Here is a 72,089-nt window from a genome sequence, read left to right on the forward strand (position 1 = left end):
GACAACAATAGAGACACCACCGAATAGGATTCATGTCTCCAGTGTTTATACGGTGGTGAACAACAGATGTTTGGCCGAAAGGGCGGTCGCCAAAATCAAAGATGTCACTGCACGATTGGAGCAGGAGACGGAGGTCCTTGGCCTGAGCAGACGTGAGGTCAGTTGCAATCATTTTGGCGAAGTCATCCATGAAAGAATCAGAGCTGTGAGCTGCAATTGATACTATTAATCCACTCTCGGCATCCATACTCTCAATTTCAAATTTGGACGTACTAGAAATGCTGGCCAAGAACATGCCGGCCGGAAGCACTTGAGGGCACAGGCTGAATTTCAGAAGCGGGATAACAACGTCATTATTCGTAACCGTGATCAGCGTATGCGGAACAGCAACGTTTCGGTTCAAAAGCACGTCAACGATGGGGCGAAGCACATATTCACCGTCAGGAACCTGTGGCTGTGCGTCAGGAACAGTATTTTTTGTCATAATACGGAATACAGGCCGCAGAGTACGGCTCGTAAACACATCGGGATAATGAGGTGTAATTTCATGATAAATTTCTCGCTATAGGTAATATAGGAGCCCCTTTCTCACAATTATGTCTTGGTTGAGAGCACGTTTGCTGAAAGTGGACTAATTGTCCGCGCTTTCCGTATAGCTACCGATGTGACTGTGACAGCCTTTCGCTGTTTAAAGCTTTAAGCCTTTTGATGCCAAGCGCGCCTAAAATATACACAAACAACGCGCTTGTGCGGAACAAGAAAGGTCGCAAGCATCATGCGAAGGGAGGGATTACCCTTCTACGGGTTAGTCGCGTCCTTGAGCAAAAAAGAAAAACCGGAGAGTTTTTAACGACGGGCTGTCGCTCTTATCGTTATCACAAATGACGACTTGCGCCAACGTATACTGCGCTTTGTCGGGAAGCTGTTATGGTTTATTCTTTAGAAAGGGTATTTATTTTTTTTGCCGCAACGTAACTTACGTCATCGGGGCAGATTTTTAAAGTATAAAGGTAATGTGTCAGGCGGTGGTACCTAGGTGACATGAACTCCCGAGAAAGATGGACTTGTACAGAGGTGAGCACTGTTAGGGTGAACACGCGAGCGCGTGGCCGACGGCACTATCAGCGCCGCGTAACAGCCATCGTTGGAAACATTGCACATGCGCAGCATGTGCTTTGCGAAACACTCTTTCCACCGCGCGCATCACGTCATCGATACGCTTGTTCGTCGTCTGCTAGCCGCATTTTTTGTTCGCTGAGCTGATACCTTCAGCATTTCAATGTCCATCTGGATTGAAGATTGGCGCGTGAAGGAAAAAAGTGAGTGTAAGAGGGATAATTATTAAACTTTTTATTCAAGAAAATTGCACTTTTGCAATTCAAGTTAAACAAGACCATGAGAACAAATATAAAAACATGAGCAAATCTAATAGCGAGTCATGTGACCACTTACAGCAACGACTGCAGCTATTCTGGACGGTAACGAGTCGTAAAGTGATCGAACATATTCCCGATCGGCTTTCAGCCTTTCCCACTCGTTGCAGACTTGCGCCCACAACTGGTCCGAAGTCGCGGAATAAAGGGGCTTCCTTGGCAAAGAAGCTTTCAGACGGCCCCACACGTTTTCTATCACATTCAGGTCCGCTCCTTTCGGAGGCCATTCCAGTAGCTACATGTGCTGCTCCGCCTGGAACTCCTTGACAGCCCGCGCCGTGTGTATCGGTGACCGGTCCTGTTTGAACAGGTAATCACCGTCTGGGAATAAACTGCTCGCATATGGCAACAGCACATTGTTCAAAATGTTGCAGTATTGTTCCGACGATAAGTGTCCACGTATACGTTGCAGGGGCCCTAAACCATATCTTGAAACAGCACCCCACACGTTCACACTCGATCTCCCACTGGCAGAAACACCTTGCACGTTGTCCGGGTCGTTCCTGCGTGGCATTGTGACGTTAACTAAAACAATTGCTTTTCAAAGCAGCAAGTTTGCCTCACCGTGTGCCTGGTAGTCTCCAAACACGCAATCTTTGGTCTTGTCGCGTCGAAAACGTCGACTCATCCGAAAAGATGACGCGACCCCACTCTTCTGATCTCCATGCTTCGTGCAGCTCAGCGAACTGCCGTCGTGCGTCCTTGTGTGCCGCCGTTAGTAGTGGCTTCTGCGCTGCGACGCGACTGCGAAGGCCCGCAGTACGCAGGCGACGTCGAACAGTGGTGTCCGAAACGTCCAAATCCAAGTCCTCGCGTATTGCTGGGGCTGGCAAGAAAGGGTTACGAACAGCAGCTGCAACTATGAGGGTGTCTTCATCGTCTGTGGTAGCTTTAGGGCGGGGCGCGCGGGGTGCATCCTGAATGCGACCTTCATACTTGTAGGCTTGAATTATCCTGTTCAGTCTTCAGGGGCCTATTAACTAAAGCGCCAATATACCGCTGGTAATAACCTTTCAGGGAAAGATCGACAATTGAGCGCCGTTCATCATCGGGAACCCTAGCCATAATACGATCTGGCGACAGAATGAACGGCTGCGAAAGATGTTTGGTTGTTTTATATACGGCGTTGCATGCACAACAACTTTGAAGGGAACGAATAGACACGCCCCCATAGATATACAAGTTTTTTTGTCTTGTTCTGTTCAAGCACAGATGTTTAAAGAAATCTTAAAATGCAGGATGCATGGGCTTAGAAAACAAAAATGCGGCTAGCAGACGACGAACAAGTGCATTCATGACGTCATGCGCGCGGTGGAACAATTATTTCGCGGAAGGCGTGATGCGCATGCGCAATGTTTCCAGTGATGACCGTAACGGGGCGCTGACAGTGCCGTCGGCCACGCGCTCGCGTGTTCACCCTAACAGTGCTCACCGCTGTACAGTCACTTTCTTTTGGAAGCGCTGATAACGTTGCAATTTAAACCACAATGGAACTTCGTACATGGTATTTTTCCTAACAGCTTAACGGAAGGCTAATCAGTCCTGATATTATTAAACTTATTACTTTTTAGCAAAGACACTCTCCGATGACTTCAATATATATATACAATAAAGGGCTCTGTAATTTACACCCTGACTTTACGTAGGTACGTTGGCGCACTTCATGTAATAATCCCAGTCAGCCTACTCACATATACCGCATTACTAATCACATCTACAGGTGGTCACATCAAGAGAGGTGCATCCCAAGAAGACGGCTACATCCCAAGAAGCAATTGCCTACCTATTTTGATTACTTGAAACTCGGTACGCTTAAGACAGGCCAAAATTCGAATAGGAATGCGTAGTATGGAATTAGTATGGAACCTACCGTGACATAGAACGTATGCGTTACACTCGAGTCTGTCCAGAATCGGACAGTAACATTCATTTACTTTGACTATTCATTTATCATCAGCGTTAATAAACAAAACGCATGCTGTGCCGATCTTTCCCCCCACCTCACCCCAAATTCAGTTGGGCGCAGGCTACCACCGTGCTTCTGCTACAAACAAATACGTACCCTTCACCCACCCGCCTCCACCTTATATTCCGTGAAGTTTACAGTACCCTCAACTGCCGGTGCTGTGGCACTCACCCGGCTACGCTTCCGCATATGCTGTGGGAGTGCCCAGCACAGTACACTCACATTCTTACCAGGACCCTCTCGTCGAGGTTGCGTGAGGCTCTGCGGAGCTCCGCCCTCGACGGCCAAACCTGGGCCACCCAGCACGCCCGTGAGGCGGCGGCGAGGCAAGTCTCGACGTCCCCTCATCGCTATGTTTGCGTCGTGAAGTCGCCTGAGCTTGCACAAGTTATACATTTCTACGCTCCAATATTCCATCATCAAGAGTTCGCGCTTGTCATCACGAATAAGCTAAAAAGAAACCTCGCCTTCAGAACGTATAGTCAGCGTCAAAAGCTTTCGTACCCCGGAAGGTGAAAAAATATTTATATTTCTACGCCTTAGTCACGCATCGTAGTATTCGGATTTACAGCGTATACTGGTCTAGAGTAAACAAAACAAAAGTTTTGCATAGTTTTACTGGCTGCGGGCGTAGCTGCGTTGAAAATGAACTTATGCGCAGAACCTCGGCCGCGTAAACTTTTGGCGGCAACTGTGCGATTGACAACCTGCATTTTCTTCATTCTGCACATAAGTTTTTTAATGAATGGCCTTCCAGCCAACGTCATGCCGCGCTTACACCTATTTAATTTTCAGGACAGCCATCTCAGACATGAATTATTAAGTATAAGAACTGAACTATTATGTAGTACGTCATTATTATCACCAATCAGGTGTAATAAATATGTAAACAAATAAAGGATAATAACATTGCCTATGAAATTTTACTAAAATCTCAGGACTACTTCAAAACTTCGCCTGTTCGTCTTGTGTACGTCCCTATACTTTCTAGGAAACTGAAAGGGAGAAATTCAAGGCTGAAATTGACATCTCTTGTGGCACCATGGCAGAAAAGGGAAGGTGTGGCTTAGTGGGCCCATATGAAAGGATCAGCTGCAATTGTGCTACTCACGCGCAAGGAACGACACTTTTGTATTTTATTTACAGGCAGTAAAGTGATAAATGGTGTCAGTGGACGCTGGCGTGATCATGACAATACCACCGTACCAATATGGGCCATAAACGATTCTAATAATGGAACATTTCTGCAAACCCTCACGGTCCTTTCTCATGTTTCTTCAATTGTTGAAACACGTTAAATTTAGGGTAGGAGAATATTCTTACAGAATTACTTAAGAATTCTACCAGTAAATATATCATGGTGCTGCGATCTGATTCAGCAATAGAGTTAGTTAAGAACAGAACAGCAGAATGCCATAGCAACTTTGGTGATTCTAGCCGAAAAAATGTCATCTTGCAACACTTTGTGGGCATAACTCATAAAGGGTGTGGTCTGTTATTGGAATCGTTCTCTATTTTTAAACGGCAAACTACATTAACACGTCCCGGTGTCTTTTCGCATAACTTCCAATACTCCTCAGCGTACGTCGTGGTAAAAGGATATGAAGACCTTTAGTATTTCTGGAATTTCGTGAAGGTATATGGGAATGGCTCAAATGATAAGACACGTGCGCTGCATATTGAGGATAGAATGTTTATGTTTCGAGGTATCGGTTTGTACTAAGCAAAAAAGCTTGTGAAATAATTCGGACAGCCTTCATTTGCACCGAAGATCCGGTACGCAAAAATTCTGCTTTGATATAATCCAAATATACTCAGTCAAATAGCTTTCTGTATTCCTTTGTAAGAATACTACGTCCGGGGCTGCAGCCAAGTTTTCTACTTCTGTGTCTTTTAATTGCACACACTGGACACTATTTTGTGGTGCGTTTCAAGCTGCACAAGAATTGCACAAACGCGCCTTTCCATGACATAACTGAAGACGCAAAAATATTTCTTAGTAATGTCTTCATAAATGTTTGCCTTAAGAAAGAAATGAACTTTCAAAACACGTAACCTGGGTTTATTGTCTAAAATACATTACACCTAAAGTGCAAAAGAAGTTTGGAAGCACGTTCGCATGTTATCGAAACCAGCCAGCAATTTTTTAGGAAGACGTTGGTACAGTAGAAAGAAACGAAACAAGAACCGTAACTAATTGACCTGCATTTAGGAATATGCCATCTGGCAGGAAACCGCCAAACTAAGCAGCGACAAAGGGATAAAAAAATAGCGGCGCCGCTGGCTTCGAACCTGCGAACTCACAATTGTGGTATCAGTGATCCTAATCTGTGGTCACGCAGAACGCGCGGCTATCGGTTCGACGTGCCGCTGGAGGCAAAACTAGGTTTATATACGTACCACAATAAATTCTGCGACCTTGTTATGAAAACTGCGATTTTGGAACGACTTTTTTGCCATTTCAAGAGCTGCTGCTGCAACTAGCTGAAAGCTGAGTCATTGAAGTTGATAAATCCCCGGTAATACGTCAATCGTTGCAATAGGCTCATCGCAAATTGCTTTTTACTGGCCAAAAAAGCCTCCAAAATTTGGCCTTTTCATAGACTCCGATACTTCGAACTTCGCCCGCAATTTGGAACGGGTTTCCCGTCGTAAGTAATGGTACCGCTTGCATGAGATGTCGGGCTAAGCTCCTAGAGCCTATTTCCACGGTAATATTTTGAAATATGGCTTCTATGATTAGTTATTTGGGAAAAACGACGCTCTCCCATAGAAAATGCGCATGTTTTCAGAGGCGGCCGCTAGAGGCACTGTTCGGCGATGTCCCAGATTCCTGGTATTGGTTAGGAGTTGCCTTCACAAAGACATCATCATCATCATCATCATCATCAGCCTATATTTAAGCCCACTGCAGGACGAAGACCTCTCCCTGCGATCTCCAATTACCCCTGTCTTGCCCTAGCGTATTCCAACTTGCGCATGCAAATTTCCTAACTTCAACATCCCACCTCGTTTTCTGCCGTTCTCGACTGCGCTTCCCTTCTCTTGGAATCCATTCTGTAACCCTAATGGTCCATCGGTTATTCATCCTATGGATTACATGGCCTGCCCAGCTCCATTTCTTCCGCTTAATGTCAACTAGAATATCGGCTATCCCCGTTTGTTCTCTGATCCACACGGCTCTCTTCCTGTCTCTTAACGTTACTCCTAAGATTTTTCGTTCCTTCGCTCTTTGTGCGGGCCTTAACTTGTTCTCGAGCTTCTTTGTTAACCTCCAAGTTTCTGCCCCATATGTTAGCACCGGTAGAATGCAATGATTGTACACTTTTCTTTTCAATGACAGTGGTAAGCTCCCAGTCAGGATTTGGCAATGCCTGCCGTATGCACTCCAACCCAATTTTATTCTTCTGCAGATTTATTCTTCTTCTGCAGATTTCTTTCTCATGATCAGGGTCCCCTGTGAGTAATTGACCTAGATAAACGTACTCCTTTACAGACTCTAGAGGCTTACTGGCGATCCTGAATTCTTGTTCCCTTGCCGGGCTATTGAACATTATCTTTGCCTTCTGCATATTCATCTTCAACCCAATTCTTACACTTTCTTCATCAAGGTCCTCAATCATTTGTTGTAATTCGTCTCCATTGTTGCTGAATAGGACAATGTCACCTGCAAACCGAAGGTTGCTTAGATATTCGCCGTTGATCCTTACTCCTAAGCCTTCCCTGTCTAAGAGCATGAATACTTCTTGTAAGCATGCAGTGAATAGCATTGGAGAGATTGTATCTCCTTGCCTGACCCCTATCTTGATAGGTAACGTTCTACTTTTCTTGTGGAGAACCAAGGTAGCTGTGCAATCCTTGTAGATATTTGCTAAGATATTCACGTATGCCTCCTGTACCCCTTGATTACGCAATGCCTGTATTACTGCTGGTATCTCTACTGAATCAAATGCCTTTTCATAATCTATGAAAGCCATAGAGAGGTTGATTGTACTCCGCATATTTCTCGATTACCTGATTGATGACATGGATATGATCCATTGTAGAATATCCCTTCCTGAAGCCAGCCTGTTCTTTTGGTTGGCTGAAGTCAAGTGTTGCCCTGATTGTATTGGAAATTATCTTGGTGAATATTTTATATAATACCGAAAGCAAGCTAACGGGTCTGTAATTCTTCAATTCTTTAAGGTCTCCCTTCTTATGGATAAGTATAATGTTGGCGTTCTTCCAGCTCTCGGTACACTTGAAATCTTGAGGCATTGCGTATAAAGGGCCGCAAACTTTTCAAGCATGATATCTCCTCCATCTTTGATTAAATCTACTGTTATTCCATCTTATCCAGCGGCTTTTCCCCTGGTCATGTCTTTCAAGGCCCTTCTAACTTCATCGCTAGCTTTAGAAGGAGCTTCTGTATCGGGTTCATCACTATTTCGAATGAAAGTAGCTTGGCTGTTTTGGGAACTGTACAGGTCAGTATAGAATTCTTCCGCTGCGCTTACTATGTCATCTAAATTGCTGATGATATTACCATGCTTATCTTTCAGTGCATACATCTTGCCTTGTCCTATGCCATGCTTTCTTCTTACTGATTTCATGCTGTGTCCACATTTTACGTCTTCCTCAATCTTCCCACGTTATAATTTCGAATATCCCTTACTTTCTTCTTGTTGATAAGTTTTGACAGTTCAGCGAATTCTATCTGATCTCTTGAGTTGGACACTTTGATTTTTTGTCGTTTCTTTATTAGGTCCTTTGTTTCTTGGGAGAGCTTACCTACTGGTTGCCTTGGTGCCTTACCTCCCACCTCAATTGCTGCTTCTGAGACCAACCTAGTTACGGCTTCATTCATTACCTCTATGTTGTCGTTACCTTCCTCATCTAAAGCTGCATATTAGTTTGCGAGCACCAGCCTGAATTGGTCTGCTTTTACCCTTACAGCCTCTAGATTGGCCTGTTTCCTCTTCAATAATTTGACTCTTTCTCTCTTCAAATTGATAGAAATCCTAGACCTCACTAACCTATGGTCACTGCACTTTACCTAACACTTCTACATCCTGCACTATGCTTGGATCGGCAGAAAGTATGAAATCTATTTCATTACTTATTTCTCCATTAGAGATTTTCCAGGTCCACTTCCGGCTGCTGTGCTTCCTGAAGACGGTACTCATCATTCAGAGCCTATTCCTTTCCGCGAAAACTTCTAACATCTCTCCTCTTGCATTCCTAGAATTGATGCTGTAGTTGCCAATTGCTTGTTCACCAACCTGCTTTTTCCCCTCTTTTGCATTGAAGTCGCCCATGACTATAGTATACTGAGTTCGCACCTTTCTCATTGGTAATTCAACACCTTCATAAAACTGTTCTATTTCTTCATCATCATGACTCGAGGTTGGGGCGTAGGCTTGTACTACCTTCATTTTGTACCTCCTATTCAGCTTTATTACGACGACTGCTACCCTCTCTATAATGCTGTAGAATTCATCAATGTTGTCCGCTATGTTATTATGAACTAGAAATCCTACCCCGGACTCTTATCTGGAAGAACTTTGTAGCAGAGGACGTGGCCGTTAGTCAGCAATGTGTAAGCCTCACCAGTTCTTCTAACCTCACTAAGGATAATAATATCCCAGGCAATGCCTGATAATTCCTCAAATAGTCCTGCTAAGCTAACCTCACTCGATAGGGTGCGCGTGTTGAACGTTGCCAGGTTCAGTTTCCATTGGCGGCCTGTCCGGACACAGAGATTCTTAGCACCCTCTGCCACGTCGCAGATCTGATCGCCGCCTTGGTCAGGTGCTCCGCAGCCACTGGGGACTGAGGGCCATAGGTTAATTGTCGGAGTCATGAGGGAGGTAGTGGCCGAATACTGCACCAGGGAGGCCAATTCTTGTTCTGGTGAGGGAGTGACTTTGATGAAGCTCAGTGGGTCTGCCTAGTTTGGTTGCACCTGAACTAATATAGCCCCACTAGCTCTCGGCAATATGTTTTTTTTTTTGCCGGTGTCAGGCACCACTCCATGCCTGAAAATGTAGCGGACTGGAGTAGGATTCGCACTTACGACCTTCAGATTTGAATTCGGGTGTTCTACTTATGCTCCACGCCACAAAGACATACTCTGCATTAATTGGAGTGACCGACAGTGCAGCGTGCGAGGTCTGCGGCACCGACGACACTATCGACCACCTGCTGTGCCACTGTCCACGATATGCCCCAGAAAGACAAGAACTTGCTAACGCGCTAAAAAAAAAAACTGGACAATCGGGCGCTTTCCATGCAGGTGCTGCTGGAACACCGCCTCCATCGCTCGTCGGCCCATAAAACGGTGAAGGCACTTTTGTGCTTCTTGAGGACAACGGGCTTGTGCCAACGTCTGTGACTATTAGTGCAATAATGCACGCGTCAGCGAACTAACGGCTACTGCCCCTTCTTTATTTCCCTCCTCTCTCTCTCTCCCTGTCATCTTTGTGTTCGCCTTTCCCATTCTCCCGGTGTAGGGTAGCCAACCGGACGTTATTATGGTTAGCCTCCCTGCCTTCTGCCTTTCTCTTTCCTCCCTTCTCCCTCCTTCTTTCACGCTCGGGAAAACACTTTTTACGTAGTAAGTATTGAGAAACAGAAAGCCGTATCGGAAGTTTTGCATGTTGGTTTAGAATTTTCATATAAATATAATAATCGAAAAGTTGAATAAATATTTTAGACTAATTAACTAATCAGACGGAATGCCAACAATATTCTGAGCATCTCCAAGCGACGGCAAAGAACATTACATTGGTTCTGTCAAGCTACGTAACATTTGAATATATTTACAGTTTGGCCCATGCTAAGTGAAACACTCTGTATATAAACGTTTTAATAGAACACGTTCAGCGCTCAATAACTTTTAATGTGATCTCTGGTATGTATCAGCTCTGGCTGTCGAAAGAACAGAAACTGCAGACTGCACAACAAGGGCATATTTATTTCTGGCCCCAAGCGGTAGCATTCTTGTAACCAGAAAGCTCCGGAGGCGCACTGATTGTGCATATTTTAAATGCGTTACGTCCGATAGTCACCATTCCGTGGTTACGGCGTCAAGTGCATATTTCACAGCGCTTGGGGATCAGACGCATTACAAGACTGGCTCTCTGATATGTACGTTCTTCAACATACAGCTGTCCAACTCTTCGTTTAATTTCTCTTGCGATTTCACTTTATTTCCTTAAGGGCCTCATAGAAGGGGCCCTACATAAGGGGTGGGAGTAACACAGAAAAATAATTCATGAGGACGACCACGTCGTAGAAGACGTCTTCACTGCGTCTATGAAGTTTGATGGACTGGTGATAGCTGCGATGCTGTACAGAAGGCCATCCCGGCCCGGTGGTGTACAAGGCAAGAAGGATGACGAAAATGTGACAGTACGGATACGAGGGTGAGCGACGCTAAGAGAATAACTTATGCGAAATGATATGCGTGCAGACGGTGATATGTAAGGGGCACCGTTTAGGGCGCTGTAGCAAATTTTATGTAATGCCCGCGACTGGCCGCTCGAGGCCTTTTGCGTGTATTCGCGGGCTTTTTTTCACGCTCGGTAAAACCCTTTTATGTAACACGTATTGAGCAACAGAAAGCTGTATCGGTAATTTCTCATGTCGCTCTACAATTTTCTCATTGATGCTTTTAATCTAATTATAATAATTGAGAAGTTTTTAATTATTAAGACTAATTATGTGTGTGGGCTGATTGCCAAAATTAATCTGAGCATATACAAGCGACGGCAATGAACATTACCTTGGTTCTCTCCAGCTATGTAGCATTTGCATTTTTTAAATGTTTAGCCCCAGGTAAGTGAAACACCCTGTATAGTCGAACGCGTGTCGGCTTCACGACAAAAAAAAAAGAAGACATAACTCGCATCACGATGACTGTCCACGGTGACGTGATTGGCATTCGAGCAACGTCCGAGACACCGTATTGGTGAGGTCATGTTGGTTTAACATCAGTAGTGGTCATTCTGAGACACCCGTTGCTTGGGCTATATGTGAGATGCCCTGGTAGAGTCCCACTTTGCTATGGCACTTGTTTGCCAAGGTCGCCCATGAGCACGGCGGCATCAGGACGACTATATGAAGCCTACGCAGTGACGATAATGCAATGACGAAGAAATAATGACGTCAATGGACCAACAAAGGCGCTGTAACGATGATGACTCCACGGCAATGACATCACGGTTCATAAATGATGACGAGCGTACGCGTAACTATGTATGTGCCACTTGGAATGCGCGTCCTCTATAATGACAAAAAAAAGATCCCGTAAGTTTCTGCGATGTTTAGCGGAATCGAACCCGTCGCAAGGGCTCCTCAATGACAGAAACCCGGCGCATCGGCAGGCTGCGCCACAAACGCACTGGCTACGTGCCGCTTTTCAATGAACGCCTTTCACGCCAACGCTTTAGCGACCTGCGCCAAGAGTGCACTAGGTGTGACGCGCCCTTGTGGCGCAACGGCTGTGTTGTTGCGCTGCTAAGCCCAAAGTATCGGCATCAAATCCCGGCCGCGGAGGTCGCATTTTGATGGGGGTTGAAATGCAGAAGCTCCAGTGTACCATGCTTTGAGTGCACGTCAAATAACACCAGGTGGTCGAAATTAACTACGCCATGCCTCATAACCATATCGCGGTTTCGGCACGTAAAACGACAGAATTTAATTAATCAATTACACATGGACATGTGCTAACTTGGGTCGCCGAGTATAGACCACTGAGTGTGCAGCAAGCGAGGGAACCGTTCTGAGCCCATGATGGCACCGTCGCGTCACGCTTCTTGTCTCGGAAGCCGCGCGTGCACTTCTCGGCAGTGACACCAGATGTCGCTGCGTGTCCCGAAAGAAGCGCGAGAGAGAAGCCGGTTGGCGCGATGACGCGTTTCTCAGCGTTCGCATGCACCAGCGTGTCGTGCATTTCGGTAGTGTTGCCAGATGACGCCATGGCTTTAGGGAAGCACGAATGAGGAGTCCCGCTGTAGTACACGCCTCATGCATAACTTGTTTCGACGGTGGCAATACGTTGTGTGGCAGTATTGATTTAATGCTAACGCGTTTTCGTCGACAGTCATCTGAGATGGATTCTGCGATTTTTTCATTATGTAGTGAAAAGAAACGTTATCCATTTCAAATTGTTACTTATGACAATTTAACCAAGCAATATCAATTCGTAGCGCGCCCTTATGGCGAGCTTATATTTTACCTTGCGTTGAAAGCCTCCTTGAGAATTAAAAAAAATGTTTTGAACTACTGAATAGTGCAGCACTGTAGTCACGCTAATTATTATTCTGAAAGAAACACCCATGGGTATAGCTAGCAACGTTTTGGAGAGTTGAAAAGCTGCATAGTCGACTTCGGTTAATGCGAGCTTCGCTAAGTCCATTTTCGCTTTGCTTAGGCAGACGATCGCAATTTGTGAGTCAAGTGGTGTATCTCTGTTGAGATGAAATGGTGCCATTTTGTATCAGGCTCCTTACGAGAGTATAAATTGAGAGCTAGAAATTACTGGTCGCATGCCAAAGCACCAGTACTTTAAACCACACTACGCTTAAGCACTCTGTTATACATGGGATGCAGCACGTCAAGAGATTGAGGTCAAAAGTATTACGACCGCTCCATTCCTCTATGTCCTACCAAAAAGTAATCATATAAACCAGAGCTACGGACGAGAGAGAAAGAGAGCGCGGGTCGGGAACGAACGCTCTTGTGCACCGCAGCGCCCCTAACTACGGACGAGAGAGATAGAGAGCGCGTCGGGAATGAATGCCCTTGTGCATCGCAGCGCCCCTAGCTACGGATGAGAGATGAGAGAGAGCACGCGTCGCGAACGAGAGAGAAAGAACAAACGCCCTTGTGCACCGCAGCGCCCCTAGCTACGGACGAGAGAGAGAGCGCGTCGGGAACGAGAGAGAAGCGAGAAAGAGAGCACAGCAGCGCCTCGAGCGGAAGCGGCGAGTACTAGCGTGGCTACGACGGCGCGACGAGGGACAAGGCTCAACCCTAAGGAGCTTCGCCCCTAAAATTAACTGATGCAATTTGCGCTAGTGATTCAATTTTTAGATGCGAATCAGCTTGTGGTCAGGGCTATGTCCCTCCCTCCATCCGCCGTGCTTCGTCCACACCCCTACTGCGCATGCTTGTCCTCCTCCCCTCCTTGTCTCATCTCCTCTCCTCTCGGCATTCCTCCTCTCCTCTCCGACGCTCCTCTCGTCTCCGGATTGCGCAACGAATGGCAACACCTGCGGCTCCGCGCGCGATAATGCGAAGCAGCTTAGATTAGAGGCGCGACGGTAGGCACTGCATACTCCGCTGGGGTGCGCCACTGTAGCTCGCGGTATAATGACGCGCAGCGCGCGCTCCGCTCCTCTCATTCTCCTCCCGCAACGCACGGTAAATATAACGGTAGCTACGTACCTAAACCTAACGGGAACGACGAACTAAAAATAAAAACTAATGGGAACTTGAGTTGACCCCATGGCTGCGTCGCATACTACTCACGCTTCCCCTACGGGAAAATGGTGTAATTTTTTATGAAGAAACATATCATAACTGAGTGCACAATAATTAGGTAATAAATCACCCTGCAATTATGGCGACTCACCATAAAATGCAGAAAGAGTCATTCTACCACATTAACTTGCTCTTGGCATAAAATTATGCAAATTTTATACTATTATTGACAGTCGATCCGAATTCGTAACTGAAGAAGATAATTGCGATGAAACATACAAACCTCAATAATGTATAATTTCAATGTTGCTTCAGGCAAGGATACGTACCTGTTCAATCCCTTGTTCCCAGTCGGGGAACTGTATGAACCTCGAAACGACACCAATCCATTTATTTATTTTTATTTGATGACTGTGTGTTTCCTTTTATCAATCACTTACTACTTGCGAGACCACCACATGAGGGGGCAGAATGCGATTCGCCTAGCTTTCATTTCTCTTAGAGACTTTCATGACTTCGGTAACACACAAGTGTTTTCGCAAAAAAGAAACAACTTACCACTTCACAGATATTGGAAACGACACACAGAAAGATACAGCAAGTAGAGCAAAGGAAGGGCGGTCAACAAGGCGAGCGTTAGGTTTGCTACACTGCACTGGACACAAAGAAATGCTGGCAATAGAAAGAGGAAAAGAGTGAGAGTGAGCGCCACTGCCCGCACACAGTAGGACGCAATGAAGGACAACACTCGGTCACGGAAACTGATGATACGAAGTGGGTTACACAGATGCTTCTGTATCCTATTGTAAAGAAGGACTGCAGTCAAATAATATGGCGGGTGGATTGTGGTTATTCCGGGCTATATGTTCTATACGGGTATGGAACTGCACTCATCTTTGAAGCAGCCGCAAGTTTTGCCAAAAAAGGCAACACAAATGCATAGTGGAGGATATAGATATACTCACTTTTAAGCAGAGCGTGGTCGTCTTTGCATAGCAGCTGTTGCGCGTTGTTCATCGAGTCCTCCATCCTTCTGATGGCGTCCTGTAGGAACGGCGGGCAGAACTCTATTGTGCTCACTTGATAGCAGGCTTCTCGCTTCAACCTGAATGGGACACAGGTGCATGAAACTTGGTTTCACAAAAATGGCCCGCGCATTCAGGATTACAAAGCCCTAGTAAGGATTGTTTAGTGATTTATTGGCCAGCTGTGTGCTCATAAGCTCCGCAACCATATAGGACGTGGTATTGAAAGTATGTTCCACATCCATCGCCATGTTATGATGGCTAGAGGAATAGGTGTGCCGACCGACCCGTCTGGAGCGTTGTTCGATACTTCTCCACATCATGACGCAAAACGTGGCGCTGCGCTCTATACAAGCGGGGCTCAGCCATTTTGGCTCAGCAGTGAAGTGTAGGGATCTCGGGAGTCACATATCACAGTGTTAACAGGCGCCATCTCTGGTCCAAGACAAGCAACGGCGTCGGGCCTCCACGATGCCCTACGGAAGTCATGCGTCATCGGCGTCGGATGACGCAGAGTGCGACGCACGGGACTCGAGGAGTAATAAATAAGCTCAGTTCTTGTGCGCATCACTATCGAAGAAGCAGCGCACGTCGTCTGGTACTTGTGGCGAACGGCGCGCAACAAATAAAGCACACAGAGTGAGAAACTGTCAATTTTGCCGCCAGTTAGTGCTATGAGGTGATGCAAGTCTCGGTTATTGCGTGTTTTTGCAAGATGCTAAAAGATCGTGAAGCTTCTAAGACGGAAAGGGGAGCGGCATGGTTACTGGAAGCTCATCTCCGAAGCAGAATAAGCGGAGTCCACACCAGATCGCGGCAGTATTTCTGCCTCCGAGAATATCAGTACGCACACTTTTTCTGCCCTCAGACCAATAAACCATGGGGGGGGGGGGGGCTACTCCAGCATTGTTGCCAGTGTCGACAAGAGCAGCAGCGGATAGCGCCTGGGGGCGAAAGAAGCTTTAAGGAACAGTTCCTCAAGCGCGATTTCACCCTTGTTGTCGACTAAGAAAAGTTTGCCCAAGATGCAATAATATGGTGTTTCCGCTCATGTCTATAATGTGGTATCCGAGAAAATAAGACCGACCATTATTTGGAACTGTTATAACCCAACGTGATTATGACAGCAAACGGTCGGAGAGATCAGAGTAACAAGCTGCGAATGACGCCTGAGCAAATTACGTTTTCTGTGCCGACGCTTGCGGACCTTGTCATCACCTACGTTTTGCCTCACGCTCGGTTACTGGATCTGGAAGTGGAATGCTCCACGCTGCAGCATTTTCTCTTTGTGCAAAATTAGTTTGTAACATCCCGCTCAATAAACTTCGATTGTAAGCGTGTGAGTTTCTGTGCAAGAAACCGACGGCTGCACGCCGTAACTCTGCAGAAAAATATAAGTTCGCTTGTTTCTGAAATAGACAAAATATTGCCAGCTACGGCGTAAATGGTTGTATTTTTGACTAAGATTTAGGAAAGGCGAAGAACGACAACAAGACCTAATTACGCGGAAGCTGTAAATTCAGCACCAAGGGCAACATCCTTGCTCCAAAGTCCAAACGGAATTCTTACCAGCCGTGATGGCTCGATGGTTATCGTTGTTTCGCTGATGAGGTCGTATAGGTTTGCTTATCTACCGTATTGACCGCGTTCTCATTGCGTCGGAATGCAACAAGCTCGTGTACTTAGGTTTAGGCCCGCGTTAACGACTCTGAGGTGGTGCAAAAAGTATTTTCGAATGCCGCACTGCGGCGTCTCTCATAGGCCGTGTACTTCTGGACGTTAAGCCTTATTGTTTATTTGACTGAAACGATACTTGGCTGCACCAAATCGATGAAAAAAATACGCACTAATTCACGGCATAAAACTCCAAAATAACTCCAAACTTGTTCAAAACCTGTAAAACTGTACTGGGAGGTTCTTGCATTAAAACTATCAAATTATTTCCAGCTCTGCATGTTTTCTGACAATAGAGGAATAACCCCTACAACTTTGCTTGCATTTCTCGGAATGGTATTTTAAGCATACATCATAGCTGAAATCTGTGGCAGCAGTATCATCAAACACCCCTCTTGTCTACACCACATTCTTCCCTGCGTACGGACGACGACGCACGCAGAAGCACCGTTCTACTCACTGCAGCGCCACTTATGCGTCATCATGCGGAGAATGGTGAAGTATGCTCGATTGGCACACCTACTCTTCTAGCCACCATTGCCGTACCCACAAGTGGCGCCGACGAACACCCCTGCGCCCACGTTTCGCACACAAACGGAAATGTGGAAAGTTGGTGGAAGTATAGCCACCACTGCAGCACATTTGTTTGCAAGCATTGCATGTGTCGCGCGGAGGTACGTGAATCGGGTCCCTACTGACGGCAAGTTTTCTTTTCATCTACAATCATTTCTTTTTTGGTTGTTTTTTATACTTGCCAATAAACAATATATTTTCACAGTGCTTTTCTTGGCTGTGTTGTCTGTTCCTTTCGTCTGGTTGGTATTTAGAAAAAAAAAGTCGCAGTTTCGCCCTGACAGGCGAAGCATCGATTGCAATAGCAAATTAGTAGACAGCTATACGAAGTGAGGATAGTAGTTTTATCGTCCGTATAAAGTTGTAAATATTCGCTTACCTAACTAAATAAACAAGCACGGTGTACGCACGCACAGGTAAAAAAATTGGCTGTGGCTTAACTCAGTTATGTCTGGGTGCGCGCTAGCGAGAGGTACGGTTAATGTTATTGTTTAGCTTGGTTCTCTCTATGGTTATATCTTTATCGTTTCAGCTTCATACGTCTGAGTGTTTAGGTTTGGTTGTTACCTCTCGTTAAGTTACGGTTACATTAAAGACTACATATTTTTAAAGTGTAAGGCATTTATTTTGAAAGTCTTTATCTTCTTTCTCAATTGCAACAAAGACGTCCCGATGGTGGGTGAGGTAGGAGGGAAGGGGTTGTCGTCCAGTGACTTCAACACGTTTCGGGTGCTATTGTAGTGGGGATGAAGCAACGCACGCGGCAGTGGGACACTGTCTTGGCTAGAGGTGCGAGCGCAGATCGCGAGCTGTTGACGCCGGCTGAGGCTGTCTTTGTGCCCGTCGTGCAACCCTTCCGCCTGACGTCCAACGTTAATAAACCCCCTTACAAAGTGGTGGAGGTGCTGGGTCTGCAAACCTAGAACTCCGAAGTCGGACACTACCACCTGCCCCGACAATGCCTGACGAAACCACCCAAGAAGCCGCCGCCCAATCTCCGCAGGTCTTCGTAACCGGCGCCCTGCGCCAGCGCGACCCTTCCTTCTTTAGTGGTACAGATGACCACGATGTGGAAGATTGGCTGGCGACGTTTGAAAAGGTGAGCCGCCACAATAAGGCGGACGACCCATCGAAATTACAGAATGTGTCATTCTATATCAAAGACGTCGCAAGCCTGTGGTACTACAACCATGAGGCCGACTTCGCTACATGGAGTGCGTTCAAGAAACGCTTCGCAGACGTTTTCGACCGCCCAGCCGTGCGCAAGCTCCGCGCCGAGCAGCGCCTCCACGGACGTGCGCAGCAGCAAGGCCAAAGGTTTACAAGCTACATAGAAGACGTCATAGACTTGTGCAAGCGCCTGAATCCGTCAATGCCCGAGCCAGAGAAGAATAAACACATCTTGAAAGGCATTGACGACGATGCCTTTCAAATTTTGCTGGCAAAGAACCCGCGCACCGTAGCTGAACTTACGACTTTGTGCCAGAGCTTTGACGAGCTTCGTAAGCAACGCGCCTTAGTTCGGCGGCCGACAACAGACGATTCCCTCGCCGCCTTAACCATCGCTGGTGACCACGAGACGCTACTGTTGCAAATAAAAGAATACGTGCGTGAGGAAGTAGCACGGCAGCTCTCGTGTATATCGTATTTGCCGACCCCAGAAGTGCCTACGCACAATCTCGCGCCGTCTCTCCGACAAGTTATTCAGGAGCAAGTCTCCGAGGTGCTGCCGTCCGCCGCTCCGCCGACACCTGTTGCCGCACCACACACTTATGCGGCTGCCGCTGCAAAGCCTCTACGTCGACCGCCAGTGTTGGCCCCTCAACCTCTCCGACAGCCACCGGCGTCATTCCCTGATGCACAGGAGCACATGGTCAATCCGTGGCGCACTCCTGACAACCGACTGATATGTTACTTATGCAGAATTCCCGGTCACGTTGCGCGCTTCTGTCGTAGGCGCTTCGCGGCTGCCTCAGTTGCACCAAGATACCGCGACTATCCTTTCCGGCCCCGGTACTACTCTCCACAAGACGTGCCCCCTGCGGTATACGCACGCAACCCCCAGCCTGACTCCGACTTTCCACCCTTTGCTTCCCGTCGATCACCCTATCCACGCCGTCGTTCTTTGTCACCTATGCGTAGCTGACCCGCCACTGAGACGGAAACTGACTTACGCAGCTACGGAGGCACGAGCTGCGTCGTCGTCGGCCTGTGTACGTCCTCGCTTGTCCCCCGCCAGTGTTGTCGAAGTTTATGTTGAAGGCGTTCGAACTCTTGCGCTCGTCGATACTGGTGCCACAATATCCGTAATTAGTCAGAAACTTTGCCGCTCCCTTCGTAAAGTGACAACGCCACCTACAGCGTTTTCCCTCAGTACTGCAAGCGCACAGCGAATTTATCCAATTTATCCAATTGCAGCGTGCACAGCTAAAGTCGTCATTGGCAACGTACTGTACAACATTGAGTTTATTGTGTTGACTTCGTGTTCACATGATGTGATCCTTGGGTGCGATTTCTTGTCACGCCACCACGCCGTTATAGAGTGCGCTCACGCTCAGGTGGAACTGTCTGTATTTGGCGATGTGCCTTCTGCCCATATGCCCGTGCCTGGTGCTGACAAGATTGTCGTGGCAGTTCACACTGACCTTCCCCCTCTCAGTGCCGTCATTGTTCCGGTTTACTGTGTTGCCCTTACGGAAACTACAGTTCTGTTCACGCCGTCTGACGTATTCAGTCGCCGCCACCATGCATCGCTGCCATTTGCCGTCCTATCACTTCACCAGTATGCCTCAGGAATACATAAATTGAAAATTAAATTATGGGGTTTTACGTGCCAAAACCACGATCTGATATGAGGCACGCCGTAGTGGGGGACTCCGGAAATTTGAACCACCTGGGGTTCTTTAACGTGCGCCTAAATCTAAGTACACGGGTGTTTTCGCATTTGGCCCCCATTGAAATGCGGTCACCATGGCCGGGATTCGATCCCGCGACCTCGTGCTCAGCAGCCCAACACCATAGCCACTGAGCAACCACGGCAGGTCCTCCGGAATACTTATTTCTAACGCTACCTCATGCCCTCTCACATTGCGCCGTAATGAGACGCTTGGTCACGTTCAGTCAGTCGACGATGATGTTATTGTGCCTATTGATTCCTACGAGCCCAGTCCGAAGCCTGAGCTGAACACGCTGATACCTTACACTGCGTTCGATGACGTCTCCTCGGACGTATTTTTCTCTTCCATCGACAGTAACCTCGCTCCAGATCAACGCGCGCAGCTTCTGATGTTTCTCAACGAATTTAGAAACTCGTTTGACTTCCTTCAAACGTCGTTAGGTCGAACGAACACCGTTGTTCACAAAATTGACACCGGAACCAACACCCCTTTGCGCCAGCGCCCCTACCGTTTGTCACCAGCGGAGCGTCGTATAATAACGGAGCAAGTTAACGACATGCTTCAACGTGGAGTCATCAAGCCTTCCTACAGTCCTTGGTCATCCCCAGTGGTGCTGGTCAAGAAGAAAGACGGTTCCATTAGGTTTTGTGTGGACTACCGGCGTCTTAAAAGAAAACTACCAGAAAAGATGTTTACCCTCTTCCTCGCATAGACGACGCCCTCGATTGTCTGCAAGGCGCCGAATTCTTCTCTTGACTCGACTTGCGTTCGGGTTATTGGGAAGCCCCTATGGTCGAGTCTGACCGTCCAAAGACCGCGTTCGTCACACCAGATGGCCTGTACGAATTCACAGTCATGCCATTTGGCCTTTGCAATGCGCCTGCAACATTCAAGCGAATGATGGACAGCATTTTAGGCGGCCTAAAATGGCAGATCTGTCTGTGCTACCTAGATGACGTCGTCGTGGTCGCCCCCGATTTCACTATACATCGCGCCTGCCTGCGCATGATGCTTCAATGCCTTACTAACGCAAGCCTTGCAGCTCAACCTGAAGAAGTGTCACTTCGGGGCTCGCCAGCTCACCATACTGGGTGATGTAGTCTCAAAACACGGCATTCTTCCTGATCCTGAGAAACTTCGCGCCGTTGCGGAGTTTCCTAAGTCGACTACCGTAAAAGAACTGCGCAGCTTTGTGGGCTTTATGCTCGTATTTTCGTCGCTTTGTCCGGAACTTTGCCTCCATAATGGCACCGCTTACGAAGCTACTTGCAGGATCTGGTGACCTTTCAAATTTGACTCAAGCCTGCGACGACGCCTTCACTACATTACGGCATCTGCTTACCTCACCACCCATTCTGCGCCATTACGACCCGACTGCGCCAACCGAAGTACACACGGACTCCAGCGGCGTCGCTCTTGGTGCAGTACTGGCGCAACGCAAACCAGGCTTTCCCGAGTATGTTGTATCTTATGCTAGCCGCACCCTCTACAAGGCGGAATCCAACTGCTTGGCAACTGAAAAAGAGCGTCTCGCGATTGTATGGGCAATATGCAAGTTTCGTCCATGCTTATACGGCCACACTTTCGACGTGGTGACTGACCATCACGCTCTGTGTTGGTTGGCTTCCCTGAAGGATCCTTCTGATCGCCTTGGACGTTGGGTTCTTCGCCTGCAAGAATTTGACATTCGCGTGGTGTTGCGATCGGGGCGAAAGCACTCTGACGCGGATGCGCTCTACCGATCACCCGTGAACTCGACTGAAGAGCCGCATTCAACTGGTTCCTTTCCCTTGGCTGCTCTTACCGCCACAGACATGCCATCTGAACAGCGAAAAAACCTCTGGATCGCCTCTCCCCTGAATGTTCTTTCCGCTCCGCCAACTTCTGCATACCCACGTGCACTTCGCCACCAAGCCGCGCATTTCTCAATATGGGACGAACTATTATATCGTCGCAAATATTGACTGGATGGCCGTAAATGGCTGCTCGTCATCCCTAGCCACATGCGGTCCGATATCTGCGCATACTTTCATGCTGGCCCCCAACATGCTCACGCTGGTGCGCTGAAAACGTATGAGCGACTCCGCCAACGTTATTACTGGCGTGGACTATACACATATGTCCGCAAATACATTCCGTCTTGCCAATCGTGTCAACGACATAAACCATTTCCCCATTCGCCTGGTGTCCTGCAGCCTTTACCGTGTCCTGCACGCCCCTTCGACCGTGTCGGAATCGATCTCTATGGCTCACTTCCGTCCTCTGTCGTTGGTAACAGATTGGTCATCGTCGCAGTGACCACCTAACGACGTATGCGGAAACAGCCGCGCTTCCTTCGGCTGGTGCTCGTGACGTTGCGAACTTCATCTTACGTCATTTCGTCCTCCGCCATGGCGCACCACGCGAGCTACTGAGCGACAGAGGGCGTGTGTTTTTATCCGATGTCCTTCAGGAGCTCCTTCGTTCATGCCGTACAGTTCACCGCACATCTACAGCCTACCAGCCACAAACCAACGGACTAACAGCGCGCTTCAACCGCACGCTCGGAGACATGCTGTCCATGTACATTGATTCTGACCACTCTAACTGGGATGTCGTTCTTCCGTTTGTCACTTATGCGTATAATACCGCGACACAGTCGACCACTGGCTTTTCTCCATTATTTCTTTTATATGGCCGCAAACCATGCACCACACTCGACACCATTTTGCCGTATCGTCCGGACGTCTCCGAATTCAGTCCAGTTTCTGAAATGGCTGAATATGCTGAAGAGTTTCGTCAGCTGGCCCGCTCATTTACTTCGGACAACCAAGCCCTCCATAAAGATCGCTATGACCGCAATCTGACTGAACAAGCTTTCGCCGTGGGCTCCCTCATATGGCTCCGCATGCCGTTTCATTCCCCTGGCCTGACTCCCGAGTTTGCCCCCAAGTACCAAGGCCCTTATCGCGTCATAGAGTGCCTATCTTCCGTCACCTATGTTATTGAGCCGATCAACCCAACCTCTGACACGCGTCGTCTTGGCCGCCAGGTGTTCCACGTGAGCCGCCTCAAGCCATATCATGACCCCCATATTCTGACGTCGCCTTGAGTCGCCAGGATAGCTTCCCTTCGCCGCCGGGGTACTGTAGTGGGGATGAAGCAAAGCAGGCGGCAGTGGGACACTGTCTTGGCTAGAGGCGAGCTGTTAACGCCGGCTGAGACTGTCTTTGTGCCCGTCGTGCAACCCTTCCGCCTGACGTCCAACGTTAATAAACCCCCTTCCACTATCCTCATCTGAATCCAATCGCCTGGCCGCTTCGTACTTACGACGCTTCTCGTGGCACGCGGCTCGTTCTTCCTCCGTCTCCTCGGCTCGCTGCCTCCTCTTGGTTTCGTTCCGACGACGAAGCCTGGCTTCTTTCCATCTCTCCGACTCACTTTCTATATCTGCCGACGAACCCCACAGAGCCGCCCCTTGTATATATATATATATATATATATATATATATATATATATATATATATTTATATATACGATACAACGCCGGCTACTCTGTTGTTGCAACGCGGTTTCACCGCGTTGCACCAACAACTTCTGGGTCCTCCTCTGACGCCATGCCAGATGGCGCGGTCAACGGCGCTGCCAGCTGTGGCGGTTGCTAGGCAACGGCTGAGCTCGCGATGCGGCCACCGGCACAGCGAAACGGCGAGAATACAGTAAAGGCCCAACCGCATGCACGCGATATTCAAGCGACAGCGACAAGCGACGCGACAGGCACACCCTGTCGCGCTGTCGTGTCGCGGCGTGGAGCAACCACATGAACGCGACATCGCGAAAAAGAGTAGCGACGGATTTACATTGTTGTGCGAATAAATGTTATCTTGCGCGCGTAAAGAAATCTCAATTTTATCAAAGGACAATGTTTTACCTAGACCTAGCTAAAATATGCTATCATCCCCAGTGAAAATCCGTCCCATGCCGCCAGCGTAAGGTGCCGTGGCGCCATCTGTTGAGTAAAACTTAAAACACTTTCTCGGCTCTCGGTGGCGTCTCAGGCCTAACAGCGTCACAACAAAACAACCGATCTCAATAATAACGACAAGAGAGCGCCGATACTTAGTCTTCAGCTAGCGATGAGGTGAAGCGATGACTGATTGTACTATTTATTTTTTGCTGTCACAGCAGAGAGCAAGTTGCAAGAGCGAATTCAGATCGAAGCGGGCAGACTGATTGCTGCCATGTTGTTGTGCAATCGCTGTCCCCAGCGGATGTCGTCGCGCTGACTTCCGGGCGACAAGCGCTGTAGCTCTCGCTCGCGAGAGATGCGCGCTTTCACAGGGAACGAACGCACGGCGGAGAGCAAAGGCGACTTATGTGCGAGTGAAAGCGCACGAGGGCGAGGGACGCGCACTTTCACGGGAGAGCGAACGCATGGCGGAGCGCAAACGCGACTTGCCAGACGGCGCGGCGAGCGGCGCTGCCAGCTGCGGCGGTTGCTTGGCAACTGCTCAGCTCGCGGTGCGGCCACCAGCCACTGCGAAACGGCGAGAATACGGCCAATGTAGCTCTCGCTACAACATGAACACATCTCACTCGATAACCGCGGGAGCTCTTCAAAACGCTGGAGTGAGAAAGCGTGCCAGTGGCAGCGATCAAATTGACCTTCGCGCTGGCTCTCGCTTCAACGCGACCTAAATGTCGAAACCGCAGCGCATACGAAGCTACCGGCACTCGGCGAATGCACGTTGGCCCATCGGTGATCGCTTTGAAGATGAGGCGCCCGCGGGCGCACACTTCGGCTGCGTCGCAGATCGCTTTCGAGATAGCTCCGTGAGCAGTAGCCGCGCAAGCAGAACGCACCCTCTTCCTGTCTCCGTCGCCTCCTTCCGTGCCTCGCGTGAACGGAGACCATGCTCTTCCGGCCGCCTTCCTCTCTCGCGTGCGCGAGATTAACCTGCGGTTGCCGGCTCACCCTCGCATGCTCTCACTCGCACACACAACGAACGGCACGCGGCGACGATTTTATCGCCCCTGGACTTTATACGGAACATCATGCGACGACGACCACGATAGCGACGGCAAAAATGCGCTTGGAGTGTCCACAAAATGAACACTCGACACCAGAGGTTCCCGTGATTCTTCTCACTCGATCATTTCATCAATCATCATTTCTGATGATCACCTAAGAATTCCTTCTCGGCGCAGATCGCATTACGGCACTTGCGGCAGTGTTGAGAACTGCGCGAATACTCTTCGTAATGCGAAAATAAGTTGAAACTGGTAGCGACACGAATAACAGTTCCGTGGCATTTCAAGATATTCCTAACCTGCACATGTTTATAAGAAAGTTTCTTTTCTGTACTAGACTTTATATATTACAAACAGCTCCTAAGGGCTCGTTTCTAAGCATATTTGACTGCGTCGTCCACAAGAATCTTCATTTTGTGTTTGTAGAAGTGGGAATCCACACCATGTGCACAGGAGTGGTGGGACATTTTTTAGCTTAAACATGAGCCCGCAGACGTCATCGTATCCGTCTTCGTTGTCGTAATTAGTAGGCATCGTACAGTGGTTGTCGTGTTAGTTACTGAATCTAATCTTGCCGTGATTGCACTTGTAATTACGTCGTGCATTGCTGTATAGTGTCGAGCGTAACCAATTCCTCTGAGTGTAGCCAGGCACAATTCTGTCGTGGTCAGACGCCAATGTAGCATTCATTCCTTCGCAATAAGCTAAGTCAACTTGCTTTCTTGCTCTGGCTGCTGCGACAGCACACATGCACGATAGAAACAGGCAGCCATCCCTACCGCCCCATCCCTTATTGATAGTTACATACAACCTGCGTTGGCGTGTCGATTTCCTGTTTTACTAGTTATGGTACAAACGTGCTCTACTCTTTGCTATCAGGCATGAACGATGCAAATTTTTCGTCTGGTAAGCCGTCCAACCTATTTTGTCATCAGTTCTACTACAGTTTCTTTTTTCTTTATGCACCATGCAGTTTCGGACATCAGGCTGGTTGCTAAGAACAGACAAACATTTCCACCGCCAACATTACCAGAGCACGCCGAAGATCTCTATGTCAAAATAATTCGTCAGGTCAAATCAACTAACGCATCCAGAACATTGTGATATTGACCACGATCTGCCAAAAGAGTTCATTCACAAGATACGCAGTTATATTTTTTGTGTTTAGAAATAGTCGGTAGCGCATTACTTGTATCTTGTTTTTTTTTTCATTTACTTGATCTATTTAATAGTGATGTGATGCGTTCCATACTTTTAGCACTTCTCGTCCGTTCACAGAAGAAAACAAGCAACCCAAGAAAACTTCGTACCATATACCACCGATATGAATCAATTGTTTGAACATGAAGCTGCATATAATGGTTCACCTCAAAAATGGTTTAAAGCTGTTGCTTCTGTGAATACCGTTGGTACCAAATTTCTTTAGGGATAAGGAATGGTTTCCGTCTTTTCAAAACAATTGGCGCGCATGTTAAGTAGTGTTAAGCTAAACAAATTTGATTACCAATTACCGACATATTCACTACAGTTCATTCGAGCAAAATTTTAAACATGACATATGTTCCTAAATTTATATAAGAAAATATACTACATTTTTGCCTCACTTTTATTGCAATTTTAACTAAACATTGTCCCGGCGCTTGCCACATGAACCAGTCCGAGTTGTTCAATGTTTGGCGGCTTTGTTTTCTAAGAAATAGCCCACGGTACCATTTCATCACTATATCACGAGTGCTTTGTTAACTTATCATCCTTGACGCTTTCATCATATTACCCCTCAGCACAAGACACACTCTAAGTATCCGAAATTCCTTTGACGTTCTGGTGAATCATGCCGCAGAACAGGCGAGCAAATCGAAATTAGCACCACACGCTACGCCAACAGTGCAGAAAAATCTCAAATTTACTCAAGAATTAGCGATTTCCGGAGAATGAAATCACAGCCATTCCACTCTATGAGTGTGGGCTACCAGCGGAGCTGTTCTTGGGGGCTCCCATTCCAGCGCACGCCACATACTAACTGCCTATTCGCTTCTTTGCGCAGGGGTGGAAATGCAGCAGCGGGCTTGTTAGCAACCACCTGTCATGCCAAATGATCGATTATCGCAAAAAGTTTGTGTCATGAAAATAGCAAAGAAACAACAACTATAGCTCTAACTTTCGCAATTTAGGAAGGCACACGCCAATCAATCAGCAGTACGGTTTGTCTGCTGCAAGCGGACAAACTGAACCAGGAGATGGGTAGGCCATGATCAATTTCGCCACTTACTCGTGTAAACAAGATCGAGTGTAACAAATACTTCGATGACAAAGCGTGCTAACAATAAATTTGTCGCCAAACAACGGTGAGACATTGCTGACGTGGCTCCTGCTCATCAAGCCTGGTAGGGAATGATTAGAATTGTGTCACCGGCAAGGTTGTGCCGGTATTTGAGCACCCACAGCGCAACTGTTGTTTTTCGGCGTGCCTTGGAGCTTTGGTCACCATTGTCATGCGACGGGTTCTGCTTATTTCGCTCCCAAAGCGCGAATCAAACAAGAGAAGTACGAGCTGCGACGCACAAAACTACGGCGGACGGCTACCTACCTTGCCGAGCGCACTTAGCAAGGCCGCCACGCACTACGCGTATAGTGCTCTAGTCACGTGATGATCACTGACACTTACGTACCTACATACCGCCCCGTAGTAGAACTCATGGGGAACCATCGCCTTTCGGGTATAGCGCGTCATTCTGGACCGTATTTTGTTAATCTGCCTCTCGAGGCATCGCTTCAGCTGTCTGTACCAGCATTTCTTTTCATGGCTGTCGTCGTTGACTGGGTCGTCTTTATTTTCCACTACAATGCAGGGGAGGAGAAAAAAGTCAAATATTAGTTACTTTCCTATAGTCACACCCAACACGTAATTGATGGCAGCACAAGACGCAGCGGCACACAGTAAAAACAAACGAAGTGGAAACCAAGGAAACACAAAAAGAGCACGACACACCCCGGTGGAGAGACAATGCAACAGTGGCAATAACCTTAACCTGGCGGTGATCAACAGAAATATAACACTGGCAATGAGGGAAAGCCTTTAATGTGCGGTATAGTAGATCGCCACTATATATATTTAATCAGTTTAATTATAATGGTTTTGTATTCAGTGCAATATATTTCTATATTCTGCAACTGTTGTCAACCTCGTATGCTACGTAGAAGAAATTAACAACTTTCTGCCTGCCGAAAGGTTGCTTAGGGAAAAACAAAGTCCTGCAAATATTTGCATAAAACATTTCCGAAAGCCGGAAACGAGTCACTGCCCACACAGCCTGGGGTGCTATGCAGGATGTACAGAGTGTATCGCTCGTTTGAGTTTTCGTGACGACACACTGGGAAATAAAAAAAAAATGCGCGAAATGCGCGAAAGGAGCAGACAATAAAATGGCTAGGTAAAGCCACGTATGCCAACACGGAGGGCACTCTGCGCACGCCGATTCTGCGTTTCATACAGAGAAGACTTGGCAATGTTACGTGTCATCGTCGCTTCTAGGGCTCCAAACCTGGAGTTTGCGGGGAGACGCCAGGGCTATTCCTTCCCCTGGAGAGAGACGCGTCACCATGCATCTATCAGATCACTTGCAAAAACCGCCACCAACCGTCCGCAGAATCAAGCAAGTCAGAATGCCGAAGTTTGCCGTTTTCCTGAATGCTAGCTATTATTCGCGGTAGCGTTGTTGCTTCGCCTTGCAACTGACTCATCACAGTTTGCTCGTGACAATGACGTGTTCGTGACGACTACTACTGCGACGTGTTTGGAATGATCCATAGAGCGCCGGCTGATTTGCGCGTGCGACGCACAGTGTGCTTTCTCGTGTTTGTATGACAGTGCCCGCGGCTGTTTGAACAAGCGTCTTGAGCGGTTACATTTTTGTACTAGCAAATTGCAAGCAGTTGAGCGCTATAGCAGAGACGTACGATTAGGCAGCCCATTTGTCAAAAGCATGCGGACCGTACTGTGTGACATCTTGACTCCGCGAGTTGTATTGCGAGGGGAGGCCAGCGGTGGTTTGAATCGCTTCGGCTTTCTCTCTTTCTTTAATACCATGGAGTGAGGAAAGCGTCAGAGAGGCCCCGGCCAGCACGGACGTGTTGGAGAAAGCGTGGCGGAAGTAGCGGGCTGTTTTTCGCAAAGGAGCACTGTGAATGGTACCCCAAACGTCAACGTTGTCATAACAACCACGCTTCTGAAGCTCTCGCTGCTGCTCTCGGCCTCTGAAAAGATGAGATTTTTCCGCCGGTGTCTTTCTCGCAGCACATTTTGTTCGCGAGAAAATGTGACTTTGGAGTGTGGTGTGCGAGCTTGAAAGTTGGGTTTGGGTCTGTGAGTGTGAGTCTCAGCCACCAGCAGATACACTCAAGCAATCACGGCACGGGTCCTCGTTGTCTTCTTCAACGTACCAAGGAAAAACACAGGAGCGCGTCTTCTTCGCTAAAGCTGCTACAGAAGTTTCGTAGGCTTTGTTTTGACGCGCTTCGGCAGCCCACACTTCCGACGGCTCGTAACAATGCAAGTTCAAAGCTCGTGCCTATCTTCTCCGGCGAGCTGATTGAATGCGCAACGGGAGATGGCACACCAACATGGCTGCCCTTCCGGCTTCAAAAACATTACGTCAAGGCCTCTCCTACTTTGTTTCTTTCCTCCATGTTTAATACCAATGCAACACGGGAACTTTTGACCGCTGTCGAAAATGGTTGCTTCTGCATGGTTCAACAATCTGTACCGAGTTTGTTGAGCTCACTCAGCCAGAGGGCGCATATGCCTGCTTACAATCGTGATCGACTGGACCCGGATCGTGCAAAATCGCGGTTGAAAACACCCGTGTAGAAACACCCGATCCAGATCGGGTTTGATCACGATCTAAAGTGCTTGTGTGGCCGGGGTATAAATTCGTCATGTGTTTTGGGACTTCAGGGACGTCACAGTCGTGTCTTGCGACGCGTCTTTAAAAGGCTCTCTCCGTACTTGAGTTAATCACGAAAAATGAGTTCCGCTGCACCACACGTTCATACGTAAGCTGTTTCGATGCTAGCAATACGTTGCGTCGCTATACTGATTCAATGCGACACGCAGTGTTCTAGAGAGTCATCGTGAAATAGGTTCTGGCTAATAATCTTTTTTGGCTGCGTGATATTACTCTTAAACTACTTAGAGCACATAGCGCCATTGGGTTTGTTGAGGAGTAGACTATTAGCCGAAGAGACGGACATTACTTGTACTCCATATTGCAATGTCCTCTGAGCTAACTAAGATTGCCTAAATAAGTTTTGTTACTATCTTGAAGGCATGTTTAGTAATTTTACACTAAAGACGAGCATTACAGAAGACATATTTTTAGCAGAAATTTGAAAACCTCTTTCGGGATATCCGGCCTTAAATTTGTTCCTAAATCGATGGATACTCCGGTTACCGGTTTATTAAAAGCACGTGTCTTGCATGCAGCTTGGGACGACATTACCAGGAACTCTAATAAAATTTTTCAAAGCAGTAGTGGCACTAGTTCTTGGATTTCCGGTAAGTGGTCATGTCTTCATTACAGCACAGTTTCGCTTTCGAAATTGCAAAACGTGCCCTAAAGTAAATAGCCGAAATCTCTAGTAAACCATTGAGCATTTATAAGGTCATTTTGACTTTTCATTCAAGCAATTTGCTGCCTTTCCGACAAATCAACTTGAGGATGCGCAAACTGTGCAAGCATTGATTTGTCACAGATAACTGTTTGATAAAAAAGTGCTTCAGAAAAAAAGGAAAAAGCACAGTGCGATATTACTGCCTTGCACGTGCATCAGGTGTCCGGGTGTACTTCTCAACGCCATCTCGAGGATACGACACAGACTTACTTTTGGAGAGATCGAAGCTACTGTTCCCGCAGGCTTCTCGGCGGATTGTAGTATATTGTGTCTGTATTGCTTTTAGGGATGGGTCAGAGTCGATGCAGTGGGCTAGGTCCTCTTCGCAGCGTTGAACAGTGTCACTTTCCCTGAAGATGGAGAGTAGTAGGTCGGTTTGCAAGTAATCCGAATGATTACTTGTCTACAACAGTATAAATATCTAGTTTGATGTGCGCATACGTTGTTGCAGAGACGTGTTACTAACGGTTTATTACTTTATCACAATTCCTTTTTCTGTATCAATGTTTTGCCTTCAGTAGTAATGTAAAGCTTACTTTTCTACCGCCTAGTGTTATGTAAGTTAATATCCTCAAATTTTCTCCTCAATCCTCAATATTTCCTCAATATCCTCTATATTTCTGAACCTCCCCGCCTTGATATCAAGAGGCGAATTGTGCAACGCCTATACAAATGTCCGCAATATCGTGCCAGGTAGCTGTAGTGAGAACCAGGGACACTGATGCAGACCAGGGCCACTGATGCGCCCAGTCCATTTGTTCGCAGGAATAGCACATCCTTTCGAATTTTTGTCCCTGTTCATGTCGATTGCTGCCTTTTATGTTAATGTCATTTCAAGCCTATAAAAATGAGCTCTATTGTTTCGTGCTTTGTTATAAAAGTTTGTGTTACGCAATGTTATATAATATTCGTCGATTTATGTGAACACTTCGTGCATGACTGACCGTCAGCCTGCTGTTTTGCCAACTGTAACGGGGTCGGGACCTCGTCAAGCTGTTCAAGCTTTTAGTCCCATACTCCTCCTATCCAAAGGGAATAAAAGTTGATTGATTGATTGATTGACTGATAATGTGATTGTTTTCCACTTCCCTAAGTAGGTCCACACCATCCACTGCTTACCCGCTGCGATGAACAGCGGAACTGAAGCGATCAGAAATATTTGTATTTAGTTACACGTACTATTACCACTGTTCCTCCAACCCTAACGACACGACTCAATCATCAAGGAGGCTTGCACTCTCAGGGAAATCCTGGATACATTCCTGCGTATAGGCAGTACTTCTTCATATATCAGTAGAAAAAGCCTCGAATAAGCGGCCCTCAAAACTGGCGTTAACCATGGCCGACAGTTAAGCTGCCCGCTGAGCCGCACACAAAAGGCTTATAACTGAAAAACCGCTTTTATGCATTACTCTCGGAAATGGCGCCAAAAATATTCCTCGCAGCCTGTCACCATCCTCAACCTCCCCCTTCCGCCACCTTCTGAGCCACTTCCGTCCCTCCTGTTTACTGCATCTTTTCTCCTTTCAGACTGCACTCACTACATTTTCGTTTGGAAGAGAGTTTCGTGTTCACAGCTTCTTCTGCCGTACACCGGCACCCTTTAGTTCACTGACGCGGCCGTTAATTATTACTCTGTCGCTACTTTTGAACGCAATTGATCACTCAACCGCCCCTTGTAAAAATTCTGAACCTACGCTCCCTGTGCAGTACCATATCGCTTAAGATTATGCCCTTGTTAAAAATCAATTGTTGGATAATGAAAACTCGCATATAAATCAAACCGCGAGAATTAATGTCACCTACTTGCAGAGGTTGCCGAGGTGGCTCATGTTCAGTGTGCGTTGGTCGAACACATCAGAAACGCTGTCGGTGATGTCACCATAGCACTCAAGAACTTGCGTCTTGTTGCAAGCTTCGGCGAAAACCAACACTGTGAAATTCATGGGAAATGTTGTGATGAGCAAAATGCTGTTCTTCAGCTAATATGATGCATATTGTAGAAAGAGGTGCATGCACGGCTATTTGTGTGCATATAGTACTCCAGTGATTGGTATGCATGAGATGAAAGATTATGCCGCGGACGCACAAATGCGGTGTTCCCTTCCAAAATGTTGTTGTTGCTCGAGGGAAGAGGGGGGCGGGGGGTTCGCGTGAAATGTGTGGAGGCATGCACTGAAAAAAAAGGAAAGCAATTCAAGCCGCCAGATCTGCAATAGTTACTCAGGCGATGAACACGTAACCTTAAAACAAAGTCGTGCTTGCTGTTTTGCAGGCGTCCAGCTGGTTCTTGTTTGTCTTGCAATCGCTGATACACAAACCTACCTGTTTAATAGCTTGACAGTTTATTGAGACCCTATGGATGTAAAAAAACAATGAACAGCACGTTGTGCAGGTGCGCTCAGTACGATTTTTCGAGCATCCCTTTATTGATTGCCACAAAGGAGACTTCACTACACAACATTTCCTGAAAAAAAAAAAAAGAGTTCTGGTACCCTGGCCCCATCCTTTAATGGCGCTGAAAGCTATTCTCGCGCCACTGCATTTTTTCAAAGTAGAGCTTCAATAAGGCCTAGTTGTCATACATTTTCTTGGAAAAATGAGCTGTTATGCACAGGGACAGAATCGGACTATGCAAAAGACACATGTTTAATTTTGATTATATAAAACACGATGAAGCCCCGATTCCTTTAAGCATTGAAGGCTTGTGTGGATGCCCTCTACGGGGGCCTTTGTTGTTCTTGTCTCCGTGGGTGGTTTCCATGGGGAGGAAAAACTTGTCCGTCTACATAGTGGACAAATTCGGCTAGCTTCGCCCACAGATGGGAAACATCTTCCTGATTGATGTGGACAGGTTGAATCTAGTCATCGAATATAGCTTATTGGATATCTCGAGGTATGTCATTCATAATGCACTTGCGGATTGACTCGTGTCTAAGAAAATCACACCTCATATGCCTTGGCCGATTTCTGGGCGCCACAGGTGAGCTGGTGTGAACTCTTCGACGATCACAGCTGCCACTCCGTGACATACAGCTGCGACCTACCTCGAAGGGCATATAAGAAAGCCTCAGCAGTGTCTCGGATCATTTTGCAGCGGCAGTTGCGGCAAATGTGCGAAGCCAAACTCTGCGCTTGTAATTTCAAGTTGGTTATTTGCACCTGCGTTTTAGCCGCTTCCGATTAATTTAGCCGCAACTGCGGCAAATTGTTTTGCTGCTGCTTTTCGTTTATTTATTCTTGCTTGTCGACACGTTTGTTACGTCACCTGTCAATATGGCCCAAAAATTTAACGGCTGGTACGGATGGCATGAAATCCCTGAAGTTCGAAATAGGCTCTCAAATGAAAGTGAAACTGAAAGACAGTCTTTGGTCTGTCTGAAAATCCCTCGCTTCGCTAAAGCACGGAATTTATGAGCAGCCTGCTTGAGGAGTTCAGAACTCGGCAGGCTGAATTGTCGGCTTCGAACAAGGTGTTATTAGCACCGTAATTAAATGCTCGAGAAACGTGTTTCTGATTTGGAGCAATATTCTAGACTAATCAACATTGAAGTTAAAAGAATTCCTCTGGTAAAGGGAAGGATTACGGATCCATTTTCCAACATATGGACGATGTCAGAGTGTCTTGAATCTGAATCTGACATTGAGACAGTTCATTGCGTTTCACCCAAATCACCTCATCAACATTTCATTGCTGTATCTTTTTCAAGACACAAGGAAAATGAGTTTGTAAAAAGGACCCGCAAGCCCCGACTCCGAATGAGCCATCTTGGGTTTTCTGACACAGAGGACTCGGCAATCAGCAACGACTGATTGCGAGGGCCCAGGACGCGGCCCGAGCTCAAGGCATTCTGGAATGAGGACGGCTCTCCAAAGCTGCATTTACATAATGAAGGTGTTAATTCTCTCTCTCTCTCTCTCTCTCGGACAATCAGTAATAAAATGCTGTTCTCCAAGACACTTGCCCTAAAGAAAGCAATAAATTGGCAGTCCTCTCGATTGAGAACTGCCAGGCAAAATCGAGAAACATAGTGATAGCAGGGTGTTCCGAATTTTAGTCGAATCGGATATGCGCATAGTCACGTGAGAGCCCCTAGTTGTGCTTATTGTGCTGACTGTGAGCACCGATTGTGATTGTGAATAATTTTATTACAGGCGGTCTCTGAAAGAATCATGAGGAGATAAATTTTTTTTGTTATTTTCGTTTCATCATGATTTTAGTTGTTTTAGAAACGTGCTTTCAAGCGATGACAGTAACATGTGTGGGTTCCATTCTTACTGTGCTGAATATTGCCACCGTACAAACAGTTGGCATGGTGATGCTGATATTTTTGTTTCTCCTCGCATGAGCTACACTGGCCGACATGAGTTAAGACGTCACCTGGACTGCTGCTAAACGGTACGAGTGGAAACTAACGAGCCCCTCGAGGCATGCAACGCTAAACGTTTTTGTCTCGGTTATGTTTAAATCATCAGCTTCTAACGTTTCCAATTTCCTCCATTATCTTGATGCCGGAAAATAAGAGTGTGGAAGATGTAAACATCAACCTGCTGGATGTTGATTCTACTTTGTATACAGCCTGTCTGCTGTATACACTGTCTGCTGCAGTCCAGCAGACAGTGTACCTTCCACCTTGTCATCACATCACCTACTAGATGTGTTGGTGAGGGCTCCCATGCACTGATCGTGATCCCAAGCACTGATCGTGCTTTACCAAACTTAGACGTTCTAATTTTTGGTGGCCGTTGTTAACATTGACCGAACTGATCACTTTCCGATATTTGTAATCTTCGACACTCGTTTGGCGAAAATTGTCACCTCTTACTTCAGTACAGCATTCCACACAGATAAGTTAATTTCTACCATTAGCTCCACTTTCCATCATTATATTTCATTTTTATTGAAGACCCAATAAGGCTTTTCTTCTACAATTCATTCACTAAAGCAGTTAGTACTTGCTCCAAAAGTATGCGATGTAAAAATCTATTTAAGCGCCCCAAGAATTCTGGTTGACGGATGGTCTGCTAAAGATCTTGAGGAAAAACAAAAAGATAATTTGTATCAGAAAACTAAAAGATAGCCACTCAACTGTCCTCTGCTAAATTGGAACAACAATACTGTAACATTCTTAACCGGACTATCCGCGAATCCAAAAGGCGTCAGTATGAAATAATGTTCTTGCATAATAAAGACAGCCCCAAAAAGCAGTGGCCAATTGCTGAATGATCTTTGAACAACAAGCCGACTACGTTTACCTCTAAAGTCGTAAACGGCTATCTTATTTTTGACAGCCTGCTCAGATAGCAAACACTTTCTGAACACTTCGTATTACCTAAGAGCAGCGAGCGGACAACTTGTCGACCTAAATATACCGCCTGAGCAATTCATTTTACCTTCACCCTGTCACGCCGCATGAAGTGCTTTCTACTGTGCGGAAGCATCGTAACACAAGTCCTGGATCAGATGGTATCTCATTGCGCCACCTAAAGCTAGTCGCAGGTCCAATTTGCGCGCCTTTGAGCGGAGTAATTAACCTGATCTTTAAATCTGGTGAATTTCCGCCGTTGATAAAGCGTGCAAATGGTATTCCAGTTTTTGAGAAAGTTAATAAAGTATTAAAATCAAATAACCCTCCAATTTTGATTATTTCCTCCTAAGTAACGTAACGAAAAATTTATTTTTGATCAGATTAAGCAAGTATTTGGAAATATTTCTTTTAATTAAATCCTGTCACTTTGGTTTTCCGTCTGGAAGCTCTACTATCATAACTGTGCTTTGTATAATTGACTTTATTAAGAATAGTCTTGACAATTAGGAATTCGTCAGTTCCGTTTTCTTAGATCTTACTATTATTCACATGATGTTATTCCGCAAACTTGATTCATATGGAATAACTGGCCCTATGCTGGCCTTTTTAAAAAGCTCTTTGTCTGATAGAGAAATAATTCTATGTGCGTGTGAAACTTTTTCCCGTACTCAAAAACTTAACCAAGGGTTTCGACAGGGTTCAATACTGAGGCATTTGCTTTTTTTGTGTTTATATTGTGATATAACGGACGTCAAAGACATAAGTCATTACGTTCTTTGCGCTAACTATATCTATAGATAATAAGCATATGTTTTTTTCTGCTATTCAAAGTTAGTATGACATTTGGATGCATAGAGAAACAGTGCAACGACAACGATCTAACCATTACTACGTCTAAAATGAAATTTTTAGTCTTCCTGTCGCACGAAAAGTTGCTATTTATTCAACCCTCATTAATCTCAGGCAATCATTGCATTCCGCTTAGCGATGCCATTTCATTTCTAGGTGTTATCCTAGACAGCTATCTGAAGTTGCACCTGAACATCAACCACGTCAAGTTGAAGTGCGCTTTTGGTATCCGTGTGCTTATTACAGCACGCCACTAGTTCTCTTCTTGTGCTTTGTTTTCAATCTGATTTGCCTTCATTCATTCGCACATTAACTACAGATTAATTGCTTGGGACAATACATATCTTTGTTATTTGTTTTCATTCCAGCATATACAAAACCAAGCAATACGTACCATCACCGACAGTTCACCCCGTTGTAATGCTCTCGGTATACTTGAGCAGTATAAAATGTTATGTGTCAAAAACTTCATGACCATCAGCCTATATTCATGTCCACTGCAAGACGAAGGCGATCTCCAATTATCGCAGTCCTGTGCTAGCTAATTCCAACTTGGGCCTGCAAATTTCTTAACTTCAACCCACCACCGTATTTTCTGCCATCTTCCACTGTGCTTGTCTCCTCTTGGCATCCAGGGTAAAACTCTAATGGACCACCGGTTATGTGCCTTACACATTACATGACCTGCCCAGTCCCAGTTTTTCTAGTACTGTCAACTAGAGTATCGGCTATCTTCGTTTGTTCTCTGATGAACACCACTCTCTTCCTGTTGCTTAACGTCACGCCTAATATGTTTCGTTACAATCGCTCTTGGTGCGGTGCTTAACTTGTTCTAAAGCTACCTTGTTAAGTTCCAAGTTCCTGTCCCATATGTTAGCACCGGTAGAATCAATGATTGTGCGCTTTTCTTTTCAACGACAATGGTAAGCTCCCAGACGGGATTTGGCAATACCTTCCGTATGCACTCCAACCCAATTTTATTCTTCTGTAAATTTCCTTATCATGATCAGGGTCCCCTGTGAGTAATTTACCTAGATAAACCTACTCCTTTAGAGACTCTAGAGGCTTTATAGGTGTAAAAAGTTCTTCAACTACAATTTAGCAATGATGTTTTATAGATTTATTGATGCCCAACTCTCCTTTCAATACATCCAAAGTAGCCCCCTTAGGAATACCGACTCCACTAGGTTTGCTTCTAATTATAGTTCATTGTTACCTTCAGTTTGCACTAACAATGGCCAAAGAACGCTAAATTCGCTATCATTACACTCTGCATTCCTTTTCCTGCTTCACTTAAGATAATGCCTATATTTCGGTATTTCAAAGCTTCAGTAAAAGATTTTCTGTTAACCTCGATAATTTGCCCTAGGAAATGTTGGCATGTTCAAGTAGTTATTACTCGCCGTGGTTGCTCAGTGGTTATGGTGTTGTGCCGCTTTTACAGCGTAAGCTGTTATGGGCTCATTCCAATAGCCTTTTCGGGTCGTGATGATGCCGCCGCCGGTGTCCGCCTCGTAACCGCTATCGCCGGAAACGCGAAAAAAGTTGTCGCAGTTTCACCTGGAAGGCGAAGCATCAATTGCGATAGCAAACTTGTAGAGAGCTATACGCAGTAATGATATTAGCTTTATCAGCTGTATAAACTTGGACATGCAGCAGCATCGGCAACACGCAGAACTGCTGTCGACGCCATCGGCGTTTTGCCCGCGTTAGCTCAAAATGCGTGCGGCGTTGGTGACTGTTGCCGGAGCCTCTGATATAAATAGGCACTTGGTGCCGCAGCTAAACGTCGCCTCCCTTCCCTCCCCCTCCCCCACGGCCTCTCGCGCGTCTGAAGAAGGCGCGTTTGCTCTACATATATGGTGATTGTAAAGGAGAAAAGAGACGCCTACTTCTGCAGCCCTTAAGCGAGCACGGCGCAGAACGCGCGTTTGTTCTCCGCCGTGCGTTCACTCCCCGTGAAAGACGCGCCCCTCGCGCCCTTTCACTCGCACATACAGCGTTCGGCGCGCGGCGACGATTTCTTCTCGAAATGATGTCATACGGAACCTCACGGCGACGGCGACGCCGACGGCAGAAATCTGCTTTTGAGTGTCCATATAATTGCTATCGCAATAAAAAAGTACCCGATTCCCGCCGGGATCGAACCCTCGCCCGCTGCGTGGGAGCCGCATACTTTACCACTGAGTCACGCAAGCGTTTGCTATCGAGCAGCGGAAAATACGCATATATAAGGCGAGCACGCAGGAGGAGACGACTCGAGCCTCCACCAGTATGGTGGCGACATCTAGGTAAGATGCCTGCAAACGCAGCGTCCGCAGGCGCAGACGACGATATGCGATTCAAACGAGGCGCGCAATCAACGCGCTCCCGAGCCTCCGCCAGTATGGTGGCGTCATCTAGTTAAGGTACAGTGGCGCACCGACGGGGGGGGGGGGGATTCGGGGATTGTAACCCCTCCCCCTAAGGCCGACTTAACCCCCCCCCCTTTTGTTGAACTCCTTTTCTTTCCTTACGCATTTGAGTACTGCAACTAAGATGTAAGATGCGCCATCGTCTGCACACTCGCAAAAAGCGCATTTTTGACAATTTCCCGTGAAGAAATTGAAATTAGTGCTGTTTAGTTGGTATTGGCAAACTGTCAACCCCCCCCCCTGGCAGAGATCCTCGGTGCGCTACTGTTACGGTACCTGCAAAAACGGCGCGCCCGACATGTAAGTTGCAGTTGTAAGGCTTGATCGAGCTCAGCAGACTGCTGTGCAGAGAGCATTACAAGCCGCAGCTCGCCGTCGACGCCGGGCGGACAGTTGCGATCGTTCTCGTCAAAACAAGGAGAACAGACTGCCGCGAAGACCTTGTTGTGCATGATGCCCAAATTGGAGCTACTCTTGAGCCACTCCAACAGCTTACGCCGTGACTGTGCTCCGTGTGCCGCGCAAGCCTGTGACTTTTTTTGAACATTTCTTTTTCTCCTATTTAATATAATATTGCGTCATCCACTACTATGCAGCCAACAATTATACGATTTTGTCGCAGTTTCTAACCGACGGCATCGTTTTCATGATTAATAATTTTGGACCCTCGTCGGTATGCTAGATGTATGTATTTATGTTTCGTGTATGAATGCACTCAAACTTCAAGCTCAAACTTGTAGTGGCTTGTTGACGGTATGTTGTGCACATTCCTTCCTTTGGCTCATCACCAAAGAATAGGCGACATCATTCTGTTGGTGGCCAGCCTTCTCACAAGTACTTTGGCTCCTCGTGGTAGTTGCCTCGGCTTTTTCGGGAAAGGAATATCGCACTGCAATTCTCTCTCCTCTCTTGTTCTGCGAAGAGCGGATTAGCGGGTGTCTTTAGTGTGGATGAGTCAAGATGGGCAGGGTATGTCTTTTGCCGATGGTGCGGACTGTTGTATAAGAGGCACTCGTACCTCGCTGTCTGCCCGTTCATTTTCCTATTACCCCAGCATGTACCGGGTCTCACTTAGTTCGGAGTTCACTTCCGCATGTGGTCAATTCCAAATAGAGCGCGAATGTTTCGAGCTGTGTGTTGTGCACAGAGCGCTCTGTGTGGTGTTTTCCATCCAGTTCCGGCCCCGTGTATGACAGCCTGTGTCTGCTAGAAAATGCAATTTTCGAAGTACACTGGCCTTAGTGTAGTCTTATTGTGCGTCCTACTAAGAAATCAGTTACGTGGCATCCGTCGGCTCTCGGCCTGCAGAATTTCTTTTGAGAAGTGCACATTGTGTTCAGCCAACACTACAAAACTGAAAAAATGGGGGCGTGGACAGCATCGAATAGCTAAATACTGAGTCAGCAATAACTATGATTATCAGTAGCATGGTAGCCTCTAATTATGCTGAAATATCGATTTGACAGCTAAGTTCATCGAGTACTGCTGTGATAATCCTTGCCACCTGCTAAGCCAAATGACATAACAAGCACCTCCCCCTTCCTCCTTGTAACACATGCTCGCGAAAAAAGAACTCATGTTAAAGATTTCGGCACGATAGTAAGCAGCACTGCGTCACGCAAGCTACTGTTAACGCCGTGAATCTGGAATGTGCTCGGGGGCTAGATCGCGCAAGCATCTCGCTTTCTGAATGTTCACTTTGCTAACTAGGTCACTAAGTAGGCGTGGTTCAGTTGGCGCTGCTGCCTTGCCGCGCTGACAACCTTTGACGAAAGCGTGGCGCCAGCGAATCACGAGAGCCGAAATGAACGGTCGGAAAGCGAGATATTAGAGAGGTTTAGCTTGTCCGGTAATCGGGTAAATGCGGGCGGACCGGGCATCGGGGCGTTTTACCGGAACCATAAACGTTAGCGGTCTGTATGGTGCGGACACCTGGTGGGGCAGAAATCAAACAGACAATAAACAGCTAATATTGCAGTAACCAAGTGTATTCTACTTCTCTACTGGTGTAAATTTTCGGCGGCAACACGATTACGCCACCGCAGAACATTTACACCAGAAGCGCAGTAGAATACACTTGGTTACTGCAATATTAGCTGTTTTTGTCTGTTTGATTTCTGCGCCACCAGGTGGTAGCACCATACAGGCCGCTCACGTTTACGGTTCCGCAAAACGCCCCAACGCCCGGTCCGCCCGCGTTTACCCGATTACCGGACAAGCTAAACCTCTATTTACGCGATCACGATCCCGTATACTACGATCACTCGAGCAGAAATCTGGGCACACATCATAGCGATCTATTTCAAGTCCTAAAGTGAGAAATGTGTTTAATCCATGTGCGGACCCATGCACTGAACTAGTTTTGTTATTTTCTGAATAATTTCTTCTTATACGTTTATTGCCCTCCATTCGAGAATTAATAACGTAGCCAGAGGCGAAATGTAGATGCAATGTATTTGAATTTATTCGCGATGAACTCTTTTCCCTCCACCGTGAATCTCAAATGTGAAATGTTAAAAAAGACGCTCTAAACCTACCTCCTCCACGGATAACGATCAGAAGAATCATCAGGTGCCATTGGTTGCAAAGGTTCTTCATTTTCACGGTGACTCCTGTACCCGTACCACGCACGGGGGCACTGCCGCCGCAGTGAGGAACGAATTTCTTTATGGCGTCCGATGAACGTGTCATCTAGCCGTGACGCGTGCCTAGAGCGAAAATTTATTATTTAGGTTACGTTGAGCGGATAATAGGTCTTGTCGCATGCGTTTCCATTTCGGTAAAATGGACCTACCGCTTTCTCAACAAATATGGTAATGTACAACTATTAGTTGAAAGCTGTCAGCTAAATAACTTAAGGGGGGGGGGGGGGCATTGACTGTCCAGTTGTATTAGGGCTCAAGCTAGGTAAGCAGTAAAACGATGATATCACGACAGAAGAAAGCAGGGGACTCGAGAACCTGTATTAAAGAAGAAAATCAATGTGCCGGTCCGTGTCAACTGAGTTCCTGCATGCTTCTTGGTCTTTCTTCAACTCTACAAGGGAGACCACTCCACATTACGCGACCGCCTTTTAAGGTATCGTAGGCTCCCGCTTGATTTCTTTGCGATTTACCGAAAAGAGCAAAACCAATAACACGTGCTGCTGTGCTCTCAGTTGTTCACACTCTGTGATACAAAAACTTTTGCAAGTTTTAGCGGGACTAGCACACGGCGTAGGTGCGACAGCAATCTTGGCGCAGGGCCAAGCATGCTGCCAAACATGCCGCCAGACATGCGAGCGAGAACCATTATCAAATATAGTTTCAGCGTGCACAGTTGATATAACTACTGTTGATAGCTTTCGTTCCCGGTCTACGGCAAGTTGCCGGTCTACGGTGTCCTGCTCTGACCCAGGAAGCAACGCGTAATGAGAAGATAAAACACTATCAAAGGTTTTCGCTGAATCAGAAATGTAACCATGCGATTCCAAATTGAGTACACGGTCGTTTGCGCAGCATTTGCACAACAAGCTACTACATTTCAGACAGCGTAAGGCTTGAAAAAAAAACAACACCGGAGTGTCAGATATAGTTTCAGGTATTACTCTCAATCGGTCCTGGAAAATGAGAAGTCAATAAAATCGCGCAGATTCCTAACTTCCTCCTTCTTCTTCTTCTTATTTCTGGGGTTTTACGTGCCAAAACCAATTATGATTATGAGGCACGCCGTAGTGGCGGGCTCCTGATTAATTTTCACCACCTGGGGTTCTTTAACGTGCACTACAACGCAAGCACACGGGCGTTTTTGCATCTCGCCTCCATCGAAATGCGGCCGCCGCGGCCGGGATTCGATCCCGCGATCTCGTGCGCAGCAGCGCAACGCCATAGCTGACTAAGCCAACGCGGCGGGTATTCCTAACTTCCCAAAGAGCGATAGACGTGGACTAATATATATATATATATATATATATATATATATATATATATATATTTGATTACGTGCTGAGTTCATCAATCGTCTTTGCAACAATAATAACAACTTGTTTCATTCATCACACATGCTCAGACATGCTTCCTAATTCCCTATCTCAAAGCACCAAAGTTTAGCTTCTTACCCTGCCTGTCGTATTCCTCCGTGAAGACTGCGGCATTTATCAGATGTATTGACGCCACGATAAAAAATACTAGCAGTCCATTGCTCTCGTCGCCTATGGAGAGACGACGCTTCGGATGCGCGTCTCGCGCAATATTTTGCCGCTCGAACTTGCACAAGGGTGAGGCAACGCTGTGAACTCGTCACTTCCGTGTGTCGGTGGTGCTGGGATCTCAGAAACAACAGGAACTCTAAACGATTGACACATCCTGGATACTAGAATTGTCGTAATCGGGGAAAAAGAGTGTGGAAGTGTCGTTCTGGATAACTTCCTGCCATGCATCCGTTGCGGTGCCACTGTTGTTGTGGCGTTATCTGGCGTAACGCGAGGCTCTGGCTTCCATTCGAGGCAGAGAGGACTATTGTCAAAGAGTGAGTTAAATACATAAAAAATGAAATTAGGTGGTTTTACGTGCCAAAACCACGATCTGATTGATTCACGCCGTACTGGGGGACTCCGGAAATTTGGACCACCTGGGGTTCTTTAACGTGCACCTAAATCGAAGTACACGGGTGTTCTCACATTTCGCCGCCATCGAAATGCGGCCGCCGTGGCCGGGATTCGATCACGCGACCTCGTGCTAAGCAGCCCAACACCATAGCCACTGAGCAATCACGGCGGGCGCGCTAAATACATACATACATACATACATACATACATACATACATACATACATACATACACATACATACATACATACATACATACATACATACATACATACATACATACATACATACATACATACATACATACATACATACATACATACATACATACATATACATACATACACGGTGCCACATATTGAATAGGCCCAGGGGCACAGACCTAGTGGCCTCAGTGGCCTATGCCTAGCTTCACGCCATGCCCAGTGGCCCGGTTGCGCATACCAAGAATAGCCATGGGAGCGTACCCTGTGGCGTATACGCTGCGCCCATAGCCAGTGGTAAATACGCGGTTACCCCTGCGGCACTTATATTTACACTACTCTATTTCAGGGACTAGCCCACGAAAGAGTTGAAAAACACGCATATACATACGGAGAAAGGGGGTAACTCAGAATGAAATACTTCATCTTTAAAAACTTGTGCGTCCATATTTTGGAGAAAGGGTATAAGTTGACTCACTCTCGTAACAGTGGTTGAGCAAGAACTGCGGCTGAAATACAATTTCCAGCACAAACAGGGGCTGCGCAGCCTGTAAATAAAAAGAATTTAGGCTGAAATGATCATCTATTTTGAGCATCCAATTTGCAAATTGATGGAATGCATCACGTATGAGGCATGCGGGGCTCCTCTCTCGCGCTTTCCTCTGGACATGTTGTGCCTTCTGGGGTACCACCGTGAAGTCCACGGACATCCAGTCACGCACACTCAGTGGACGTGGGGACAAATACACAGTAGCTCAAACCAAAGTTCTCGTCATAGATGTTCATTGGAAAGCTCCACATACCAAGTGGCACGTGCCCATTTTTAGACTGCATGACCTGCTGGATCAGCCCACATTTTTTAGGATGCGCTACCCAGCGGATCGGCTCATATTTCTGGTGAGAGAGCTATATCGACAAAAAAAAACATGTCAGACAAAGCCAATAATTCAATCACGCGGTGGAGAGGTACAAAGTATTAAAGTGAATTGAATAAATTTATAAAAAAAACAGCAAAGCTTGCACTAGGCCGCGCAAAGCTCGAGACACAGAGAAGCTGGCCGATCAATTGCGTCATAACCTAAGAGATACCTGGTGTAACCAAGCTCAACTCAGGCATAGTCAAGGCCGAACCTAGCTGCTACCAAGTTCAACCTTGATACAACCAAGTTCAAACTCGACATAGCCAAATTCAACCTAGCTACTACCAGGAGACGCAATCAATCGGTTAGCTTCGTTGTGTCTCGAGCTTTGCGCGGCCTAGTGCAAGCTTTGCCTCCCCATTATGACGACAGAAGAGAAATGAAATTGCGCGCTGGAACGATTAGCGGCCATGCAGCCAGCTGTGGAAGAAGACGAAAACGACGACCGCGGGAGCAGTGGCACGAGCGCGTGCCGAGCACGAGTACGAGCGCTAATCGAGGGGCGCCAACGAGCCAGTTGTGGAAGAAAACGACGACGCTCAAGCCAATGCTCATGATTTTAGTTTCCTGAAACGCGCACTTTTTACGGTTGGACTTAAACTGCTTGGCTCTTAAAACAAGAAATATCAATGTGTTTTCATGTTGATGAACCTCATGATGATTTATTTCAGTCACCACCAGTTATCGTTCCACAGCCTGACCATTCATATCAAGTCAAACGCATTAACTGCCAGTTATCTCATTTGCATATTCATCCTCGCCGCGCTTAATAACTGAGTGGAACGCCTTACCATCAGACATCGCCACGGAACCGGACTCAACTAAGTTTCAAGGTCTAATTCTCTGATGAGTTGCCACCTAACCTTATAATAATAAATATTATTATTATTTTGGCACTTTACAGTGTTTTCAATGTTAGTTGCTGACTAACGTTGCACGTTGAGCTTGTTGGTATAACATGATGGATGCAAAAGGCGTAGCGCATAAGAAACAGGACACAAGAGGACGAACACAGACAACACAGAGGTTTAGCGCTAAATTTCAACAACACGTTTTTATTGCGGGATATGTATGCTTCACAGCATACATATATACCACTCTCTCGCCTGCAATATAACACGTGCTCCGAGCAACCTAATAGGACATCTCGCTACAGAATCGGAAGGAAGTGAAAAAATTATAATAACGATCATGCCATACGCATAAATTCTACCTCTTTTCCCGATAATGAAATGGATGGTTTGCTGGTGCAAGACCCACCAAGGTAGCGATGTGATGCGCCTCAATAATGAGCCAGGTCATCCAGGTCATCACCAGCAAGATGGTCAATTCTTGCAGCGGCAAAGGTAATTCTTGCAGTGCTGTGCAAGAAAATCGTCGGCTTGCTCTGTGTTCACATTGCGACTACGCTCACGTAACCTATCATTAAGGCATCGCCCATGACTGGCCAAAGTAGCATATCAGCATATCATCGCCCAGTCTGGCCAAAAACCGTATGTAGCCATACGGCTCTTAGACTTAGAGATTGTTGTGAATGACCATCAAACATGCTGGCTTTATCATCCCCGTGCCAACAAACCTTTGTTCTCATTTCTTTCTTCGCACTCTAAGCTTGTCAAGAAAGGAATCGTAAATATGTGCCTAACCAATGCTCTAAAGAAATCTTGCCAACATCTAATCAATGTTAGCTTCACACAGCAAGTGAAATGCCTTCGCAACTCTGGGTACCCTAACCACATCATCGTGTCTGTAGCTGAGGGATTGCTAAGGCAGATTCAATCGAAAGTATCCTCGCCAGTGTGCCCCAACATAAAGAAGAATAGGGTAGCTGTCCTTCCCTACATGCATGGATTGTCGCATCACCTCAAGAAAATAGCACAACGCAATAAAATTCCTGTTGCGTTTTCAGCAACTATGTAGGAAGACCACACCAGAAGGTACAAAGAAGACCACTTGCGAAAAGAATCACCGGGAAAAGCCTGTAGAATGTATAAGTGGTGTCGTCTACCAGATACCTACATCCTGCGGAGCGTGCTACATTGGCCAGACCGGGCGATGCCTTAATCATAGGCTACGTGAGCATAGTCGCAATGTGAACAAAGAGCAAACCGATGATTTTCTTGCACAGCACTGCAAGAATTGCCCTTTGCGGCCCATCTTTGAAGATACGGCGATTCTAGGAAAAAGCCTAAACGAGATGACCAGGCAGATAATTGAGGCATATCACATCGCTACCTTCGGTGGGTCTTGCATCAGCAAAACATCCATTTCATTATCGGGAAAAGAGGTGGAATTTATGCGTATGGCATGATTGTTATAATTATTTTTTCACTGCCTTCCCATTCTGTAGCAAGATGTGCTATCAGATTTCTCGGAGCACGTGTTCTATTGCAGGCGAGAGAGTAGTATATGCTGTGATCCCGCAATAAAAACTTGTCGTTGAAAGTTAGCGCCAAACATGTGTGTTGTCTGTGTTCTTCCTTTGTGTCCTGTTTCTGATGCGCTACGCCTCTTGCCTCCGTCACGTTAGTTGCTGTTTGCTTTTTACTGCAGTTGCCTTATGTTATGTTGTCTCTGCAATAACTGTTGCTTATCCTGTACATTACCTATGTGTCTCAATCTATTATTACTTTTTATTATCTCTTCTTTTTAGTCTGATGTAAAATTATAATCCGTGACCAGTGCATGTGAGTCCGTGGTGCCCCCCCCCCCCATGTAATAGCCTCGTAATGAGGGCCTTCGGGGTATTTTGAATAAATAAAAAAGTATATAAATTCTCCCTCAGCCTTCTACATGCGCAGCTTGACGTACACAGCAAGCCGACCGCGAATTCCTGCAAATTAGTGTGTAACGTAGCAAGAGCTCACAATGAACTAATCACACTCCGTGGAATTTACAGCAATGCTGAACACTGCGTTGTACGAAAGTGATGCTTGAAGGCGCCCGGCTGCTCAAGGACATGAAAATTTGCTTCAACGGAGAGAGCCCTGATTGGTAGAGGGGAAATTCTTTATAATGTTGAAGTTCCGCGACCAAGCGTGCTGCGGTACACAAGCGACCACTAGCACTCATCGGATATTCTCGATTGGTGTTGGGGAGCTCTTTCGTCTTTCATTACGGAGAGTTACGCGGTTTTTCCTCACCTGATACGATGCGAATAGGGCACGCTCAGATCCGACGCAGGCGAATGAAAGAGAGAGAGAGCTACAGGGCGATACTTTCGTCAGGCATTTTCTCTTCTGAAAGCAAATGGAACGAGAGTTGACTTTTGAAAAGTTGAGGAAGACATTATGACTTTATATTATCCATGTCAGCTGCACGCGAACGGACGATGACGACTGAGGAAGAATGTAGGAGGAATTTTGCCTTTGAACTACCCTAGTCACCCACGTCTCTTTGTGTGCTGCTTAGAATGGTTAACTTCCAACTTGCCGGCTTCACCATTTTTCTGCGACCCCTTAGTAACATGAAATGGAAAAGATTTTTCAATGTCGATATTACCCGAAACTTTTACGAATATACATCTGAAGCACTCTGCATTATTGTTTGTTTGCATGTGGTCCTTGGCAAGTTACTTTCACCAGAGGTATACAAAACAAGTTTTGTTGCTGCAGTGCAAATATTGAGTCTGGAATGTGATGCTTATGACTAGTAAAATCTGGAAGTCCCAGTATTCTATTGAATGATTTCGATCATGGGAGGTAAGATCGATTGCACAGCAGCGTAAATCCTTTTGGCCAGCTCTGTAACGAAACATGAAGATTCTAACACACCAGATATATTGCAACACTTGTTCATTTGTTATTCGACGTAACATGTGCTCCTTTATTCTCAGCGGTGGCGTATGTGATCTCCAGCGATGCAGTCCACTTTACATTCATAGCATTTCTTTTTTACAAGCGAAGCTTGTCTATGTCTAGCCTGAACGTCCGTGTGTGTTCGCACAAACTATCATCATCAGCAATGGCTCGATTGTCGTCGTCGTCTTCTACAGCTAGCACGTTGGCGCCCCTCGGGGCACCCGCGCGAACCGCGTTAGTCGTCGTCCTCTACCCCAGCTGGCTCCCTTGGAACTCATCATTCCAGCGTACAATATCACTCTTCTGTCGTCGTAATGGGGAGGCCGCGTTTATGGGGGTATGAGCCAGTGCTGAAGGGGGTATGAGCTATCTATTGTCTTACGTGACGGACAGTGGCTGATTACATTCGTGTTTAAACGTTTCTCACTTAGGTGTTGCACTCAGGTGAACGTAACTACTAATAAGACGTCCATGTGTAGATTTGACATTTGCAAACGACATGTGTGACATCGAAATAACCAAATCCGTTGCAGTATACCACAGCTATCACAAGACTACTCTGCTCACTTGCAAAAAATTGACCGGTGAAGTTTCCGATGCTCAATAAATATGTTTCACTGGCAACTTGTCTTCACTGATATCACCAGTATCTAATGCACATTCCACAATGCACATTCCAGTAAACAAACTTAATGGCAAAGGGGATGGTTAGGTATACAAAGGGGCAAACTTCACTTATCCTCCATCTTCACAGAGTGGGAAGAGCCGGCGAAATTTTTGTTCCTATGCCAATCGCTTGATCATAAACGAAGAAATTGAATAGGGAACTGGAACCGATCCCGGTCTTTATTACTACTGTATGATGAAATGATAGCAGTGCCGTAACAGCAGCTTCGTTGCATGTCAGTCTTGTCGGCAATTTAATGAGGCGTTAGATTCGATTTTTTCACCGCTCCAATAGCACCTGCCTGGTGAGCCAACCACTTAGAAAAGCTTGTAATGGTACTGTTATTAATGACATATTAAAATTAAAAATTCTTAATTTTGTTCTTGCTCCGAGATAGCTTATAATAAGTTTTCTTCTGCTGCACGGGAAAACTTAACAGTAGTGCCTGAATACGTGATGGCGCCCCTGGAATGCATAGCATAGCGAAAAAATTCGCAACGACTTCTCACACAAAATTTGGGCTTCGGGACATGATAATACACGGGGCCGCCACGGCAACGACTGCTACGGATGTACAGATGTGCTATAATTAGGTAGGTTATCTCCATAGCATCGTGCAGAAATCAAACAAGCGAGGGTTAATTAAAGCCTTATCTTTTTATATTTTTTCTTTACTTGTTGTCTTGTTCGGCTCACGTTAAGAAATGATGGGCTTTAAAATATTACCTTATTCTTTCAAACCATACTTTGGAAACGAAGCATCCCGATATCAAATTCTCAAGTTATTATACAAGTAACCCTTTTGAGTTTCGTTTGTCTATGATACTGCACTGTCACGTATATCAGAACTGTTGTCGAACTATAGGGTTCTCCAAGGTTGACTGTTGAGTTAGTTGGTAATGGATTGTGAACTTAGCGCTCAGCGAGAAAATTACAGGAAAAATTGAGAGCCATGGCGAAGCGCCTGAGCTATCCAGTTCGACATAGTTCTTTTCCTGCAATTTTTCCGCTCAGCGCAAAGTTCACGTTAGTCCACGTTTGCTCTTTAAATAACCATGAACGATAACCAATTTCGAAATGATTAAGAAAGGATGCCGAGCAGTAGCTATTCACTGGACTTCTAACACTGTATTGAATAGCTTTACAATGTTCTGCACACAGACATACATCTACTTATACGTGAAACCTTTTTTGTTCTTAAGCAGTGCTTTGCCATAAAGTGTACTAGCTTCGACATTGACCGCCTTGGTATAAAATGTTAGCATGAAATAGCTGGTTCATGCTAAAGTTACATGGCATAGAATGCTTGTGACTGAAATTAGGTCGTGGGCCATCCATGTGGCCAAAGGAAGAAATTTTATATTCTAGATGACGTCGTGTCCCAATGAAAATGGTCGAATGACGACAAGGATATTTATAATATATGTGTGTAGGGCAGTTTTATTGCGATAGCAATTATATGGACACTCCAAAGCAGATTTCTGCCGTCGGCGTCGCCGTCGTCGTGAGGTTCCGTATGACGTCAATGGAGATGAAATCGTCTCCGCGCGCCGAACGCTGTATGTGCGAGTGAAAGGGCGCGAGGGACGCGCGCTTTCACGGGGAGTGAACGCACGGCGGATAACAAACGCGCGGTCTGCGCCGTGCTCCCTTAAGGGCTGCAGAAGTAGGCGTCTCTTTCCTCCTTTACAATCACCATATATGTAGAGCAAACGCGCCGTCTTCCGACGAGCGAAAGGCCTTGGGGGGGAGGGGGAGGGAAGGGAGGCGACGTTTAGCTGCGGCACCAAGTGCCTATTTATATGAGAGGCTCCGGCAACAGTCACCAGCGCCGCACACATTTTGTGCGAACGCGGGCAAAACGGCGACGGCGTCGACAACAGTTCTGCGTGCTGCCGGTGCTGCTGCATGTCGAAGTTTATACAGCTGATAAAGCTACTATCATTACTCCGTATACCTCTCTACAAATTTGCTATCGCAATTGATGCTTCGCCTTTCAGGTAAAACTGCGACAACTTTTTTCAGCACGGCTTTTCGTTTCCTCTTCCCCAGCATCTATGTAGTACGTTCTAAACATAGTACAGAACTTTCGGTGTTTATCTTAAAGGCTGAATTGGATAGGAAGCTATTGTGAGATTCTTTATAGTCCACTTTTGCATTAAGCTTGTGTAGATGATCAAAGCTTGTACTATGCTGATGAAAAATGGGTTGAAGCTATAGAAGGATGCTTCTCAAATTCTAAGGGGTCCTAGACATCCTGAGTTATGGTTCTGGGGCACTTGTTGGTTAGCCTTATCGGGTAATACCATTAGCCTTCATCATCATGATCATCATCAGCATGTGTTTATGCCCACTGCAGGACGAGGGCCTTTTCCTGTGATCTCCAATTACCCCTGTCATGCGCTAGCTGATCCCAACTTGCGCCTTATGCCATTAGCCTTATGGCTGATATAATGATGCAGTGCGTGCAGGATGGCCAGCGTTTCAAAACACATTAAGATCACTCTAACGATGTATATTCTGCAATGGTATCATGATTGGCCCACCAAGTGACAACGCTTGCTTTCGCTGTATCTGGGATCAGCCCAGATTACTCAGCAAGACAGCCATACATGCATGAGGGGGGGGGGGAGGCAAAAAGGGGCTTTCGAGTGATCTGTTTCGCATCGATGGCTCATAGATCACATCTTTCTTACCTTGCATTCTTCTTGCTCAGAGTGAAGTTAGGTATGGGCACAATGTCTGCATTTTATTAGTATTTATGCCTAATGAAGGTTCCTATGTTCCCAGTGCCACTTTCTATATTGTTTCTCTTGTGAAACTAAACTCACTCGTTTTAATACCGCTATCGGTATGGCTGGGCCTGAAGAGGAAGTGTAAGCAGACCATGCTATGCTGCTGATCGGCGCCGATATCGACATCCGAGTTGTTCTCGCGACAGTTAGGCACCACTGCGCTTTGTTTCATTGACAAGGTAATATAATACGTTTAGATACCACCTCAATATTGCTATTGCAAAATATGTTAAACAAAAAACACAAAGGTTCTCCTTTATGATAGATACACTCATGTTCTTTTTTTAAAGTGTTCTTGGTGCACTGTTCCTCATGGACATGGTTTCAGAGGATGCTAACAGTCCTTTATTGTGAACTGCCATGGATCTAGTTTATGCATTAGACACTAGCACTCTTTCACCAATGAAAAAGCCTTATTCAGCAAACAATTCAAAAGGATAGAAAGCAGGTGACAGGAGAGCGCTACTAACATTCCAGTTTTTTTTAGTTTGCTCGCACCGCGATATGCTGGAATAGACGAAAGAGGTGGAATTGATAAAACTGAAGGCATGTTGCTCGCACAAATACGAAAAAGGCACATGGCATGGCTAGCGTGACACTTGCTTTACGATGATAAGAAGCAGTCTCGCTATATGATAATCTTCTGGATTGGGAGCTAACACACTGGTTCCCCGTCATACGTATAAGGAAAGTCTCACATATCTCTCGAGCACTCTGGTCCTTATATTTTGCCACAATCAAGCCGTTTTAAAACATGTGTGCACTTGCACTGAGACAAGTGAAATGCCAATGTCACCTGACCTGCGCATCAAGTTTGCGTAGTCACATACATTGGCTTGTTTAGCTAATGTAGCATCTGCTGCGCAATGGTGGTATGTGATAGACACTGCACCTGTGTACTCTACGTGCTTTTTTGCACGCTTTTTTTTCATAGGTAGCGATGCATGCCTTTTCATTATGTACGTGCCTACACAATAAACCAATCTTGTTCTATGCCGAGAAAAAATTGTAGGAAAAGCCAACGTGAGACAACTTTTCTCGGCACGAAACAAGCATAGAACGTTGGTTTGGGTTCATTGGTTCGATGGGTTTTGGACACTATACGGGATCCTTGCTCACACTACGACAGACAAGCTTGTAGGCTGTGCTTCTGCAATTTGTACAGTTTACTGACAGCGCAGGTGCTTGCCTCGTCTTCGCAAGGAAGCTCGCTGACGGCACCTTCCACGGCACAGATCACTCGGGTTGGGTGAGGCACCAGTGTTGGTGTTTGTGCCCTTGTGCAAAACAGCAGTTATAGGTTCAGTGTAGTTGTAGGAAGACAAGTTAAACATAACTTTCTTGTAGCAACTGTCTGCATTGGTGCTTCAGTAGCACTGGCGTGAAGTTGGCTTAGAGTTGTGAATTCGGGAACTCCTGAACAGTGACCTGCTGTAGTTAGTGCTTTGCGAAGAATGCTTCATCTACCAAGCCATTGATTTTATGTTGGCATACATGTAATCGTACTATAGGCAATTTCTCGACTCGCCGAATAATTTTGAGGTCCCACGCTGACGCTATCGACGTCTTCAAGTGTAAACTTTTCGAGATAAGGTTCTTTGTTTTGGCAAGTGTGGTGGAAGGACCATGAGGTGGTTTGTACCATCGTGCATACCTAAAAGTAAATAGTCTGAAGCACTGTTCTATTCTTGTTGTTATATTAGCTTCATTCAGTGCTTGATCTCTTTATTTTGCGCAATCTTATAAAACACGATTATTTCCTACGTCTGCCTGCATGCATGTCATCCCACGTTACACGCACTACTACCAAAACACTGAGTCATCATAGGAAATCTGGTAGTTATAGTGAAGTTATATACGACATACTGTACGGAAGTAATGAAGAAGTGGTTTAGCATTGTTGTACTGATTCGTTTTCCTGAGTTGAAATTTTGTAGCGTACACATTAGCCTATCCAGTTAGTAATTATTAAATTTTTCATTCATTAAGTTGCTTAGGACAAAGGTTTGCTATTGGTCATTATGCTAAAGCACGGTGCTGCGATATTGCGTGTATCTTGCTAATAAACTCAGCTGAAATATTACAAAGTTTTAGAAGGAAAAATAACGCATGCCTGCGGTTACCGAAGGAACGAGGCAAATTAGCGTATGCTTAAATATAGGAGACGTTTTCTGATTTTGGTGGCACTGTCCTTACAATCTAAATAACGTGACCTGCGCAGGGGCACTTATCAGCAAACTTCGTCTTAACCAATGCAGTAGCCTTATACAATTTCCATCTTCAAATAGGCCTTCACTCTTCATTTTGTTCTGCACATGTTCGTTACCAGGCTCCAAGCGTACGATTTCGCCCATAACAACAGTGCCTTTGGTCCAAAGTGCGCTCGATATACTGAGATCCCAAGCTTGTAGAGGGGCCATGTCACGGCCTGCTTCTCGCTGTTTCTCTTTTTTGGTGTACTCTCGCCGCTGGCCTGTCTAATGCTGATGGCCTGTGTACTTTCGCGAGAGTCTCATCAGGTCAGCCAGGCATGCCGGGGAACAGTAGGGACGATCTAGCTTTGTTTCCATGCGGCAATACCAGAGGGACTTGCTAGACTTGTTCCAGAACTATCAAGTGCATCCCTTTCTTTGCTCATACACTAAACGTGAGAAGTCTTAGGCGCTTTGAAAGATCGCATGCATCTCTTATTCATACAAAGAAAACGTCTGTGGTCGAACATTTCTTCTTTCTCAGAATGAAGTTTCGGATACGAAGGCGTTCTTCAGGATATCTCATTCGAGACATGATAAGCGAGTCAGAATTAATGATCTCCAAACCCATATTTGTGTTTGTAAGTGGCATCTCTACCAATACCTTTCTTTTTTGGCACGTTCAATATATTAAAGTGCAGTTATAGTTCTTCTGTATAGGCACCTCTATACTGAAAATGTCCTTGTAGAACATTATGAGCTGTACTCCGATTTTATTGCATGGTAAAGAGAAGTTTTCAAGTGCATTGGTTCGTTAAGACTATATATTATTTTCCATATATGCAAACAAAAGTTTTCAGCGCGTCTGAAGTGTTCTAACTTAGCATCGCAATGAGTTGCTTCCAAATTTTGCTAACACCGAACACTGACAGCTGGTGGTTGATGATGATGATGATCATCATGATCATGACAACAATGATGACAGTGACTGTGGATAAAAAGTAGGCCGACGTTCTACTACATGCGAGATGCCAAACAAGATAAGAGAGCAGATTTGTGCGACATTATGGACCCACAGCCGAATTTCCACCGAAGCTACTTCTTTTGCAATGCGGTTGCATTACGAATTTCACTTGCCTGTGAATAAACCAGACGATTTAGGACGTCGCCATGCGTATCACTAACCCGTTTGCAATGTTACCTACGCATAATTCTTTCGAACACTTGCTGACGAATTTTTAAAAAAGGCCATACATCTTTATCCAAACACCTTGAGGTTCGTATGCACATCAGCCAGAATCTCCCTAGATTCACTAAATTTGATCTCAGCAGTTGTCATAGTTCTCCTGGGAGAGCGGGCTACACTCTGCGCCGTAATTGAACCACGCACCACGCGTCCAGTTGGGATTGTCCTAAAAGTGAACGCCGGAAATCTCGCATGCATGGATGTTCTTGAACAAATAAACTGTCCAGGCTATGTACGTTTTTGTTGTTGTGCTTCCTGCGCGTCTTACGTTAACATACTCCCGAGGATTCAGGGTATATCTGGATAAATTATATGAATGATATTTTTACAACTATTACATTTTATTATAGCATGATGGCAATTCTTATGGTCATTACCGGAGTTGCTACAACGGCCCTTTGCGAAAACATGCGACAATGCAACGACTGCGGGTGGTGCGTGTTTTAGCTGCTGATGCAGAATTCTCTTTGATGTTTGGCAGCTTATTCATTAAGGCCTTTGATCTAAACCTCGCCCCGTAACCACAAAGCGTGCCTATACGCTTGAAAAATTCGGGTTCGAAAAGGAGTAGGTGGCACTAATAAAAGCATCAACCTCTCCTCCAAATAAATACCAAAATAAAAAAATTACTGGTGAACAGGTGGCGACCGCTCGTGATAGCGAACTTGTTAGGAGCAGAAGCACCCAGCCTCAACCGAACAAGAACCACTAGAGCAAGCTTTATCAGTCGGGCTCTCTTAATAAGTATTCATAATAGATTACACGCACTCTAGAGCAGTCCGTAACAAAAAAACCGACGGCCCACTTCATAGGGAACACATTAAGGAGGCGTCTGTTGGATGACATGTAGCTGTCATACCTAAAAGTTTAATGTAAACTTGGTCCTATATTCCTTGCATGGCTAATAGAATACTGTAGACGGGGGCTGCGTGATGGTCATAGTGTGCAGACACGGGAGTCTAATGGGTACCTAATTAGATTTTTGACAAAAAGAAACGAGCATATATTGTGATAATAACAAACCACGGCTATGTCCGCTACGCGCATATATAAAAGCAATATGCTTAAGCATTTTGAAAGTTTATCTCAGAAATTCGCATACTTTTGCACGAGGATCGTCAAAAAAACATCACATTTCACGAAGGTGCATTATATTTCGCAGCTTGATTTAGACACCAGAGCTGACACAGCTAATTGCCTGATTACGAAAAGCGAAAAGGCCTTGTACTGCAAATGAGGTTTTTACCCGCATATCCTGGGCATTTTTCTCGGTCTTGGCATAAGACCGAGACCTGTTGCACATATTTTCTCCCGAGCGGTGCGGCAAACTATATGTATTGAAGAATTTCGCTCATGGAAATGTTAGATACTGGAGTTGAAAGTCTTGAAATCAAAATTTACACTCATTACATAAACCGTGAATCAACTATATCGAACAGTAATTGCCTCCCATAAAAGCTATTTCTCTCTGGTAATTTTATTCATTCGACATTTTTGGTCTACCTTATTTAAGCAGCAATATCTGCGTTGCTTTTACTATCTGTAGGGGTTTTCCCTTCTATTTCTTCCCGATTGAATTTTAACTTGTATGAAGCATGTTCTGCTGAACCTATAGCTCGAGAATACAGTATACTGACAAAATTAGGGGAAGTGCAAGTGGCAGTCTGTGTTGGACAGCGGCGTTTTCATGTGCGAAAACAATTAACAATGATTAAGACATTGCTAGCTTGAAAGGGTCAGTTTGCTTATCAATTCAGGCCAATGTGTTTAACTACTGTCGGTGTGGTTGGAAGTGCTGTATATCAATTTTGCGAAGTTAATTTCTAACGTAATAAACTTCCTCATTCAAGGAAGTGTTTCATGGTAGCAAAGAAAAAGCGCAGCATCGAACATGCGAACACTCAGAATCCCGGGCGAACTGCAGCCAATCCCGTAAAACGTCGCTCTTAATGGAGTTCCTGTTGTAGTAACAATGGTACGCCCCTGAAGTCAGCTGTTGTTTGTCGCTCTAGATGGATTTCTCACTGCATAAAGCGGCACTTCACACTTGGTAGCTCCGGCAGCTCCTAACAAGCCCACTCCCCCGTTGATGTATTGCGGGGAGCGATAGAAGCAAACGAAAGACATAAAGAAGGAAAAAATGGTCAGCCACCTGACAGTCGCACGAATATACATGGAACGGAAACCCAAATAATTCTGTGGCGAAACTTTAGCATTTCTTGCTTAAATAGTAGCGTTTCGAATATATATATATATATATATATATATATATATATATATACAGGGTGTCCCAGCTATCACGCAGCACGATTTAAAAATAGAGGAACGGCGTTACGCGAAGCAAACCTAGTGGGTATTGTTTCCAGCGCAGTGGAGTAGCCGCCCGTAGTTTTATCGTTACTGAGATTTATTAGGTAATTATAATTAATCATTCAACTAGAGAAGTACTGTCCTAATTGTCACAGTGTCAATGAGAAATGTGTAGAGCACCATGAAAAACTACCGGTACAGCTTTCTGTTGCTCAGTACGTGCTACATAAATGTGTTTTTCCGAGTGTGAAAGAAGCCCGTGAATGAACGCAGAATTGCCGCGCGACTGACCGCTCGAGGCACTTTGCGTGTATTCGCGGGCTTCGTTCACGCTCGGAAAAAAAAACATTTATGTAGCGCATATTGAGCAACAGAAACCTGTATCGGTAGTTTTTCATGGTGCTCTAGAATTTTCTCATTGACACTTTGATAATTAGGACAGTACTTCTCGAGTGGAATAATTAATTATAATTACCTAATTAAATCTCAGTAACGGAAAAATTACTGGCGGCTACTCCACAGCACTGGAAACAATACCCACTAGGTTTGCTTCGCGTAACGCCGTTCCTCTTTTTTACAATCGTGCTGCGTGATATCTGGGACACCTTGTATATACATTTTTTTGCAACGCTACTATTTAAGCAAGAAATGCTAAAGTTTCGCCACAGAATTATTGCATTTAGGGTGCCCCCCATATTAACTAAATGCAAGCTCAGTGAGTGTAGTGCTGTTTTGGGACACGGGGATGGCCATCCTAACGCTTATAACCATTTTCCAAAGAAATTCTTTACAAAGGTAGTATTAGATCCACACACGAAATTTAACCAAGCCTAACGTTACCTCACCATCTACGAAACACGGATAACACATAAAGAAAGAGGAAAGACAAGGACTAAGTAATTACTTCCAACACTCATAGGTAGGTTAAAAAAATTAAACCTACGCCACGTATGCCACCTGACACGCTTTTCCTTTCAACCGAATTTGAACTCAATATCATGTACATTTTTACTACTCTAAAAAGTATTGTCAATATTGTCAGTATGACACTATGGAATGCTTGAATAGGTAATTTTTAATAAAGATTGTACATAGCGTAGACAGATACCAGGTATCGTACGTCACTTAAACCAGGTTTCAAATTTCAATGATGTATAAACAACGTGCCACATATTCTTAAGTGGGAAGACCTGGGAAAACAAGCTACATGCCTCCTATAACGCGTGAAAATTGCAAAAGATTCAGTAAATATTTGCAAAAACATGTTCAATCTACACAATTGAATCTTTCCGTACACGTCACCCGTAGCATGGCCGCCATTGTTTATAAATACGAAATTACTGGAGTTTTTTTACCTCCCTCGTCGGCGGTGTAACTTTATTTTCGTTTAATGAAACGCGTCTAAACAGACTGATAACTATGGTTGAGTAATTTTAATTTATACCCAAGTACATTATATGCACTTCAAAATTTTCTTCCCAATCAATCTTAACATTTCCTGAATTTCCTGGAAATATAAACTTCGTGAAAGATGCAGTTGTTATTATGAAATCGTGAGAACATACACGTAATGTTTTCGAGCGCTTCTAGGCACATTAACAGCTTCGCTGTAAGAAGCTTCTAGGAAACATACGGTGTCCTAGTAACCCGGATCCACGTCAGCACGAAGCAATCGACTCCTGCGGTTTGGCAACTTTACCGAAACGAGCGAGGACGGCCGCGGACGAGACTGCCACAGCAGCGTCCCTGCGCTTGCCCTACTTTGCGGACGCCTGACGGCAGAAGCTATACGACCAATTACTGCGAAAACCTAGGGCGATAATTTACTACCACTAACCTCTAATTGCTTTTCGAGGTACGAAAGGCAATCTTGCGATTCGGAAGGCGATTTCCAACCACGCCACTCCCGTTCCCCAGTGTCGGGTAGCAAGCCTGATGTTTCGCTATTGTTAACCTCCTTACCTTTGTTCTTCCTGTCGTCTCTTCCTCTAGCTCGCATTCAGTTCTGCGGAAGCCCTCAATGGGGAGCAAAGTTGATGGAAGGGAAATTGTCATCCAGCCTACTGGCTATGGCACGTAGCTCCAAAAGAAGCCCAAGGGCGTTTTTTTTAGAAATGATGATTCGCAGTAGAATAAAGGATTCTCCTTAGGTGTCCTTTGTAGCTTTCTGCTACAGTCGCGTGGATGACAGTTTTCCTTTCCAGCTTCCTCTCTTTCTCGACTGTGCGCAATTAAGACAAACCTCACAAGACAAACGTACTCGTATGCGCAGATTATTTTCCAAATAAGTGTATATATATGAAATTCTGACAGCAAAAGAATGCCTACTTTATTCTAGAACGTTCCTACAATCAGCGTTCTACCCCTCTACTACATAAAGTGGTTGGTAGCGCCGCTGCTCCACCGCAGTTGTCAATGCGCTTGATTGAGAATCCACGGCAGTTGTTGAGAAGACTGCTTAAGTGGTGTCAAGTGTGTTCGACGCAGTGGCAATGCAAGCCATAAAATTAGAACTGCCGAAGTGGGTGGACAAAAATTATGTACTGGGGCAACCCAGAATGGGCTCAGACCAGGCAGACGCTTAGATGATATGTTTGCACTAACTCAGCGGGTAGAGTTTTCAATAGCTATGAATATACCTTCATCGTTAGCATTTATAGACATTAAGGGAGCCGACGTCAACGTAGACAGGAAATTGTTATGGGATATTCTCAAGCTCGAAGGAATAGATGACCATTTCGTGGAGAACCTGAGGGAGATATACCGAGACAAACGAGTACAAATTGTATGGGAAGGCCGAAAATGTAATGAAGTAATTGAAATTCGACAAGAACGGAAACAAATATGTCCTCTGTCGCCATTGTTGATCACGCTTTACGTCAAGGGCACCGAAAGACGACTGGAAAACAGCGAATTGGGGTTTCATTTATCCTACATGCGTAATGGACAAATGGTGCAACAGAAGGTCCCTGGACTTATGCATGCGGACGATACAGGGCTACTAGCGGACAATGCAAGAGTTGTACGGAGACGAGAATATGTGTGGCTATGCAGCGACAAAACTTGGCCTTTAGTTAAGCACATAAAAATTGAGAATTATGATCTTTAATGAAAAGACGAATAATAACGTGGTGTCAATTCAACGGCAAGTCGTCATACCCATTGTCAAGCAATATAATTACCTTGGTGTATACTTAAACGAAGGAAACCACTCACCAAGATTATGCGAAAATAAAGTGGAAGCGGAACGCAGCAGTAATAAAACAGAGCACTTGGGGGTCACTATAAATATGAGGTGCTCCCTAGAACGTGGAAAGAAGTAATGGCGCCGGCGCTAACGCTTGCAAATGCCATTGTGTGCATAAAATTGTAAATAAATTCGCAGTTGGAGAGAGAGAAAGAGCCATAAGAAAGAGGAAAGGCAGGGAGGTTTAACCAGGTGAGATTATCCGGTTTGCTACCCTACGCTGCGGAGAAAGGGGTAGGGGAGGTAATGTTACAGGAAACTAGAGATAGAGAAACAAAGGAGCACACACACACAATCACAATCGGTCACTGTCACCACATACTGTCACCGCAAAGCACAGTAGCACTTGCAGCACTATAAACATCTATTCAGGATTATAGCCTCTTGTCCAAGTCTATTGCCCTTAAAAGCTGCAACAGTGCCCTCGTCGCCCTTTGCTTCGATGGCTTGTGATGTCGGCATTCAAAAATGGCTCCTCTGTTAGAGGTCTTTGGTCAAAGCGCGCTATCGCGATTGGGAACGATCGTCTCTGTAAATTGCAGCGAGGACAGTCAAAGAGAAGGTGTTGAAGAGGCTCCTCGTTGGAATTTTACCAACAATCTGTAGGCTGGTTGGCTTTGGGAGCCTACGGTAAAAACAGAATTGCGGCAGAGAAGGGCAACATCGATTGAGCCTCTTCTGAAGTCAAGAAAAGCGTAGAGCGAAATCAGTTTGCAAGAGAGGCTCCAGAACATGGATGAAAATAAATCAACGTCTAAAGTGCACAAGTATTTGTACTTGGTAAGCGCGGATGCAGAATAGAGAAAGACGTCAAGAAAGTTGGCAACCAAGCACAGGGTAATTGAAAGAGTAAATAGACGACCAGGTGTCGTCAAAAAGAAAGCACGAGAAACAGAGACAGTGAATTCGATGCAAAGATAGTAAACAGAAAACGACCATGGTGTTTTACAAGAATGGGCAGAAAAAAATTTGAAGGGAAATTTTTTACAATAACACAAAGGCAGGCGCCTTGCTTTTTGAGCTTCGAGCTGGTTGTCCAAGCACAAAAACATACCGGAGCAAACACTCTCAACAAGATGACGCATGCTTATGGTGCCGCAAAAATCCGGAGATCACTGAGCACATCCTAATGGAATGCGAAGGGATTCACTCATTGAGACCCGTCGATGACGCACACCTTCGAGAAGTGCTTGGATTTAAAGTGGACGGAAGCATGAACCGCCCAGCAGTCCAGATATGCAAGAGACGTTTAGAGTATTGTTGGGAAAAAAGCAGGGAAGAGATACATATAACCGGATAGCGGTATCGGTAGCGGTACAAGGTTGAACGCGAAGTTTCGAGAAAGAGAAAACAGATTTAGGAGATGTGTACAAACATTCTTAATAAAAAGTGTGTATAGCATACCTGATTACCTTAAGCAAGCTAGGTGACTATTTGTCACCGCCCCGCTTCGAAGGGGATGCCAATAAATTATCCTTTCGGTGTGGCGGAAGAGATTCGAGTCCATGGTCATGATAGAATGCAGGGGTGAGGCTGGTTTCTTTTAATGCATTCACATTATTCATCAAAATTAAGCCGATTCTACAAGCTCAAAAATGTTGACGACTCTCGAGATGGCTCCAAAGATATTTTTCGGTAAAATGACCCAAAAAACTAAGACACAGCCTCAAATCCACATATTCACGGTAGATTTTGTTTTTATTTGGCGCGTCAGGAGAGCATTGTTGGTCCCAGTGCGATCAATGAAAATATGACTCAATAAATAGCGACAGGCACGTCTTTAATAACGGACCCCAACGAAATGTAACCGCGACAATGTATGCCTTCAAGTGCGGACCTCAGTCCTGATCCATCAAAACGAGCGTCCAGTTGCCGGGCACCTTGCCTTCGTGTAATTTGCATGCATTTCGTGCGCTACACCTAACTTGGATTGATCTTATACTAAATCTAATACCATGTTGAAAGCCGAGTAAAAGCTGCCCTGTCTAACTGTTTCCATCGCCATTACCGAGGTAAACTTCAGTGTCTGGTTTCGACGCCTTCCCCATGAATATTTGCTGTCATAGGCTTGTTATTTATGCAATTTCGTGGCTATGGTCTCAATTAACCATTTCCTTTTCTTTATAGTAGTAATTGTTCAATCTTCCTCTTGTTTATAGCGATAAGACGTGTATTAGTTCTTGCGCGAAATTATATTTTACTCCCCTTTTCGTAGCTTACAAAATATTTGCAAGTATAGAAGCAAAAACAAAAGACAAAAGAACAACAGCTGCATAATTTCCGTAGATAATGCATTAAATACTAATGGAATTCCCTTCACGTACAAAGTATATCGTATTCTTAATTTTAATGTTTCTTTATTTTGATCATTAAGCGATAATCCAGAAAAAGAAGCAGGACAGGTGCACAGGGAAATACGGAACAATACTCACTGCACTTCATAAAAGAAAAATATCAACCGGTGATTTCGTATGTCGTACCTCTAATAAGTACCTGTCAACCATTTGCACAAATGTAAACAACACTTTGCGTCGCTTAATGACCCGGGTAAACATTGTCAATGTATTCGTACAGGAAGCGACCGTAAATCAAATGTATACGGCGGCAACTGCCAGTCTCCAGAGAATGCGTCAACCGTGTTTTGCGACCTCGTGGGATGGACATACGAGACAGTTTTCCTCTTGTGAGTTCGTCGGCGCATCCACTGCCGCGTTATCGCTAATGGCTTCCTGTTGTAATGCCTTCTCACTAAAAACAAATGGCCTACGGGTACGTGTTTGCTCTAGTCGTTAACACGCAGTGACATTAAAAGCGTCCAAAACTTTTTGACGCCTACCCAGACATACAATTGAATAAAAAACTAAGCGTGGAACACTAAGCATGGAACCCCGCAGATGCGAGTTTGGAACTTACCGTGCTGTGGCTGGTCTGCTGACGAGACAATTTCCAGGGCGTGTGAGCCACGTAGAGACCTGACACCTTTGGAGCTGTACTTTCGCTCAGCTTACATAATGAAATACCCCCCCCCCCCCGAAAAAAAAATCACAAAGATTCACAAAGCGTTGCTTTCGTAAGTGCCCTTTGCCATTGGCCGACCACCTCCGATAGTCATATGCCTTGCATCCGGATTGGCTGAAATTCTTCCTTACGAACAATTCCAACCTAAGAAGTTTGTGTGCATTCGGGCTTAGGTTCACATCTATTAGTGCTATACTTGGTGCACTATAGGAGAAATATTTTTAAGACTTGACGAGCGGATTTCGTTGGTGCGCTTCTCCTTAAATTTCCGCTAGATTTCCGGATGCGTGTTACGAAGCACGGTGAAGAAGCTTATGTACCTGTGATGTGCTACCGTTAACTTGCGGTCGCCTTTATGTACGGCAAGCGGAAAAACGCCCTAATGATCGCCAACGTGAACGCCGGGACAGAAAATCTCTGGAAGTCTTCCCACGCATTGCAGGAGCTCAATTATAAGTAAATCTTACAGAAGAGAGCTTCTATTACGAAACAGAAAAGCTCGAGTGAGAGAGAGAGAGAGAGTAACGAGAAGGGAAAGGTAGGGAGGTTAACCAAGGACGTGCCCGGTTGGCTACCCTACGCTTGCGGAGAGGGAAGGGGGAAGAATAGATAAGGAGCTAGAGCAGTGCGTAAGTGCGCCGCCGATAACGGATAGAGGCACCATACTGCTACTCATGCACTCACACTTAGCACGCAATTTCCCGCTTTTGGTGCACACTTACGTAGTGACGATGTCGTTAAACCGTTGGTTTGCTATTCCGAAAGTAATTTCACTGGAGAGGCCTGCTTCCGGGCGCCTTGGATCATGTATGCTTAAGTCTTTGCCCGGACTGCAGGCACTGCTGAGATTGTGTTTCTAGGTTCACGACAGGCTGTGGACACGGTACCAGTATAAAGCACGACAGCCTTTAAACTAAATGAAATATTTATGTTCGAGAAGCGCCCACTGTTTATGAGAATCCATGCCTAAAGCATCCGCAGCAGACACTATAGGACGTTGTCAATGTGCGTACACACGCACAAGCTTAATGCCTATATATGCTCCGGTGCACGCTACACCATCGAGGTGCACAAATTAAAAGGACCAGAAATTAGAGATACGCGGGAGACATGTTGAGGCGTATTTGGTCAGCCCAAACGCACATACCTTAATCACTTCGTAACTTGCTCCTACTTTCATTACTCCTGTTGTCAAGCTCACATTTACGATTGTAGAATAGCAGACACTCGAAATATCTGATTGGAGACTGTGCTTATAGCTTCTAAAAGTGAGCAATTTGATTAGTCGACCTGTAGGTAGGCAGTCTGCTGTAGCACACCAGAGTAATGCTTTTGTAAATGCTGGTACACTGTAAAGGACAGTAATGCTTTATAAGGACAGTAATGTTATAATAAAGCATTACTTTATCTGTCTTTATAATAATTATTGTTCATTCGAACCTCACTATAGCTAAACATAACCACCAAACATTTCTACTATTCGAGAAAACGCGCTGGATGATTTGCGAAGAAAAACACAGGAACCTCAAAAACCTTGCACTTTTTGGCTAGCTTATCAAACATTCAATGTTACGTGCAAATCAATTTTTTATTAGAGGCTGTCGCTGCACCTAAAGTGCAATACAGTATAGAAATTTAACCAAAATTCAACAGCCTTCACAAACCTCCTTGCGTTAAGAATATTTATTGATTATTTTGTTGAAAAAGAATGTTGCCTACACAAAGACTATACTCGAGTTGTGTCCAATAGCGTTTTCGCAAACGGGGAGCTTGTAAGCGTACGTAAATTGATGAAAGAAGTGCTTTCAGTCTTTTTTGTATTTAAGGGTACGTACTGCGTTACGACCATTGTTTGCGCATAATATATTTTATGAAGTATTATTGCATTGTAATATATGAATTTAAGATGGATCGCGTGTTATGCTCACATGCACGCGATTTAGGCTGGATTGTACAGTAAGCAAGCGGGTCTGTCATATTTCGTGTCTATTAGCTTTTGTTCCTCTCTCTGTAAAAAATAAAATGCCAATGAAATTGCACTTTTACGACTGTGCTACGCGATGCCACAATGGTACTCACTCAGACGCTAAAGCGCGCGGCAGGTATTTGGAGCAACGTGGTGAAGACATAGAATATATATAAATCTTGCATATTTTCTTCATTAGGGTTGTAAATTCCAGAAAAATTTTGCACCTCGAATATCATCATTGTTCTGGCTAAGAACTCTTCGAGGTTTTTGCCATTTCATTGAAACAAATAAACAGCCTTATCAGAAAGTGGATGGAAAAACGGCTCCACGGTAGCTCAATGGTGAGAGCATCGCACGCGCAATGCGAAGACGTGGGTTCGTTTCCCATCTGCGGACGGTTGTTTTAGATGCGAAGCAGCTTATTGTCGGGGCTATGTCACTCTCTCCTTCCCTCCCCCCATCCATCCGCCGTGCGGCGTACACACCCGCACTTCGCATGCGCATCCTCCTGCTCCTCCTCTCCTTGCCTCATATCCTCTCCTCGCGGCATTCCTCCTCTCCTCTCCGACGCTCCTCTCCTCTCCTGATTGCGCAACGAATGGCAACACCTGCGGCTCCGCACGCGATAATGCGAAGCATTACACCCTATTTCTCATTTCGTAGTTCCAGTAAGTGAAAAGCTTGGTAGTTACCATGGAAACCAAGCGGCAAATATAACGGTAGCTACGTACCTCAACCTAACGGAAACGACGAACTGAAAACTAATGGGAAATTGAGTCGACAATTGCATGGCTGCTTCGCATACTACTCAGGGTTCCCCTACGGGAAGGTGGTGTAATTTTGTTATCCGTTTTCATTTCCATTAATTTATCATTTGTTTAATTCAAGTAGTAAGTACAAGTAATTTCCCCTGTTGTCCTTGTTGTCATTGTTCGTTGGCTTCTTGTGATATGATTAATAAAAATCGGGCCCCTCGGTTCCCTTTCTTCTCGTTCATGACAATGTTTAGGTGGCTTCGGAGACAGTGCAATATCAGCGGGTATGACAAGGCCCATGAGACCGCCGGATCTGCACATGAGAGCGGTCGATGATGCTTGACTTAGGTTTGGCGAACCGACGGTCCGGCTGTGAAGAGATAGAGAGATGGAGAGGAAGGCAGGGAGGTTAACTAGATGTTAGAATCCGGTTTGCTACCCTGCACTGGGGTAGAGAAATAGGGGTTAGAAAAAGAACAGAGAGAGAGTGAGAAAGATAAGAAAGCACACATAAAAAACGCACACGCCGGAAGCGCGTTCTAATTTTTTTTCAACTGCTTTTTAATAATTGAATGACTTCTCATGTGCGTTCCCCGCTTTGATATTTTGTTATTATTGCGATAGCAATTATATGGACACTCAAAAGCAGATTTCTGCCGTCGGCGTCGCCGTCGCCGTGAGGTTCCGTATGACGTCAATGGAGATGAAATCGTCGCCGCGCGCCGAACGCTGTATGTGCGAGTGAAAGGGCGCGAGGGGCGCGCGCTTTCACGGGGAGTGAACGCACGGCGGAGAACAAACGCGCGTTCTGCGCCGTGCTCGCTTAAGGGCTGCAGAAGTAGGCGTCTCTTTCCTCCTTTACAATCCCCATATATGTAGAGCAAACGCGCCTTCTTCCGACGCGCGAGAGGCCGTGGGGGAGGGGGGGAGGGGGAGGGAAGGAAGGGAGGCGACGTTTAGCTGCGGCACCAAGTGCCTATTTATATCAGAGGCTCCGGCAACAGTCACCAACGCCGCACGCATTTTGAGCGAACGCGGGCAAAACGCCGACGGCGTCGACAACAGATCTGCGTGTTGCCGGTGCGGCTGTATGTCCAAGTTTATACAGGCTGATAAAGCTAATATCATTACTCCGTATAGCTCTCTACAAATTTGCTATCGCAATTGATGCTTCGCCTTTCAGGTGAAACTGTGACAACTTTTTTTGATCACTGACCAGCTTTAGTGTAATTTGTATGTGTACATTTACATTCTTTATGTAATACCCCAAGAAGGGGCCTTTAATGGAACAATTAATGATGATGATGATGATGTTGTTGTTGTTGTCACATGAGACGTGTTGAATTTAATTGTTGTGACCTTCGTTGGTATGACAACTGCCGCGGTGGAGCTGTTCGGCAGGACGGATCCGTCGGTATATATATAGGCAGGGTCTTCGTACTTCTCGTACAACATAATAAAGCAAGCTGCTTAAGGGCTAGGAATGACAGCTCTGCTTTTTTTCTGGATGCCAGGTAATGTCAGGTTGATATTTGGCTGAGTAAGGCACCACGGAGGAATCGAAGGTTTTGCGGCAGGAGTGAAGCAAGTTGGCAATGATTCAGCATGAGCGGTTACTGTTTGGCAGAAAGAGGTATGCGGTCTGTCCGCTGGTAGAGATGCCAGGTGGTGGCGGGGAGTCCGGGTATGATGTATGATATGTGTCCTCAGTGGCTTCAACCTCAATGTGAGTCTTGGCGAGGTGGTCTCCAGCGATTGCTATAGTCGCCACTGTTGATGCACTCCAAGGCAGGCCAATACAAATGCGGAGCGCTTGGGCCAGAATACTGTGTATTGTGGGCTGATTTGTTTTGTTTGTGTTAGTTGAGGCTGGCTAGCTGTACCGCAGGAAGCCGAGAAACAGCACATTGTATAGTTGCAACATAGCACTTGTTGACATTCCCCACGTCTTTCCAGCGAAGAACTTATACAGGTGACAGATGACTGTTAACCGCTTCTTCATGTATGACACATGAGCGCTCCATGACATGTCTCTGTCTATTAGAACACCTAGGAACTTGTATGATCGAATGTGTGGTATTCTTTGACCATTTATCAATACGCTGTAATTCGCTATGGGCTTGCATGTAAATGCCACTAGTGAGATGAGCTGTCTCTCACAATTTGTTTAATCACAGAAATCTCTTTGTTAATGTGTGGACAGTCTTTGGAAGAAGCACTGTAAGCTCCCTGACAATTAGGGCACTTCAATGTAGTTGCGCTGAACTTGTCTTCAGAGTAGGGTTTGGCGCATCGGGGGCATATTGCTGAATTTCAGCAAATGCCCTTCAAATGGCCGATCTTCTGGTAGTTGAAACACTGCATAGGTCTCGGAACAAGTGGTCGAACGCGAAAGTGGCCTACCTTCACGTAGGAGGGAAGACAGTAGCCTTTGAACGTTATTCTGACCCAACGTGTATTGCCGAGGCGGCCGACGTACACAATGACGTTGTTTTCACTTGCCGGTTTTATGAGAACTGGCAGGTCGTCATTGGGAATATCGTTCTCAGTGTCATAAATGACTCCTGTTACAGTGGTACCATCAGTGGGCACGATGAATCGAACTTTGATGTTGCCCAGCTGTGTTATATGCTTCAATGTACTCAGCGCACTCGGGTTGATCACACCGATCGCCAAGATGTTTTTCTTGTATTCAGCCTGACATCCTTGATCTCATTCGGCATGGTGTTTCCTAGATACAAGAAGGGAGCTTGCCTGTTGAGCACGCGCAGATTTTCGGTTGTGTTCTGTGGCTCTAACAGGATGTAATGGGGCCATAGTTGAGGCGCAGTTTTCACGGTGGTCAAACTTGATGCCAAATACGCGTTCATGATCCTTCGTTTGGCCTTGCGGTGCAGGACAGGTCTAAAGGTATCTTCCGAGGACTCGTCACCTGAGGCGGAGTACAGCTCGGTGTCCTAGCTCTCACTAGATGTGTTTCCTCGCTTCTTCGAAGCGATTCTCGCAGGTGAACCGGGACCAGACGGGGCCCCGTGACGTTGTACATCCATCACCGCGATATACGGGGCGGGAGACCCCAGAATTGCAGTTAAATGTCCAGAAAAACTCAGGGACGGGTGACATAAGTTCCACAAGAGAAACACTTCGTCTTCATCAGCCTCTCCGGCTGTGAATGTAAATATTGCCCCTTTGGGGCTAGAACATTTTCAGCATGTGTCATTTACGTTCGGTGTCCCCGCGTAACAGCTACATTTACCGCCTGGATTACCTCGCAACGCGAACATATCATGTTGTACAGCGTGTGGCTCGACGTCACATTTAATAAATCCTATGCCTTCCTCATTGGAACGGCCAACAGCCCCATGAACATGCAGCTGTGACGAGACACTCACACACATGCCCGCACTTAAGTGCCGAGAGGCAAGTGATCTCCAGAGTGCTGGGTGAACTGGACAATCGTTCACTATCAGAACAAAAAGTACATGGCCAGTGCTCCCAAAGAAACTCCGCGAAAATGGCTTTATTTGCGCTACTCAAGTTCCTGCGGTCCACGGGCCTTCACATTAGACTAAAGGACCGCCACCTGCAACCCCTAAGTCGTTCATGCGGTTATTTCACTTGTCCTCGTCTCTCTTTTCTTGGCGTCCTCGTCCGCAACCTTCCTGTTTTTGTCTCTTGCTTCTTGTCCTCGCGCAGCGTAGCCAATCAGACCTACCTCTGGTTACCCTCCTTGCCATCCTATGCATTCTTTCTCTCTAGCTCTCATGATTGTCGTTTTGTTTTTCCTCCAACTCACTTCCGAATCTATAACGAACCTATCTATAAACGACTTTCATTTCATCGAAACGCTACATCATATTATACAAGGTGTTTTTCATTTACCTGACTTCGCTGTAACATTGTTCACTATTTTATTGACTGTGAATGCGGAAATTGTCGACGGAAAAAAGAGAAAGGTAAGAATCATGCCATTGTAATTGTGATCCTTTTCTCACATTTATGCCTGCAACCCTACTTGCAGTATTCGCAAACAGTACAACAATATTTTGCTAGGTTTCGGCCCTTCGAAATAACGAAACTTGCTTGGGTGCGTCGATAGAATTCAGTTGCAGTCTATACAGACCAAAACATATGTGCAAAGATGACGCCTGTCACAGAGGCCTGTGTCGTTGCCAAATCTTAACGTATAGTTCATCACTAGTAAATCAGCCTCAACGATGGAGATGTACTCAGCTGAAGCAAGGCGGCTCATTGGCACAATTAAATGGAAAACCATTGAGTACTGTAGCCTTTGAAAACAAATCAGAGTTAGCTTGCGTGCCTCCGGTCCCACTGTACACACTTTTCTACGTAATAATACGACACAAGACATACATCGGTTCGCGTCACCACCACCCCTTCCCGTAAAGATAGGAATTAAGAGGTAGAAGGTTTAGAGGCAGGATCTTTACGGTAAGAACTCCATAAAGGTAGGTGTTTTAGAAAACAACATTTGAGCTAGAAGTGTGTATTTCTAAATTATTTCACTCCGACGTTGTTTTCTAAAACTTTTCAAGCAAAACGGAAGCTCAAGGCAAAGGAACCACACAAGGAAGGAAGGAAGGAGGAACAGACGGAAAGACAGGGAGGTTAGCCAGTTCTCAGACCAGCTGGCTACCCTGTGCTGGGGAAAGTGAGCCAGGGGAAATAAAGATAATAGAAAAGAGTTGTAAAAAAGTGTAAAGGAGAACACACACAAAAATGGAGAATACCGCTCTGCTTGATGTCTGTCTCTGAGACCAGTTCTCCGCAAAAAGCGCAACAACGCTTTCAAAGCCTTGTGTGCTGAGGACGGTCTCGGCCAGTGTCCCAGGACCCTTTCGTCTGACAAAGGGCGTGTATCAAGTCCATCTAACATTATTGAAAGTTCTATTCGTGGCGCACTGAAGCGGGGACATCACAGAGATGGTGGGCGACTGTTTCCTCGCAGCTACAGTTGTTGCATGTAGGGCTGTTGGCTATTCCGATCCGAAATGAGTAGGCATTTGTGAAGGCCACCCAAAGCCACAAGCCGCACAGAAGCCTCTCCTCAGCTCTAGATATTCCTGACGGA

At 45.7% G+C, this 72,089-nt stretch overlaps 1 protein-coding gene and 1 non-coding gene across 2 annotated transcripts; one reads left to right on the forward strand and one right to left on the reverse strand.

Moving 5' to 3' along the window:
- Positions 1-10,606: 10,606 nt before the first annotated feature.
- LOC119440181 (uncharacterized) lies at positions 10,607-43,497 on the reverse strand. Its single transcript, XM_037705115.2, has 7 exons — positions 43,388-43,497; positions 41,829-41,999; positions 32,526-32,652; positions 30,930-31,069; positions 27,719-27,887; positions 14,835-14,974; positions 10,607-10,620 (listed from the first exon to the last, which is right to left on the reverse strand). The coding sequence occupies exons 2-7, from the start codon at positions 41,980-41,982 to the stop codon at positions 10,607-10,609; spliced, it is 744 nt and encodes a 247-aa protein (XP_037561043.1). The 5' UTR covers positions 41,983-41,999; positions 43,388-43,497.
- A 23,069-nt stretch (positions 43,498-66,566) lies between these two features.
- On the forward strand, positions 66,567-66,638 carry Trnaa-cgc (transfer RNA alanine (anticodon CGC)). Its single transcript has one exon. It is a non-coding gene; the product is annotated as a tRNA-Ala (tRNA).
- The last annotated feature ends 5,451 nt before the right edge of the window (positions 66,639-72,089 follow it).

Source organism: Dermacentor silvarum, chromosome 2 (genome assembly GCF_013339745.2).
Source record: "Dermacentor silvarum isolate Dsil-2018 chromosome 2, BIME_Dsil_1.4, whole genome shotgun sequence".
Taxonomy (NCBI): Eukaryota; Metazoa; Arthropoda; class Arachnida; order Ixodida; family Ixodidae; genus Dermacentor; species Dermacentor silvarum.

What these genes read in the sequence shown, in the direction of transcription:
- LOC119440181 (XM_037705115.2), bottom strand. Translation starts at nt 41,982, where the DNA reads ATGACACGTTCATCGGACGCCATAAAGAAATTCGTTCCTCACTGCGGC. An exon ending in GATCGTTATCCGTGGAGGAG is followed by an intron (nt 32,653 to 41,828) that starts GTAGGTTTAGAG and finishes TGAATTTCACAG; the next exon opens with TGTTGGTTTTCGCCGAAGCT. An exon ending in TAGCTTCGATCTCTCCAAAA is followed by an intron (nt 27,888 to 30,929) that starts GTAAGTCTGTGT and finishes CCTGCATTGTAG; the next exon opens with TGGAAAATAAAGACGACCCA.